The following is a 72,089-nucleotide window of genomic DNA, read 5'->3' as shown; positions in this document are numbered from 1 at the left end:
TTTTGAGCCACATGACCAATGTATGTCAGGAGTTTTTCTGGATCTCTTTTGCTGGGAATAGGAAAGTGACACCACCTGTGGTATGAAGGTGGCTGCCCCTACTGCTTGCGGCCCATCTCCTGGACAAACAGTGGGATCCTCCAGGAACAAATATCCATCCAGGCCCTTCCCAGGCGAGTGAGCACAGCTCCCTAAGTGGTGAGAGGTGCTGGCTATTGGGTGCAGTGAGGCACTCCTGTCTGCCCTGAAGCTGGGGCTCCACCAACCAAACACACTCTGCTCAGGGAGCAGCAGCTCATAGTAGAAAAAAGGAGGTGAGAGCTAATGCTAGAAAGGCCTCAACTGTTCCTCCTTTATCCTCTATTTTGTCTTTTTTGTCTTTTTTTTGTTTTCCTGGTGAGGGGAGGGTATTTTTTGCATTGCATCTTTCCCGCCTTGTTTTCATATCACCCATTGTGTGAGCCATACCTCTAGCTTATGCTGTAAGGCAGTTCTGAAAGAGGTATTATTTCTCTTCCACTGCCAAAAACAAACTATTTTCTGTCACATTAGCTTCTCAGTGTAGCTTTATTTTTTTTCCTGACTCTGAATTATTAATATTAATATTAATATTAATATTCTCATCTTCTTTCTTTCTTTCATAGTTTTATTTCTTCCAACACAAATATGTTTCTTTATTTCCTCTTCTCATTTCTTCCTCCTCTCTCCTCTTGGAGTTTCTTTTCTCTCTTTTCACTCAGTTCTTCCCTCATGTCCTCTTTTAACAAACACCTACGTTCCTTGAATTCCTGCTTAGATGTTTTCTGCATAATTTGCAAGCACTGTCTGTATGGCTTGCTCAGGTTTTCAAGCCTTGGGGATGGGAAGGGAGAGGACTGGGAGGGGAGAAAATGAGAAAGGAAGATCGCCTGAATGCACTGTTGTCCTACAGGAAAAAAATGCTATCTTTGCAAAGTCCATAAACAGAGTGCAACTGACTCACTGTATGCCATACTGAGTAGCAACTTCTTTCCTTAGATAATGAGAGCCTTGAAGGAATGGTGGTTCCCTGAGGAATAGAAACATGAAAGAGGACTTCCCCAAAGCCTTTGGGTGGAGCACAAAGGATGTGGAAAGACTGGAGGGTTGGAGAGTGGCAATGATGATAGATACAGGCGAGGAATTCAAGCGCCATGAATATCAACAATTGAATAAGTTGGGACTATAAATGTCTTGGCCTCAGCTGACCATCAGTTGGTGAAGCAGGTGTAGACCATTGTTCTGTTTCAGTGAACCTGAGTAAGCCAAACACTGTGAATTCTACAATGAATTCAAGTTCCCAAGTATTTAATGATATTTAAAATTATTCAGGAATTAATTTAAATGAGAGGTTAGCAAAGTTACTTCTCTTTTTAAAGATATGGCTAGACTCCAATTTCATCTACAGTATATATTTCTTGGAAGATTTTACTGAGCCTATTTTCACATAGAAATACTAAGTCATCATGAAATAGCTAATCACAGAATCACAGAATCACAGGATGGATAAGGTTGGAAGGGACCTCTAGAGATCATCTAGTCCAACCCCCCTGCTCCAGCAGGGACACCTAGAGCACGTGGCACAGGGTGGCATCCAGGTGTGCTTTGAAGATCTCCAGAGAAGGAGACTCCACAGTCTCTCTGGGCAGCCTGTTCCAGGGCTCTGTCAATCTAAATCTAATCTAATCTAAACATATATATAAATAATATGTTATATATGTTAAAATAACAATTGCCCCAAAAGAACTTTTTTTTTCCATTCTTAAATGTTCAAGTTAGAAAAATCTTTTATGCGGAATAGGCTGACTAATTACAGGTGGGTAAGTAAGTGATGAAATGCATTTTGTATATGCTCTATAAAATATATGAATAATGTTGTTAAGCCACACCAGGGCTTAACTTGCAGGCTTGAATGCCATAGTCTGGGTCCCCCTATAAGCTGTTAATGATTTTATCATGAGAACCAAACATGCATGACAGGCTTATATTCTTTGTCATTTCTTTTTCTGTTTTATTTATCCTTCAGAAAGTGGACACCATTAGGTAAAGACCAAATAATCCAATTTTCCTTTATTTGCACAGATCAAAATTACTCCAGAAAGTTCCAAGGAGCAGAATTAACCCCCAAAGTAGGACTGTCACAAGGATATTTCTGGTTGTGAGTTATCCAAAATTGGTTATTTATGGCATGGATCTTTGCAATCTGATGGGCAAACAAATCTCAAGAGGGAGGAAAGCTCAGAAAATATTGCCTTGCCATGAATACCAAATCTTTTTTTTTTTTCTTTTTTTCTCTGCACCCATATACTGCAGAGTTTTTGCTTGTTGGATTATCATAGCTCAGTGAAAGATGCTGGTGGTTTTATAGGTAATATGTGATACTCTGGTATAATGTGAATTCAGGTCTGTTCAATCTACACATTATTATCTAAAGGTGTCTTTTTTTTCCTGTGCTAGTCAACAATGCATACATAGCCAAGACAAAAGCCTCTTAAAGCCATTTGCTTACAACAACACAATAGAGAGGGAAATTAAAAACAATTTATTTTTTAAATAATATGTTCATGTTTTTGAATATCACACAAAAGTAGAGATCAAATGGGAAAAAAAGAAAAGATACATAAAGCCAAACTGATTATAAGAAAAGGTATAAATTAATTAGACTGTAAAGTTTTTTTTTGCAAACATCTTCCTCTATAATCTCAAAAAAAATCTAAATTAATAAATGTTAAACGTGTGCTGAAACTTACTCGCTTGTATGAACTTGTCTATGCTTACAAATGGAATAATTTAAAAGATCATGGCAGGGGAATTAGAAAAATAAAGAAACAACCACACCTATCCTTGCAAAGCATGTAAAACTGAGTAACATGAAAGAAGAGCAGGCAGCAATGAAGGAAATAAAATTGTATATGAGACTATAAGCTACTTAAGGTGGTGATATTAAACATATGTATCACTAACAGGGAGGATGAAGTGGACTGGTCAGCTTCTTCTACCCATGACAAACCAAGATTTGATCAACCTAGTGACTAAACAAATGTTTCATTTGTTAATTACTTTATTTCTGTCAGAGCTTAAACATGTCTTGTGAATGCGCCCCATAACGCAAAGATTCTATAGGAATTATGCTGTTAAGCTGCTAAAAATTTGACATTTTAAAGTCGAGTGCAGTCAGAACTAAGACATATAGACTTATCAAAAATGTACTCTCTATAGCCATCCCAGGCGTCTTTCATAATTTCTACAGCCATCAAGACAGAATACCAAAATAAAACTTTAATGAACTTGAAATTGATTTCAATAGGAGCAATGAGACAGCTGGGACTGTTCATCCTGCAAACAAACAAACAAACAAACAAAACAAAACAAAAAGCAAAAAACACATGACCTAAGGTTTCAAATACCTAATTCCAAATCCATTTTGTGCCCTAAAAACTTAAAGAAATAGTTTCAAACTTAAGCTTCAAACATATTTGTAGACTGTTTTTTGAGCATAATAAAGGAAAAAAAAATGAATGTAAATAAATGTATTCATGAATCTGGAGGGAATAGATATATGCAAAGTGAAATACGGGACATTATTCAAAATCTCCTTTTACTCTGTATCAGCAAGTAAATTCTTAAATTGTAGTTTGAAAACTGTTTTTCATAGTATAACTTTGCTCTTCGAAACATACTTAAAACAATGACAGTGTGACAGATTGCTAAAACTTTACTGAGACTTGCAAATGCTCCCAAGTCAAGGATAAAGTCCTGACCATGGCCTAATGGAAAACACAATGCAGCACAAGTCATACCCTCACTTTTTCCCCCCATGCCCTGATTTTCACTGAAATGAAACTTTTGGTGGACACCCTTCTTCAAAGCAATAGCAACCTTCTACATAGCTGCATTTGGGACATAGGTCATTTCTTCTTTTGACAGTCAGTAGACCCAGTAATTTGGGGTTGATTTTGACTCCATTTTAAGACTTGATTTGACTTTAAGCATCCTTTGCATCTAAGGAAGTGATTATTCTGGAAAGCCTCTGGTCTTGATTGAAGATATTCAGGAGTTTGAGTGTTTAGTCTTTTTTTTAACATGCTGAACTTTCAACACCTCTCACAGTCCAGAGTGTTTATCACTTCTCAAAAAAAAAATGCAGATTTTTGTCTGTTGCTTTAAAAAGACAGATACTTTGTTCTAGTACTGCTCTCAGTGATATTGGCTACAGAAGCAAAGCATTTGTTTTTTTCCCAATCTTTATATGTCTCATTGCAGTGGAAACTCAGATTCACTTGATTCCTGTCTTATAATTCCTATATCAGGACCTGGACAGACTGAGGTATTCAATACCTTATTCTTCTTGGTCTTTATTGGTAAGACCTACCTCGAGCAACTCCAGAAGAGTAAGCAAGCTGGTAGCAAGGAAGACATAGCCTCAGTAAAGGGTCATCAGGTTAGGGCACATCTAAACAGATTGAACATGCTGAAGTCCGTGGAACCTGATGGGATGTATGAGTGCCGAGGGAATTGGGTGTTGTCACTGTGAAGCCACTCTCGATTATCTTTGAAAGGTTGTGGTGAGTGGAGGAGGTTCATTAGAAGTAGAAGGAAGCATATGTCACTCCTGTGTTTAAGAAGGAAAAGAAGGAGGATCTGGGGAACTGCTAGCTGGTCAGGCTTACCCTGATTCCTGGGAAGGTGATGCAGAAATAACCCTGGAAACAGTTTCCAAACATATTAAGTGGAAGAAGGTGACTGGGAGCGGTCAGCATGGATTTACAAAGGGGAAATCATGCCTGACAGACCTGAAAGCCTTGTGCAGTTAAATGACTGGCTTCATGAGCAAAGGGAGAGCAGAGAATACTGTTTACTTTGATTTTAGCAAGGATCTCAACATTCTCATTGACAAACTTAAGAGGTATGGGCTAGATAAGTGGTCAGTGAGGTGGACTGAAAAGCGGATGAACCGCTGAACTCAAAGGATGGTGATCAGTGGCACAAAGTCCAGGTAGAAGCCAGTCACTGTGTTGCCCAGGGGTTAATGCTGGGACCAGTACAGTTAGATCTCTTCATTAATGGCCTGAATGATGGGGCAGAGTGTGTGCTCAGCAACTCTAAGGTCATACAAAGTTGGGAGGAGTGGCTCGTACACCAGATGCTTTTTTATTATTATTCAGAGGGTTTTCAACAGGTTGTAGAATAAGTTGAAGGTCAAGCTGTCCAGCAAAAGGCCTTGAAGGATCAAGGCACTGGAATCCTCACATGGATTCTCGTACAAAAAGAGATTGAGAGATCTGGAACTGTTCAGCCTGCAGAAGAGCTCAGGGGGATCTTATCAGTGCATATAAATACTTGACGAGAGTGGATTAAAGATGATAGAGGTGGACATAAAAAAAAAAATCACCGTGAAAATGGTCTGAAATCTGGAACAAACAACAGAAAAAGTTGCCCAGAGAAGTTGTAGAGTCCCACAACTCCCACAACCTCTTGGAGATATTCAAGACCTGCCTGGACACAACCTTGAGCAACCTATTATTGCTAACCCTGCTTTGAGCCCCTTGTTGGACTAGACAGTCTGCAGAGGTTCTTTTGTAACCTCAACCATTCTGTGAATCTGTAGATCTTCTTCAGAGTCACAATTTGATAGCATATAGTCTTGCATTATTAGGTATGGCCTAGGCTTGTTCTTTCAGTAGTTGGGGATGTTTTATTTTCATCTTTAGTTTCTTCTTCAAATACAATTTTGGTATGGGACAAGCTGAAGAAAATTTTAAAAGTCTCCAGGTGTGATCTAGCTAGCCATTACCAAATGACAATTCCTTTCAGGTATCACAACAGAAGAAAAAAAATGTTTTTGACTAAATTTAAGATCTTATTTTAAACTTGTAGGAAATTGCTACATAAATGCAAGGAACAGTGTACAAACCTAAGCATTAGTTAGCATCAGGGTCAGAACAAATAATAGGTTAATGATAAAGAGAGAAGTAGAAGCTTGAAAGAGCTTTATAGCTGGCTACACCAAAGAGCTTTATAGCTGGCTACACCTCACTGTCTTGCCTGCATTTCCTAAGCTTGCCTATGAAAATGTTATGGGAGAAGGTCACAAAAGCAGTCCTGAAGGCAACATCCACTCCTCTCTCCATCATCTATCCAGCCAGTCATCCCATCATAGAAGGCTAAAAGACTGCTTAAGCATGATTTCGCTTTGGTGAATCCATGCTGACAACTCTTGATCACCTCCTTAGCCTTCACATGCTTAAGGATGGCATCCAGGATGAGAAGATCCATTGCCCTGACAAGGACCAATGTGAGGCTGACTGGCCTGTAGTTCCCTGGGTCCTTCTACTTGCTCTTCTTGAAGACTGAAGTGACTTTTGCTTTCTTCCAGTCCTCAGACACATCCTTTCACAGGTGATTGAGAGTGCCCCAGTAATGACACCTACCACTCCCTCTGCACTTGTGGGTGCATCCTATCAGGGCCCATGGACTTGTGGATATCAAGTTTTCCAATAGTCTCTAATCCAATCCTCCTTTCCTGAGGGGAAAGTCTTCCTTTCTCCAGACATTCTCTCTGGGCTCCAGGGTTTGGAATTCCTGAGGGCCAGTCTTAGCAGTAAAGCCTGAAGCAAAGAAAACATTCAGTTTTTCTGCCTTCTCAGGGCCCACATTTTTTCTAGTCTTCCTTTACTTACTGATTTATCATTTTTTAGTTACTGCTTTATTATTATTTAAAGAGGCCCTTTAAGACCCTGGTGTCCTTGACATCCCAGAAGAATGACTCTTGACCAGTCTTTCAAACAAATGCACACTGAAATTAAACTCTCCTTCTAATTTTGATATGAGTTCTACGAATGCTACTTTGAGAAAATGAATTGTCTGAACTATGGCAGGAGAAAGATCGAGTATTGACATGTTTCAGAGCACAGAGGGATCTCAGAACTAATCTCAGCTGTGGCTTGAGACACCTCAAGCAGACAGTTTATCCTGCACTGCCGTGTGTAAATGGGCAGGGCTGCTTCTGCCAGGGCAAAGAGGAAAAGGTGAGTCCGATTTGGAGGTCAGAGACAGAACTGGGCTTCTGATCTTCAAGAAAAGACTTAAAAATGAGAAGAGCAGGGTACCATAGTTTCAAATAAAAACCAGCTTCCACCCATCAGTTTGAATCAGTCCTTTAGAGGCAACTACAGCAACAGTAAGCTTAGATACTTAATTTGATAAGCAATGTCTGGAAAAACAATGAAATCACACATAAGAAGAGAAGGCTGAGAGGGGATCTAATCAGTGTATGTAAATACCTCAAGGGAGGTAGTGAAGAGGATGGGGCCAGCCTCTTTTCAGTGGCGGTCACTGACAGAACTAGAGGTAATGGTCGCAAGTTGAAACACCAAAAGTTCCTGTGAAACTTAAGAAAAAAATTCCTTAACAGTGTGGGTGACAGAGCACAGGAATAGGTTGCCCACAGAGGTTGTGGAATCTCCTCTCTTGAGATCTTCAAAATCCTCTTGGAAGCAATCCTGTGCCACGTGCTCTAGGTGACCTCATGTGTGCAGGGTGGTTGGACTAGGTGATCTCTAGAGGTCTCTTCCAACCTTAACAATTCTATGATTCCAAGTGCATCAGTTAGGACATTCTATAGTCTTCAGTGTAAGTATGCAATGTTTTACAGTAAATCTTTGCATACATCACTAAAAATGTTTAACATTTTTCAAACTCCATTTGAATGACTCCAAGTGTCTAAATGATGATGGTCTTAGCTTATTATTTCATATCCTATTTTTTTTTCAGAGAAATGCACAAGAATAAAGAATTTCACACTGCAATGTAATTCAACTAAACAGCTTTATTTTCATCTTGATTTTCTTGATCTTGGATGGTGTACAGAACCTCATATTCTCAGAGTCTACATTTTATAGGACTAGTGTTAATCACATTTATATAACCTGCATTAAATGGCAAAAATCCTAATTCATAGTGCTGAAGACAGCTAAAGACTCAGGTAACCATAGAGAGAAATAATCTTATGCACTTGTACTAGTTCCATAACTACGGAACTCACTGGTTATTCTCAGCCTCATATTCCTCAAATAAAGATTAAGGATATATTATATGGCTCTTCAGCACTATGATCAACAACACTAACAGCTTTTATAGTTTGAAATGAAGTCACTTTTTTTATTTTCTGACCACAAAAATAACTCAGAGGAATCCAAATGTAAAAAATGCTAAAAAAGATTTCTTTTAGAACCATTGGCCAATCAAGTATATAGTTTTCAGTTTATGCTGTAGATATAAGTCATAGTCAGTCTATGAATACTAGTGAGATGACAAAGAATGGTGCTTCTCTTTAATTGTTCATTTCAGAGTAAGAAATGAAATTTTAAACTTTATGGATGCAAATATCCTTTTTATTTCACAGAATCGCAGAATAGTTAAGGTTGGAAGGGACCACTAGAGATAATCTAGTCCAACTCCCCTGCCTAAGCAGGGACATGGCACAGGGTGACATCCAGGCGGGTTTTGAAGATCTCCAGAGAAGGAGACTCCACAATCTCTCTGGGCAGACTGTTCCAGTGCTCTGTCACCCTTACAGTAAAGTTTCAACTTACACCCGTTACCCCTTGTCCTGTCACAGACCACCACGGAGAAGAGCCTGGCCCCATCCTCCCTACATTCACCCCTCAGATACTTAAACACGTTGATCAAATCTCCTCTCAGCCTTCTCTTCTCCAGACTAAACAGACCCAACTCGCTTAGTCTTTCCTCACAAGATAGATACTCCAGTCCCTTAATCATCTTTTTGGCTCTATACTGGACCATCTCTAGAAGCTCAATGTCCTTCTTGCACTGGGGAGCCCAGAACTGCCCACAGTACTCCAGTGGTGTGGTGTGGTTGCACCAGAGCTGAGTAGAGGAGCAGGATCACCTCCCTCGACCTCCTGGGAACACTCCTGATGCAGGCCAGGATGGCATTGGCCTTCTTGGCCACGAGGGCACATTGCTGACTCAATTTCATGGAATTAAATTCAGAAAGCATAAAAATATAAAAACTGTAAGCCTTCTGAAATACTTTCCTTTATAAATTGTCATACTGATATATATATAACAGTTTGTTTGATCATCTATGCATGCTTTCAATGGAAATAAATAGAGTTCATCTCGGTCATAGTAAAATAATCCCAAAAAGTTCTAATCCTACACTACATTTACTGAGAGAAACAGCTTCTATTTTGCAAACCTTTTGATATTTATTGTAACAATTCCAAATGCAAACAGAAAATTAATAGTGAGGGAGTCAATGTGCTGGCAATATTTCAAGTCAACACCTGCATTATAAGCATTATTAATTGTACTCAGATACTTGATTAAAACACATTTTCAACTTGCATCTTGCTTATAATTCTATTAGGCTAGTAGAATTGGCCTAATGACAGTAATATTCATGTGTTTATGGAGCTTCATAGAGCTAAAGGGGAAAAAATGATAGAAAGCAAGAAATATTTTGTATTGTGTCAAAACTATATTTGTGAAGTGAAAGGTGTGTCTAGGATTTTATTTGGGATACTTCATATCAAAAACTGTCTACAAACTTAGTAATATATGCAACCTTCAGCTACAGATGGCAAGAAATATAATGTTCCCCTGTACTTCATTTCAGGAGCAGAATAACAAAATTAGTGTTTTAAAATAGTTATCTTCCCTCCTTTTTCTTCTTCTTTATATAAACAGTGTTCAACTCCTTACCCACTAGAAACAATAGTGCTCTTTGACAGAACCCAGTTCCTTGCAAACTTTTCCAAATTTTACACTTCTCAGAAATTCTGATATGCATATTCTACTACACTTTAGGAAAAAAAAATGTAAATCCTTGACAGTTATGTTGTCCTCAAAAGTAAATTCGAGGATGCTTTAGAGACATGTCTTCAGAAACTCTTTTAAATACAAATATTTCTATTAGGGAAAAGAGAAGGCACATGTCAGAGCTGTATAAATGTTTCCCTTTTTTCACCCAAAAAAAAAAAAAAAAAAAGGTAATATAATGTACTTCTAAAGCAGGACTGCCTGGATGCCACCCTGTGCTGTGTGCTCTGGGTATCCCTGCTGGAGCAGGGGGGTTGGACTAGATGATCTCTAGAGGTCCCTTACAACCTCAACCAGTCTGTGATTCTGTGTGACTGCATACAATCCACTATCTTTGCCTATGGAGTGAAAATAAGATTCAGACTATATAGAACGAAAACGTCCGCATACAATTGTCAATAAAAATGCCTTTTTTGTAACCAGCGCAGATGATTATTTTCAGACTCCCAGTGTTAGCTTAATGGAAGTAATGCATTATTTGGAGCATTAGGCTGTTGTAATAGACATTCCATTTCCTTTATATTTTCACCTCTTTCTAAAGCACGCCTATAGAAACCCTTCTCTATGATGTTTGTGTCTGGTAGAGCAAAAGAGACTAGATGTACTAGTACTACATGTAATAGTATATTTACAAAACAATATAGTTTAAACACAGCACTAAACACTAATATTTTCAAAACACACCAAACATTCTAACATTTTTCTTATACCTGTTAGGTGATGGAGAAAGGAGAGGAGAGGAGAGGAGAGGAGAGGAGAGGAGAGGAGAGGAGAGGAGAGGAGAGGAGAGGAGAGGAGAGGAGAGGAGAGGAGAGGAGAGGAGAGGAGAGGAGAGGAGAGGAGAGGAGAGGAGAGGAGAGGAGAGGAGAGGAGAGGAGAGGAGAGGAGAGGAGAGGAGAGGAGAGGAGAGGAGAGGAGAGGAGAGGAGAGGAGAGGAGAGATTTTGTGGAAAGTTGTGTTTCCCATTGAATTTCCAAATGGTTATTAGAAGTTTTTAATCTAGGCATCATTTGTAATTGCTGACTTTTTTTTATTCACCTTCTAAGACACTTCATCTTACAGGAAAGTATTTTTCATCTGATGCTCTTTAGGAAAGAAAAGTGGGGCACGTGTCTATTGTTCAACGATATGTGCATAGATAGCAGCTATGCTTTCCATACAAACCAGTGTGAAAGATAGACTAATGTAGTAGGAACTTAGCCAAGTTCTTTTTTTACCAGAAAAACAAGAACATGCAACTTTGAACTAGAGTCTGTCATTTGTCTGAACAAATTGTGTTTCATTCATTAACTGGAGTTAAAAACGATAGCTGTTTTGGCAAGTTTTCAACATCAGACTGCCATTATAGCTTTTTTGCTATGTTCCAGCAAGGTTCTTCCATTACAATTTTGTTACAGTTGTGTCATACATCCTAATCTTAACTCTGCATCATTACAATAAATATTTTGATTTAGGTACTTGATTTTAAATACTCTTAATCTTTGTTCTACCCTGTCCACATCATAATGCTCCTATTTTGTTATCTGCCTCTTATCACAGTACTATATTATTTAATACATTATTATACACAGCATCACCAAAGCAAAATCATTATAGAAGAAGTTTGCCAGTGAATCAAAGCTTCCTGCTAAAAATCATGCCTTAATATTTACTGTCATAGTTCAATTGGAAATTATTCTATTGCAATCTACATTCTAAAAGAATGCTTAATGACACTTTATTAATTATATATTCTATAATCAAATAATTGCCTAATATTTTCTAAGCTTAAAGGGATTTATATATATAAATATATATATATAAATATATATATATATAAAATTATGTGCATATATATGTATTGTATCTATATACACTTGTCTATATACAGCTTCACTCATCAAAAGGTACTCCTACTATTATTTTTGCAGAGTAGACAACTAAAGAAAGCTTATATCATATTCTTTTCTTGAAAATATAAGTTTTTAACAGTACAAAAAAATAAGTCTAGGAAATTGCACCAGGCTAAATGTTATAAGGGTGAAGCCCTTTGTTTTTTCCTAAGAAATGTAATGAAGTTATAAATTAAGTCCAGAATATACGTAGTGTCACGAATACAAGATTCCCAAGCATTGATTATAAAAATGTCAGGAAATCACAGTTTACTAGTAGAGTGAGAGGGTACACTGCCTGATGTGATGCTTTCAACAAAAGAGCGAAAATATGATGGGAATTTGGAAGGAGTCAGAGGAAAATAAAGAAAGAACAGAAGGAAAAGGTAGATTTTGTTAGCATGGAATAATCTGATAATGACAAGTAACAGTCTGATTTCACAGAATAGTATAACAATACTACTACATTACATACATCACAATAGCATTACATTCACAGTGTTCCAGTCCCCTGCTTCAGTTATCTCCTTGACTTTTGTGGCTTTGAGAGCTAAGGCAGCTCTCAAACTTGCTCCACTGTCTGTTATGAAATGCAAGCTCTAGTTAAAATCCCACAGAGAAATCCTGGGCTTTTGCCAGTGACTCCAGTGGGGACAGGTTTTCATACCTGAAGCCATGCCGAATCCAACCATGGAGACCTGTACAGCTGGATTTCAAAGTGCAGCAGGTCTAGGGAACAATCCCTTCTCTTTCTGCACAACCATGACCATGGAGATAATCTCACAATACGGCAGCAGTTCTCCAGGCATCACTTCCTGCCTGCTGGAGCTTGTATTAGCTAACTGGAAAGAAAAAAGTCAGAGTATCTCCAGTGGAGCAACAAGTGACATGGATCACTAGGTCCTCCAAGAAGGGCAGAGAGGACTGTACTGCAGGAGAGGACTGGATCTCCCGGCTACTGCAGCCAACCTTCCTGTTGGCCTCGCAGCACAGTGCACCATCAAGTCTATGTGCTACAGCCAGAACAACTAGGGGCAGAAATGCAAAGAACTCCCAACCTAACATCATCATCAACATAATACAGGCTTTCTCCGGCATCAGTCAAGAGCATAGCATTTTGTAAACTTCTAAGTCTCTCTCTTCACAAAGCTAACAATCAAACTGTTTGTTCATAATTATGTAAATAAAACAACATAATCTCATATATGTAAGACAGCACTTTTTTTTCCTGACATACATAATACACACATCAGTTCAACATGGAAGTAATCAATATTATACTGAAATCTTTCTTTGGTGCCCAAAGAAAACAGTGCATGTCTAAATGTTATGTTCTCTAATTGTGCGCCTTCCAATGTTATTCACTTGTCTCTTCATGACCTAAAGAAGTCTTCAGGGCCACCATGACCTTGATTGTATCTGAAAGGTGGCTTCCCTTACTATGATTGTTCTCGTATGTCCACAAATTACAGTAACAGATACCAATAGGGCTGACCTTTGCTGTTTCTTCTCTGACCAAGTATGATGATCTGTTGCTTGCCTGAATATATTTGAGAGTTGGAGCTAGTTTATCTTCATCACTATTCTGCTACCAAATAGAGATTTTTTTTTTTCAGAATGAACAAAAACATAACCATATATTCTTACAAATAGTCACACCAAAAAGATTTAACAGGTGCCTGTACATCTCAAAATTACTTCCACTAAAGTTAAAAGGACTTTTGAAAACATAGCATTTATGAGAGGATTTGCAATACAAGATTACAAAGATCCATTTGTGTTATAAGCCTCAGCTAGGTCCTCAGCATCACAGTGGACAACTGCATTAGTCATGTAAGTGATGTTAGTTACAGAAGAATACACAACACTATTTGCCCCCTTCCTTGCACATCCACTGTACAGCATCATAAAAAACTTCTTGAATTTCTTTATAAAACGTCTAGTCTTTTGGCCAAAAGCAATGTCACAAGGCATGTTCTCGCTACTGGGAGAGAGAACAAATGCTACTTGGACAGTATGATACAAGATGTAGAACATGAAATAGTCTTAAATAATCCAAATAATTAAACTGTCAGCCATACTGAAATAAATAAATAAATAAATAAATAAATAAATAAGGAATTCTAAAAGAAGGGCTTATGCTTGTGGCATCTGAAGGAAAATTATTTTCTGACCCTAAATCTCAGGATCAATACTGTCGAGCACACACAATGACACTGATATCTTACCCCAAAGTGTGCCATTCCTTGATATTTTCCAATCTTCACTATTTATTAAAAATTGTATCTATCTCCTCTAAAACTTGGCTATCTTAAATGGATTTTCATCTTCTAAAATACATTATCTCCTATTAATATATTAGTTTTTCCCTGTGTTCATTCCAATTTATACTATTTTCTAAGCATAGATGATTAAAACTTGACTCAACTTTTAAAGGAAGGTCTTGCTTATTTACACTAAAATTCACAAGTCCTTACTAAAAATATTTTTGTGATATGTTTTCAAATTAGCCATATCGCACTGACAGCCCTACTATGATCTGCCAGTCAATATATCCCATTCCCTCTGTCAAAATGTCACCTCAGTATGCTAAGTAATTTCAAAAAAAAAAAAAAACCTTCTGGATTTAATCTCTATGAACATTACTTTCTACTATGACATTTTATCTTGTTTCTGTTATTTCAGTTCACACAGTGTGACCTATTCCTCTCATTGGCAGTAACTTTCCAGTGTTGCATTATCCACAACATGCACTATTAATGTAAACATTAATCTAGATTTTTTTAAAGAAATTTCACGAATAGCAACTTTAAGCAGAGCCAATTCTAAGACTGATTCTTGGAAAAATATTACTACTAGCCTCTACTCATCTTGATCACACAGAGTTCAGTATAACCTGTTGTAATCATCCCTTTAGCAGTTTACTTTAGCCATTTTGACAGTCATTCCATAGTCCTTGTTTTAATTACTATTTTCATTTCCTTTAGTTTTAATGCCTCTAAATCAATGCTTTAATTACATATGGCTTATTATATTCACTACTGTCTAAAGATGTCAAAGAAAAATATACTATGATATGATCCAAGCTACTCTTTTCACAAGTATATTGAATTTTTACTACATAATATCCACATTCTTGGTTATCTTCCTTTCAAAGTCTGTTCTAGTATCTTCCTTCAAGATCCCACTTTTCCTTTTCAGATTCATTTACCACACTTGCCTAATGTGATTAAGTATTGCTCCCAAAAATGTTTAAAATCACTCCTACTGGACATTTTCCAGGATGTTTAGATTTCATACAATACACATCTGTTTTTGTTTCCACCATGGATATGGTCATTTCCAAGTCTTATTCTAGTTGGATAATCTTTCATCAACCATGTACATCATGACTGCATTCCCCCTGTTAAGACTGTATCAAAGTATTAATTCAGTATTTGGGACATAAGTGCCTTAATATCTACTCCATCCTCGGGATATGGCCCCTCTATATTAGATCTGTACGACTAGAGCTAAAAATGTTTTAATACTTTTATTTGTTTCTTTGAAAGATCCAGCTCTTGCAGATATTTTGCCATTCTTACTTCATTTTTGTACATTATCACTACCTTTTTGTACTTTTTGATTTCTGAGACATAACACAAGTTGCAGATCAATAATCTAATTTCAGCAAATTCCATGGCTGTTTCCAATATTCTCCTTTAGGGCTGTATTTGTCTAGACAGGTCCACAATTATTCCCACAACGTATTTTTTTTTTCTACTTGTAATTCAGGACATTGAAATTTTGAGCTCATATGATCTACATCTCTTTCATATTTGAATCCATGGATGCCTCTTAGTTGCTTTATAATCACAAAATTTGGCTTACTAAAGTCTGAAACATTAGTTATCTTTCTTCTCTAGAATATAGCTAAATATGTTATGAAGGTTTTGAATTCATTTTTGATCAAATTGGAAAGTTATTCTAACATTACTTTCTTGAACAACTTTTATGCTCACTGCTCTTAATTTATGTCTTACAGCTTTTAAAGGAAGTATACTATGTCAATGCCTATAGTGAAAGCTTAGGAAAGAAATTGCTTACTATTGTAATCTATTAGGAATTATTTTTAAAGACATAGCTAGGAAAATTAAAAATTCCCATAATTCTTACTACTATGTATTTTTCTTGTAGCTTTAAAGAGATTTCTATCCTTACTCAGCTCTGACTTGGCAGTCATAAAAACTCTCCAGGACTATTAGGGAATAATACTATTCCTTATTATATTATATACATTAAAGTAAGTACATCCAAGAGCAATTTCTACCTAATCACTTTCTTACATGCAAAGAACATGGATGAAGAAATTTTCAGTGCTGATACTTGGCATGAGTAAAAAGGAGTCATAGGATTAGTCAATGTAGTACTTAAAAAAAAAAAAAAAAAGTTTGGTGAATAATACTCAAACAACTCCCATATCAGCCCCTCCTACACAATTTTTGTATTATTTATTATACATCTTCGATGTAAGACAAAATAAAGCTTATGCAGAACAATACTTCCTGTTTACAAAATCTTTAATGAAGTATTTTCATTCTCTTAAATTTCAATTTTAACTTGCTTATTCATTTAGATACAGTATTTCATAAATATTTTTTTCAATACATACCAAGGAAATACAGAACAAGACTACACTACAGAACAAAATCCAGACTTTTAATTTATTTTATTTTCTATTTTTAAGCAAGAAATCACATTTTTCTGATACCATTTAACATCTTTATCCCTACCATATCTCTGGAAAAGTTCAGCAGGCAGACACATTTATAAGAGAATAAAACCGAATTGCTCTACTAGGTCCTACTATATCAAAGTCATCGCATCTGCAGTAGAAGAGAGCAACTGACTTTTAAGGAGACAGTGTAAGAAACAAAGCAAGTCTTTCCCAGGATACTCTCCAACTGTGCCAGTCAGTCAGTATCAAACAACATCCGAAGTCAAGGGTTCCTAGCAGTGTTGTTGATACTCACTGGTGAGCATATCCTACACTTTTGGCCTCCATAAAAAGGTGGAAAAAAACTTTCAAGCAGCATCTGAGTTGCTAAACTGGGGCTATATTAGTCCCTCATTCTGAGGAGTTCTTATTTGATTTTACAGAAAAAAAAAAAAAAAAAAAAAACACTAAATCTGGATTAAATTCCCAGTATTGTCCTTGCAGATTGATATGAAAAACGCCTGTTGGCTTAGATTTGCATTTGATTTCAATCAATAAACGCTCAAGTGGCATTTGCAGTTCAATAAGACTTGCAAAGTAGAATCCTTTTTCATGAATATGAAAAGCAAATAGGTATTTTCAGCTGAATTTAGGTACAACTACGTGCATCAAATTTTGAAAACCTCTGCATACAATTAGTCTATGACACCTCATCACCAGTCACCTTCTTAATTGTTTTGTCTTAGGCCAAGATTTCAATATACTTGCAAAGCAGCTACTTTTAACAGAAGCTTTTTTTTTTTTTTTTTTCCTTTTATTCTCATATTCTCGGTTTTGGCCTAAGCAAAAAAAAAAATGCTGTGTTACTAACTGTCACTTGGAGGTAGGACATTTTAATTCCTCATTTCTCATTTCTAAATCAACTGACCTTCAGAACATGACCACCACTATATTTTCGACATTTCATCTTAAAGGACATTTTTTTTTTCTTAGACATGTCCATGCAATTTAAAATAAATTAATTTAAAATAATTTAGATATTAAGTCTGATTATTTATTTATTTAATTAATAAAATTGATAATTTTATATAAAGACTTTTTCATATAAAGATCTCAAGGGACATATATTTAAATGGAAATGACATAATGATATATGCATTTTTTTCTTGTTTACCCCCTCTTAGAAAAACAAATGAAAAAGGTGAAAACCAGCTAAAAACTGCTCTCACAACATGTATATTCACATCATGAAAAGTGCCCCTTTTGTTAGGCAAATAGTTGCTTTCATAAGTGAATAATGTTGTGAATTACTAAGTGCAAATAAGAAAAGTTAGTTTAAATACAGGTAGTGTATTTTATTTGATCGAGATGTACATTGATATAATTTAAAATTAGACTAGCGTCCAAATGAAAGCAATTTCAAAGTAGATTTCAAATAAACTTTCCGAGTATGCTTGCATTTTCTTATGAGAAAAAAAGGGAAAAACCATGGGACTGTATTCCATAGTCTTGATCAATCCAAACCTCACGTGGGAATGAGTAATGTGCAAAGCTTTTGACCACTGATAATAATTATTCCCTAAATTAAAGATGAGCTTTATGCCATCTTCTTTGATGATTAAGAAAGTCAGTGTTTGGAGGGTAATTAGTTTCTTAGTTAAGGTTCATTGTTCAGGTACACTTAAGGTAATTGTCATGCCTGACCTAAATTAACAACATTTATCACATTTTATTAACTATTGACAACAACAGAAGCACTTGACCAAAACAAGCACCAGACTTCTATCTTCTGAGACTTCTGGTGGCCCACCAAGGAAGCAAATTTCAGAGTCAGAGAAGACTGAGAGGAGATCTGATTAATATGTATAAGTACCTGAAGGGAGAATGTAGGGAGGATGGGGCCAAACTCTTCTCAGTGGTGTTCCGTGACAGGATGAGGGGTAATGGGTACAAACTGAAACACAATAAGTTCCCTCTCCATGTGAAGAAGAACTTCTTTACTGCGAGGGTGACAGACTGTCCAGAGATGTTGTGGAGTCTCTTTCTCTGGAGATCTTCAAAACGTGCCTGGATGCCACCCTGTGCCATGTGTTCTAGGTGTCCCTGCTTGAGCAGGGGGGTTGGACTAGATGATCTCTTGAGGTCCCTTCCAACCTTAACCATTCTGTGATTCTGTGAAATTTCCCATCCAGACATACTTCCAGCATAAACACCAGGTTTCAAGTCCTTATCATGAACATGGGGCTGCAGGTCCTTGGTTACTCTTGGTTACATGCGTCTGAGAAAAGCAAGGTGGCCTCTGCATTTTGCCAGTCTTTTGTCAGTATTATATTGCTCTGAGTATCTGGAGGAGTCTGACACAGCCAGGCTAAGTACTGTAACCTAGGCTGGGCTAGGCTAGAGATGGTCATACTGTTCTTACTGCTTTAGTTATCTTTTTCAATAATCTTCTTAAGCTAAAACATCAGTGGTCAATTTGTCATTAGTCGATATTCTTTTGTAACATTATGCAGTCAGCTTTAGATTTTGCTGTCATTTATATGACTAATTTTCTGCTGTCATCATGACTCTATTACTCTTTTTCCAGGTCATTTATGAATATATGGAACAGTTCAGTTTCCAGCACAAACCAGAATCTGCTAATAATATTCCCCTCTATCACAAACTTTTTTTTTTTTTACCCATCATTTAAATGTATATATTTACATATTGATAGTAATAAGACCTTTGGTCCTACTGTAGTTTCCCTAGAACTATTTTTGGTGTTACAGCTTAAGATTAAATTAATTAGGCAACACTTAGCAATATGCTAACTGAATTCCGGTAGATTTGTGAGGAGTAATTTCCATTTACAAAAGTCATGCTAATTATTCTCCAATATTTCTTGTGTATCCATATGCCTACTAAGTCTATCCTTTAATAATCTTTATGCTCCAAGGGGCCTCTAAGCTAACCAAAGTACAAGTTACATTATTTTTTTATCAAGTCTACAATGATAAAACCTGGCTCAATATTGTTGAAGGATTCATTCTGCAGTAATATGATTCTGTTGTGGACATTTGTAGCACCTCTGTGTCCAAAGTAGCATTAAAAAAGAGTTTACTTCTCATTCTTATCATTTGCCTCTAGCCCTAGGAACACTCAGGAACTTTGTGAGAATTTCCACTCATATTTATGATGAAAACTATTCCAACATAAGATGGATAATTCAGAACTCCAACTACATAAGATTTCCTATCAACAACAAGGCAAGACAACAAAAGTCTTGCAATATGTACATAAGCTCATGGATGCATAACAAATGGGGCAGGGATTTACTGTACTCACACGATATAACTCTACCTACAGACAGGCCAACTCAATTTCATATAATGTCTTTTGCGCAGAAATGCTTCCTGGAAATGAAAAAGGTGTGAATAACTCTAGAGATTTAAAAAGAAACAACAACAACAACAACAACAAAAGAATTTTGTTGTTATTGACTTGAGGCAAGGCTCCTGATCTAGGAAGCACAGGAATGTAAGAATGGCCATGATGTTTCAGAACCAAAGGCCTGCCTCTGGTCAAACAACTCTAGTTACCTATTCTGACAGATACAGGTTTGTCCAAATACACTGACACTAACCAAGGAATTAAAAAGATTGAAAAATAATTTCTGATCAGGTTAGTGTTCTGGATTACAATGCTTGGAAATGCAGGTTCAGCCAAACTCAGTCCACAGTTACTTGATTGGAACAAAATGAATGAAAATGCTTGGCAGCCTTGGTGGACCAGTGTGTCCCATCTAACTTCAAAAGCCACTGCAGAAAAACTAGACATAGCTGTCATTGGATCACAGGTAGCTTTGCAACTGTCAGTGTGCTTGCGTGAAGCAGTCGAGGACAGACAGTCTAGATGAAGGTTATTGAAGGCCACAGACAGAAGGCTGCTTCTTTAGACAAATCAAGTCTTATTAATTCAACCAAAAAAAAAAAAAATGCAGCCATTTGCATTCCTCTGCCCCAGCATAGTGAGTATAGTAGAGTCCAATGCAATGTTATATGCATATGTTACAACCACCAGCAGAGCCAGCCTGTAGTGTAAACATGACGGGAGGTACTGTGGCACACATTGGCATAAGTGCATGGGAAACTGTCATGCACATATTATGTAGGTTACCATTGTACTCTTATACCCATTTACTGGTTGTCACAGTGCTCTAACACCCACTTTTTGCAATCCACTTCTCATTTTCTGCATGTTCCCAGGGGGATGCACTCTTACGTGTAACCAGGCCCTTGTAACATAGGACAACCACAGGTGGCACAATACAGGGACAGGGGGAATACAGCCACAGTTTCATCCATCTGTACACTGTTTCTAATGCCAGTGTACTACTCGAAAGTGCAAATGTCCCACCACATAACAGCTTGATGGTTACTTCCCTCCCCATTTTGTTGCCGCCTACAACAGAGGTAACATCAAGGAATAAGTGACTGCTTCTAAACGACATTGAGTTGGCAATCAGGTCACTGACCTGACTTATTATCTTAAAGGTGAGAAACTGCAAGGTGCCTGCAAGGCTTATTTTGAATTTTTGCTTAATTGTGTACCTGAGCATAAACAATTATTAAAATATATCTATTGATCTGCTTGCTCTCCTTTTTGCAGTGCTTTACAACAGACAGATAAAAAAGTTATATGTAAACATGAGTAGCAATTCCCTTGTTAGAAGAGAGAAAAACAAAACAAAACAAAAAACATATCCACTAGCTTGCAAGGTAAGCACAACGTCCAGTTGTGGCCTAGCAACCCTAGAGCACAAGGAATCTTCTTCTGAAAGTCCACATTGCCTGGGTGGAATCCCACTTTTGTGTTGTGTTTTCATCAAAACATGCATCAACCAGGACACTCCTGGAAGAGGTGAGCATGGGTGCTTGAAAGCAGAGAGAGAAAAGGAAAAAAACAGAACAAGCAAACAAACAAACAAACAAAAAACAGGAGGAGAAAAAAAAAGGGGGAGGGAAGAAAAGGAAAAGGGAGGGGGCTGAGAAAAAAAAAAAAAAAAGGAAAAAAAAGAAAAAGCACACGCAGAGGCCAACCCAGAAATCCGTCTGGAAAGCAGGAGGTTTCGCCTTTTTATCACCGCCTCGTAATCCTCAAACCGGTCGGGCGCATCCTCCCCTGCCGCTGAGCGGGGCGCGCAAGGCGGGCTCGGAGCGCGCAAGGCAGCGCCCGGACGGGGCGCGCGGTCCCGCGCACACCCGGCGCCGGGGCAGGGGAGCCGGGCGGCACCGAGAGGAGGGGAATAAAAGCGTCCGGGCCGCGCCGGGACGGTGGGAGGGGAGGGACAGGGAGGGTTGTCCCAGCGCCACTCCCTGGACGAGCATTTCCCAAAAAAAAAAAAAAAAAAAGTAATTAAAGTCCCCGCTGTTGCGCCCGGTCCCACCCTCCCCATCGGCCGCCTCCCTGGCAGACGGGAGGGGACACGGGGAGACGGGGTTAAGCGGAGACTCGCAACCTCCGCCTCTTTCAGCACCGCCACCGCGCACTCTCTCGCCGCGGCTGCACCGACGGCGGCTCCCCCCCTCACCCCGCTCTTCCTCCCGCGCAGCGCTGCGCGCCCCGCGCGCGCACCATGGCCCCCGCAGCCTCCCGCGGCCCGCGCATCCTCCTCGGCCTCCTGGTGAGTGAGCGGGCGGGCGAGGGGACTCCGCGGCGCTGCGCGGTGCGGTGCGGAGCGGCGTGGAGCGGGCTGGCGGCTGTGGGCGCAGCGCGGCCTTTCTCATGTGCGCTAGGATTTAGCAGTCAACGGCAGTGCTCAGCCCGGATAAGTTTGTATTTATTTATTCTTTTTAATTTATTTTAATTTAATTTTACGGGAAGGTGACGTCTACCTCATTGTTAGCTTTCTTTCCCCCTCGCAAGTATGCGCTCCCGGCACAGCGAGGGGCTGGCGTTTCGTTTGGGCTGCTCTGACCGGAGCTCCGCTGAAAGACGGGATTGCGGTAGCAAAAACAGAGTTTCATGTCCGGTGCCCGCGTGTGAAGAGGAGCTCATCCCTGGCGTGCGCACTGGGACCAGCCCCAGCCCGGAATAGAGCGGCTGATAGGGCTGCAAGTGACCTGGAGATGGCTTAGGTAGACCAAGTTGGTTGGTTTTTAGGCTATTTTGGTAGACTAACTTTAGGTTGATTTTTTTTTCGCCTGTATTGTGAGACGAGGTTCAGGTGGATATAGGCTACCATTGTAAATGCCAAAATGCAATAGTAATGCATTTTTAAAACCTCACCTTATCTTTTGCCCCTTCGGTTGTTTCTTTTGTCTGGGAAGGGTTGTATGCACGGAGCGTGGTGAGTTCCTCTGAAAGGCTTATCTGGGTATTGAATAAATTCAATGATTTTCATTGTTGTACATTTGCTATATTTATATTTTTATATAATTATCAGTTCCTCATAATCTATTATTATGACTATGAGAACGAGGGAGTTGTCTCTTTTTTAATGCGTGAATGAAAGCCATTTGCCTGTTGTCTCTTATCCCCTTTCTTTACCATAATCATTGCACTCAGAGAAATGATATTTTGAGTCTGGAAGAAAAATACCCAGCAGTGTTTAAGCATGAATTTATTATTTTTTATATTCATTAGGTATGTGCATTTTAATGAGAGTGTTACTATTCCAGACATACTATACGTGCTTTCCCTTGCCAAGGTATTCATAATAAAACCCTTAATTAAAAAAGAAGAAGAAATTTCTCTTGCTAGTAACAACAACAACAACAAAAAATGCTGTTTGAGAGTCTTGTATAAAGTCAAAGGACATCATAGGAAGTTATTTTTGTGTGACATATCTTTATAGTCATGGATAACAACCCTTTAAATTTGTTAAACTCTTCAGTCTGTCTTTGTACATCAGGTAAGAATGGTATCAATGTTTCAAAGTGTCACTTATTCTGAAAGTGGCTTAGAGCAGTGTAAGATTATGCAATGTAATATACTATTGTTCAGGAGAGAGTTTTATTAAATATCTCCTAATAAGAAAAGTGTCGATTATATTAAAACATAAGAAAGAATGTTAAAAGGCTGTTTTATGTATAGATATTTTCATACCTGTGTGCATGTAAGAAACAGAACAGCTTTTATATGCAGGCATAGCATTTTAATGGTTTTAATGCAGTGACTGTCTTTCACATTTCAAATATATGTTTTTAGATGATTGTAGATTTTCTAAAGGTTATTAGCTTCTTAAATATTTCAAAGTATATTTATTTAAATATTTTCTGAATTCTTAGATGACAAATCACTTTCAGCATTTCCATTAACTATTTGCTTCTTTTTATCTTTAATCCTAAAGATATGTGCAAAATGAAGATGAATTTTCTTTTTGCTAGACTTTCATCCTGAAAGAATAAATGTATTTAAAAACATAAGTACATTTATTTGAATTTCTTTATTTATTGGTTTAATTTGCTGAGTAATTTCTGGATTATAGTTTTAAACATATAGATAAAACTAGTCAAGATTCACTAGTTTGAGGTCAGAACTAAATTACTTTATGCTGAAGAATATCTTTGTACCTCCAGATGCTTTGCTTTTTATAAAAAAGATCTGGTTATCTACTACTCAATTAACGCATCATTTGAATTTTGAGGACGACCCCATTTTGTAACTGGTTATATGGGAGTGGACTGCTGTCATGCACTATGTTTTTAGTCATATCTAATTGCTGAAGCTAGATTTAACTAGTTTGTTGAGAAGGTATTTTGAAGATGCAAGGAGATATGCAAGTGCAAGTGTCGTCATGTGGTTTTAATGAGACGCTTGTCCTTTTAATGTTTCACATGTCTGCAATTCCATTAAAGTGAGTTATGAAGAGTTCAATCTTAATACTTAGACCACTTGGAACTTCATATGATTAAGAATGCTATCAGAGGCGGTGTACAATGAAGCTGTTTTTTCTGTATTTCCAAGTAAAGAAAAGGAATAGTGTAGGTGAAACCTCCCAGTCAAGAGAAACTCTTGCTGTTGGTGTCAATGCCATGAGCTTGGGAAAACCACAACCCATGGGCAGAACCAGAAGCAGCAGTCAGAACTTGTTTCCAATCTAATGCTGTGTATGTGCTGCTGCATATTTCCTGTCATTTTGCAAAAGAGTGCTCTCAGGATCTTTTCAGTGACTTGTGATAAAAATAAGTAAATAAATAAAAGCAGTTTGAGAAATTGAAATTATTAATGTCAAAATAACACGTATTTCCCCCCCCCCCCCCTTTTTTTTTCCCCAGGTTTTGGGTTTCTGCTGTGAAGCTTGCAAGAAAGTAATTTTTCACGTTCCATCTGAACTAGAAGCTGGCACATTAGTTGGCAGAGGTGAGAAACGGCAAGATGCTTGTCTTAATACCACATTTTGCCTTTTCTGGAGACAGACACTTCTTTCTCTTTTTCTCTTTTTCTCTTTTTCTCTTTTTCTCTTTTCTTTTTCCTTTCCTTTCCTTTCCTTTCCTTTCCTTTCCTTTCCTTTCCTTTCCTTTCCTTTCCTTTCCTTTCCTTTCCTTTCCTTTCCTTTCCTTTCCTTTCCTTTCCTTTCCTTTCCTTTCCTTTCCTTTCCTTTCCTTTCCTTTCCTTTCCTTTCCTTTCCTTTCCTTTCCTTTCCTTTCCTTTCCTTTCCTTTCCTTTTCTTTTTTTCCTATATGGAATGCATGGATGAGTGGACAGCCAGTTAAACAGCTGGATCAGTCTTTTTATGGAGGATACGCCCTGTACTTGTTACGGATTTGAACACCGTCTTTGTGCGTCCTTTTGATTTTTGCATAAACAACCACCGTCAGCTTCCAGCATGCATTTTAAAGCTAGAATGACAGAGTCCGGGCTAACGTTTTCAAAGTTTGCAGCCTAGCGATTAGTATTCAGATGAGTGGCTTAATATTCAAAAGTGCACTGAGAACCCACAGAGTCCTATGAAGAAGCCAGTAAGTGATTTGGATAATGGAAAAGGAAAAAAAAGAAAACAGAAACCACACAACCGAGGCACCCAGAAACTACTGCCATGTGACTGGTGTGACATAGAGATGTGACTTCTCAGCTGTCCTGAGGCGATGAGCTGCTAGGGCGTCCCGCACGTACCACGGTGCAGGGAGTGCTCCGTCTGCTGGGACTCCCTGCCGCCATTTAGGAGAGTTTGCAGGAGACTGAGAGGAATGGGGAGAGACCAGAAAACTTCTCCCTCCCTCTCCATGTCTTTTTTTTTTTTTTTTTTTTCCCCTCAGACCATCTTTTGAAAGGCAGTTTTTGAAGGTGTGGCACTGGGGCTGCTACAGAGGTCTATCCTGCCTGGGACTCAATTTAAGAGCCAAGAGGTGCTATATACCAGTCCTGGGACAACAGAAGGGACTGTGGAAAATCTGCAGTCCTAATCCAAACTTCTGCAAAAGGAAGGCAGTAGATTTGTTATTAATCACAAGCTCTCAGAAAACCTGCTTTTTAAAAAGTGCTTTATAAAATCCTTTATAGCTTGAATCATGCACTTTAGCCATTTATTGAGAAAGGCTAATATATTTTGCATTGATACAAGGGCCATAGCTTTGTAGTAAAATAAGTAAGTCAGGATTGTCCCAGTTGCTGTAAAGTTTTATATATTTCTGATTTATATAGCATATATGAAAGACTGAAGAAAAAGATGACATAGAGCTATGGTACTGAACGTAATGCTGATTCATATAGCTATCAAAACTAAAAGCTTTATTCTGGTATTTTTAGAAATGCAGTGCTATAATGATGTGCAGCACTTAGAGACACTTTGAAGTGAAGAGGTGATAACTCCTCTACTCAGTACTAAGTTGTCTTTGTAAAAGTTCACAAAGAAGTCACTGCTTCAGTACTCTAAAAAGTATAAAAAGGAGGACTTAAAAAGAGGCAGGAGAAAATATATATTTTTTAATTGTGCCTCCCATCTGATTTTTATACTTTTAAAACACAAATTAAATTTGTTTTGTCAAAAATATCATCAGCATTTATCAAGTGAAATTTTGAATATAGTCAGGTCTTTGGAAGTTTTGCCATTGCCTCTTGTGGTACCCATCCAATATCATATCATTGAAGAATTATTGAAGCATGCTAGTACGTAATAACTTTTTTTTGATAAAAAATTATATTTGATTTTGTAATACATTAAGGAAAAAAAATATATCAGATTTTGAGAACATACTGTGACACCTCTATGTCTTTTGCAAGGATTCTTTATTCAGAGTTTATGTCTCTGACCTTTGTCTTTTTTAGGGTGGCTAATTATTTGGCTTAGAACTGCAGCCCTTTTCCACTTCATCATTGCCTTGATTTTGCCTTTTCTCTGGTCGTAATGCAGAATCTCTCACTGATCTGAATAAAGTGCATAGAGTAAAGTGCATTGATGTTTATTTTAGCCACAAATGATAGGAATCACAGTAAAAACACTTGAGAAGCATGCTGAGTTAGCCTGCATGTCTTGTCAACTGCATGGGATTTTATTGTGTACGTATTAAAATTTTATCAGTCATTTGTTCCAGAGTTGGTCTATATTTCTCCCATCAGTCTGCCTTATAAATTAAAGGTCTTTGTCATCCCAGGACTTCTAAATTACATCAGATCAGTCAGTGCTTTCGTCCTGAGGGCAAAACTTCCAAGAAGTAATCTCTGCATGGGAATTTACATTAATTAATCATCCTCACTGGTTTTGTGGGCCATGGAGACACGTTAAATGTAATATCTCCTGATCCTATAATGCATATGTCTGTGATTTTTTTTCTCGCTTTTTGTTTTAACATTTAAACACATTTTTTCATGACTAATGCTTTGAGAATATCTCCAGGGAAATAGTGTCATTTTCAAAACTGCATGTAAGAGCTGTATTCTTTGAGAAACAGTCTTTATGTACACAACAGTGGAAATCAATGCAATTTTGGTCAAATCTGGGAGCATAAATAAGTTCTAGAATCTACATTTGTGATATATATAAGATGATCAAATTCTTAAAGACTCTGTGTTGGTAAACACCAGTTTACGTTTTAATTAGGGAAATGATTTTCAATTTCTGAGGGTGCTTTCTTAGATTTTTCATCATTTTAATTATTATCTGAATATTTTTCCTACAGTTAATTTGAAAGAATGCCTTCAGTCTGCAGAATCGATCAGTTCCAGCGATCCAGTCTTCAAAATTCTGGAAGATGGCTCTGTGTATACAACATCTACTGTTTCTTTGTCTTCTGAAAAAAAGACTTTTACCATATTACTTGAGGACATTCAAGAACACATAGAAAAGAAAATACATGTTAACTTGGTAGCAGATAAAGAAAAGGTAAGCTTCTAATTTCAAGATACCTTATATATTTGGATACTGACTTACAGAGTATAGTTCATGTTGGAGAGCTCGCTTCAAAGAATTGGGCACAGCATGCTGTTGTAGAATGTACTTTTATTCAGTGATGCTTGATTACTGTGTGGGTTAAGTCATTAGACTTCCTTCTGAAACAGAAGATGCTAGCGAGAAGTTAACCAGGAATGTCAATAATCTTAAAAAAATGTTTGATGTGTGAGGACAGATTTTATTGGCAGTGTTACAGTGAATGAAAAAACTTTCAAAGATCCTGTGATAGATGTAATCAGAAATGAGGATCATGAAAAATTAGCAGTCAGTGGGAAAACTGGAAATGGAAAAAGAAGATGGAAAGAAGTGGAGTATTAATTAAGCAAGAATGTACACAGCTAAGAATGTATAGATTGATTTGTATCTTTTTTTTTTTTTTTTTGTATTCTATATCCAGACACAGAAGACAAGGCATACTAGAGATACAGTTCTCAAGCGAACCAAACGAAGGTGGGGTCCTATTCCATCTGTTATGATAGAGAACTCACTTGGACCTTTTCCGCTACAAATCCAGCAGGTAGGTTTTATATTATTTTTATGGCACAAATTATTTTCCTGTGTGATCTGTGTAATAAAATCTAAGTTGCTGCTTATGGATTCAGACATATGTTTATCAAGAAAATGAAAGCTCTACATTATCACATTAGCAAAGAACTTTGCAAAAGAAATCGAAGGCAGCTGGAAGAACAGCTTGAATTCTCCACTGATGCCATTCCTCCGTTAATACTTCTGTCTCATTCCATCCTCTGCACTACCTCTTGTGATCTTGTAGCAGAAATAACATGTTCATGGTAGTCTGGAAGAACTGGAAATGGGCCAGAGCTGTAAAAAGAGAGAAGTGCTGTCAGAAGAAAGAGTTTTTTGGCCTGCAGTTCAATGAAGGGCATAATTCAAAGGCAACAACAACAACAAGAACAAAACAACCCAAAGTATTGTCTAGAAAAACATTTTGTAGACTGGGGGGCTGGGAGTTACTTCTTACCTACATACCCACATCCTTTCTGGATCTTAATATGTAAATCTGTCATATTACAGCTGAGTATGTTCTATATTATTAGGAAATACATTCTATGAAAGCAAATAAGCAGACGTGAAGGAGAAATGCAAGAATTATAGTTATCATAGATGCACCTAGCCTTCACTAGATTACAGAGTGGCTAGTAGAAGTGCGGAGGCAAGTGTAATAACAGAGTCTGAACAGAGTAATCATTCTACTAATCTTATCTTCTGAACTTCTGACAATCAGTAGATAAGGAAAGTATTTGGGAGTAGGGAAGTTTAGAAAAACATAACTGCTGAAACTGTCTCTTCAGTGCTTCTTATGAGATGGAGGAGACGATCTGAATTGGCAAATTGTTGGACTATGAAACTAGTTTGTTTCATTTATCTTTTCCTTTGTTTTACTTTCCTTCACCAGGTTACAAGCCCTATTCTCAGCCATTTGCATTAATGCATTAAAAAAAACCCAAAAACTTATAAAAAAGAGATAGAAATTATCAGCCATCTGTACTGAATGTGCCTTGATACATACAGCATTCTGAGAGATAAAATTCCAAAATTAAATATATTTTTTCAATGCACATTCTTATTTCTTTAATTGTTCAGTGACACTAAACATTTCTGAGTTTGAAATGGATTAATTTCCTCTTCTCATGCATGCACATTATGAAGGAAAGTAGTCACAAGTTGAGCTGTTCTTCTCTGTGTAGTTTAAGCTTCTAAAGAGGTAGAAGTAAATCATTTTTTTTTAAATGCTCCTGCTTCTAGTAAGTGTGATCATGAAATGGGGAAGAATATATTAGAATGAGGCTGCTCTTTTTCTTTGGACTTAACAGTTAATTCTTTATAGGTCCAATCAGACACTGCTCAGAACTACACCATTTATTATTCTGCAAGTGGGCCAGGAATTGATCAAGATCCGAAGGGTTTGTTTTACATAGAAAAAGAAACTGGAAATATCTTTGCTACTCGTGCAGTAGATCGTGAACAGTATCCAAGTTTTCAGGTACAGACCTAAACTGCATATATGTAATTACTTATGTCTTTTATCTGTCATGCATACGTTCCCAAGTTGGTTTACAATGGAGATGGGGTGCAGACAAGATCTGGAATCAGGTACTTGTGCTGACTGCCTCAGTGTTTTGGTCTCCGGTGTTTTGGTATTGGAGAGATGAAATGAGTGACATTAAAGGAATACCTAGTCACCTAGTTCTTGAGAGTGATTTTGCTTTTCACTGATTAGATTCTAATTCCAACATAACTGGAATGAAATAATGGATTTGTATCACTGTGGGGAAGAATTTGAAGTGATTCCTAAGTTTTTTTCAGCATAAGGATAAAAAACTGCATAAAACCAAAATAGTGATAAATTCCAGACAGTTGTGATTTCCTTGAGGTTCATTTTCTCAAGCTGCTTGGTTTTAGTCTTTAATAAGGTGAACTGCTCTCTCTAGTGGCTGTGAAGTGTAAGAAAGCAGTGAGTGGGAATAAACTGCTGCTTCTAAATATTTGCTTCTGCATAGTTAGGCAGGTAGTTTGAAGTACTTATTGTTGTGTTTTATTAGGTTTTGTTGTAATGGGAACATAGTCTTTCTGTTGTTTGTGCTTTTGTTTTGTGCTTTTGTTCATGCTTGCATTTAAATGTTGCACAGAAAACCTTTCCTAACGCTCAAGTTACTTCATCTACACTAGATAATATTGTGCTTAAGAGACTTGAAAAAGCTGTTTGAGAGGGTTGGGGAAAAAATGGAAACAATGCCAATACTTTTGAGGGAAAGAGTGGAAAGGGAAAATGTTGAGCAGCAGGTAAAGGTTTTGGTTTTGCTGTCACTTCCTCTTCTGTTTGGCCAAAGAACCTGTTTCTATACCAATGTGTCTAGCATGTTGCCCCAGTCAAAAAAAATACTGCCAACTTAAAGTGAAGATAGTGAAACAGTGACTCAAAATCTCAGATTTATTAAACAATAAAGTATAAATGCTTGCAGGACCTTCAAAAGGCTTGAGACAGACATAAGCTAGATAAAATCCTAGCGAGTTCTCCTGAGTGTTTAGAAAGATATGCTCATCTCACTGCATTTCATTTTGTTGATTCCTCCACTGAATTAAAAGTGTAATGGTACTTCAGTATGAAGAGCTACTGAATTTCTGTCTTACAGATCATCTGCTTTGCAAGCACTCCTGATGGATATTCACCAGAGGTACCGCTCGTGCATACAATCAGGATAGAGGATGATAATGATAATGCTCCACACTTTACACAGGATGTTTTTGAGTTTTGTGTCCCTGAAAATTCTAAACCTGGTAAGAAGGGTTTTAAATCAGTGAACATGGAAAGTGTTATTCAGTTCAGTTATATGTGGATATGACTAGATATAATTCCAACATTTAACCATTAACAGCAGGATTTCCAAAGGGTTATTTCTTTTCAACAAAGGGTGAATTTTCAAAGAGCGTGATAAGATTTCTTATTCATTAGAAAAATTCAAAAATTCCAACTCAATATTAGCGAAAAATACTATATAAACAGAAGTTTTCCAAAACTGAGATGCCTCAGCATTCTTAAAATAGTGTAAAACTTAAGAATACTTTTATTTTTTTTCATTTTATCCAAAATCCCTTGTTCCCATAAAATATTTTGATGTACGTGAAAGCAGCGGCTAACAGATTCATTTCCTAAGCAACTAAATTGGTATTATTCTAAGGAATAAACCACTTTTGATTAAACTTAAAGTGTGTTCAAACTAGTTAAACAAGGTAGGACGTTTTGCTGGGGTGGAAGAAAAGTAACAGCAATACATAAAAGGCTTCCTTCTGCATAGACCTGTAAGAGGAGATTTGCTAGTTACAGACTTCCTGTGTCCATGTAATAGAGGACAAAATAAGGAATAAGAGAATAAGGAATGGAAAAGCCCTGTCTTATCCTTCTCTCTCATCTCTCAGATTAGCGTATAGTGAAGGAGGCCTAGCTTGTTTTCCAAAAAATCAAGTATCTTAACATTTACCACAGAACAGTCACATTTCGTTCTCTGAGCTGTTAGAACTTTTAATGGGTAAGTTATGGTTTTAGGTGAAATTTTGTTCCAAAACTAATCAGATGAAGCATGGTGCAAGTCCCTGAGAGGTAGAATTGTAATTTGAACCACGTCAGAAATCACTGAACACCCTCTCCCACCTCAGTAGCTCCTTCTCAGCTGTGTTTGGGATTTTCAGAAGTCACTGCCAAAAATACTAACTGAAAACTAACCTCTTAATATTCTTTGATTATTCTTTTTATTCATTTGGTAACTGCAATAATTACAGTTTCGTTTGAAGAAGAGGAAAAAAAATGACAAAAGATTAAAATAGATCATTTTATGCGGTTACTGTATTCTCATACACATTTTTTCCAATGCTATTTTCCTTTAGGAATAACTAGCAGAAAACCATTTTCATGTATATACTCAAAATACTCAAATAACCAAAAAATGTTTGAATATTTTTGGGTAGTTATTAATTTTACCAGAACTTAAATTCTCTGTATTGTGTTCACAGGTGTAGTAGTTGGACAAATGACTGCAGAGGACAGAGATGAACCTTTTACTCTACATACCACATTGAAATACCGCATTGTGTCACAAACTCCACCGGTTACCCCAGTATTTGGTATACATGGTGACACAGGTGTCATTTCTGTGTTATCACCGCAGCTGGATAGAGAGGTGATTCTTATCTGAAGCACTGAGCTGCTGCTTGCAATTCTTTGCTCTGCTGCTCACAGATAATTCCCTAATGCTGAATTCTTGTCATGGGGAATCACCAGATAAAACATTTTGGCTACTCGTTCCTCTGTAAGGAGCTCCTGAAGCTTTCCAGAGGATCCTGTGTTCGGTCCAGAGGGGCTTCCGTGCAGATCCACCACATTCTAGCTAACCTGGGTGGGGGAAACTCCTGCTGAATTTGACACCAAACAGCTCTTTCTGTATTCCCCTTTTTGTAAATCCTGTGAGCTATTGTTACTTCCTTATGCACATCGAGTATCCCTGCTTCTTTTTAGGGAAGGTGAACCAACCTTTCTTGAAGTGATCAGTCATACTCTATTCAGCAAAAGTATCTCTAATATGAAAGACCTAAAAAGTAATGTAATCTAAACCATAGACAGTTTATCAAATAGTTTTCAAGTGTGGTAGGTACAAAGCAGAGTTGCTATAAGATTTATTTATTTTTTTTTGGCGGGGGGGGGGGCGGATATTATCACTTGCAAAATTATTTAAACTAGAAAAAAAAGCAGACATAAATAACAAAAAATATTCTTGGGTATACAACAGTTGTTCTAGAAATGAAACACTGCTTGCTATATGCGCACCTCTTTCTAGGTTAGAAGTAACTGTGTTCTGGACTACTTATTTTGCTTTGTGTCTGGAAATCCATAATGGATGTGTGTCCCAAAACTGTGCACTTGCAGGTGCGCAGTGACTGAGTTTGACCATGGCTACTGTAGAAACAATCACAGCAACCGCCCAGGAAAGAAAAGCTTGAAAAACAAGTCTGCTACCTATCCTTTAAAGATACAGGTCTGAAGTAGAACAGGAGAATTGTGTCCTCCACCCACGTAACCTAATCTTAGTTCCAGAGACTGAGAGCTAGAATCACTGTTGTAATTCATAAACTCCCCCTTTTCGTGTCCCTTCCCTCCTTCCTCCATTCAGTTGCTCAGGTATTACTAAGGCTAAATAAGGTATTGTGCTGCCATGACTCAAGTTACAGATTTAAGTGTGCTCTTTATCAGTGATCCTATTTGAACTGATAAGAGCACTGGCTTTTTCTGCTCAGACCATGCCAAATGGCAGGCCTAGCCTTGTCACATGTAGCCCAAACAAAACCTGACCACAGGAGTACTTCTGGTTTTCCTCACTGAAATAAAAGACAGAAGAAAAAGAAGCTAAAAAGAAGCCCAAAGAACTGAGGCGTCGTACCAGTTGAAAACATAAAGAGTAGTTTCCCACTGCAAATAACTCTGGAAGGAGGTGGATAGCAGATGTAGTTGTGCCATTATGTCCTCCTAGATGTAAAATGTTGGAAAACTAAGGTTTCTGTGGATACTGTGAAAAACTTTATTTGATATAGAACGTGGTTCATGTATCACTAATAGATTCTAAACTTAACACTGCTTAGCCACTGAAAATATTTTACTGACTTTCGTTTTGGACCTCTAAGCAGAAAAGCCTCCAAATTGTCTTGCTTTTGAAGGGAATAATGCTGAGGTTAAAACAGATTTGTGGCATAGGAGTAAAGCTCTGGTGTATGACTATATGATTAAAAAAACCTAAGAGGTCAAATTTTTGTTTTTTTTTATTCCTTTTTAGCTGGTATCCAAATATACATTATTAATTGAAGTAAGAGATATGGCAGGTCAGCCTTTTGGTTTGTGTACCACGGGAACAGCTGTTATTAAAATTGAAGATACAAATGACAATGCACCATCTTTTAAGCACATGCAAGTAAGTCTTCATAAACTAAGTGTGTGTAAAAAGGTAAAGAAATTATAGATTTTGATCCCCTTTCTCATCTCCCAACAGCAGTCATTTGGGTATGAAGCCTAATGTCTTGGAATACTATTCTATTGTCAAAATAACTTCTCTTATAAGGGTTTGAGATTGCCATATTGTTTGACAGGCACATTTGGTGTGTATTAGGCATTTTCAGTCATTTACCTTAAGACTACTGAGTGGAAACTAATGTGATTCAGTCATGGTTCCTGCTCCAGTGCAGCAATCTGATAATGTAACCATATTTAGATAGGCCAAGATTTAATACTAAACATGTCCACAGCCTCACTGACCCTTATCAGCTTTTGGCTACTTCTATGACATTATGACACATATGAAAATAAGTTGGTGTCAATGAAGGAGATGCACCAATATTTTGCAACAGTTTTTTTTTTTTTTGCTATTCCAACTCATTTCTCTCCATACAGAAATACTATTTGAACAATTTCTTGTTCAACCATAGCTATAACCCAGCTTTAAATCCTGTTTATTTTATCCTTCTGAATTACTTCCCTTTCTTCCTTCACATTTTAACTTAAAAATTGTGACTGCCATTTTTCAGAAGTTTATACCAGGGACAAAATTTGACCTTTAATTATTAGGTTAACTTCTCTTCAGTTAGTGGCAGTTTTAGGACAGAGACTATGCTTCAGTAAACATAGGTATAAAAATGAAATATGATGAAAGACTTTGTAATACAAAGCTGAACAAAAGGAGATAATTTTCCATTATGTATATTATCTTCTTTTTTTTTTTTCTCACTACTGCATAATATCATCAATAATGGTACCTTGGAATTACTCCTATTTATGCTTTCTGAACTTCCACAAACACAGTTCTTTAAAAAACACATAAATGAAAAAAAAAAAAACCCTTTAATTCCCTGCCATCCAAGTAGAGAGATATTTCACCCTTCTAGACTTTTCTTATCCTTCTGTGGGTTCCTTACATATATGCGTGTATATATGTATACACACTCACACACACATATATATATACATTTACTTCGTTTACCCCATAACCTTTCCTTGTTCTCAACTTGATCATGTTGTATAAATATCAGCATCTATAGCTGATGTAGCTCAGGGGGATATTGCTCCTTTCTGGGAAGGAGAATTCCAGACTTAATTATGTCGTTGAGACTTTTAGAGATTTCAACTGTGCTTACAGGTAAGACTTACCATAGCAGATAGTAGAAAAGTGTGGACAATACACTAATGCATTAAAACAAAATGGATCGTTACACCAGGTTGCTAAATTGGGTTTAAGAAGTCAGGGGAAGGAATACTCATTTAAATACAGTATTCTTTCACTCCTGCATTGTGCAATTGTGGAATGGTATTCTCTGACTTAAATCAATATTTTCATATTTTAAGTATGAAGCACGGGTGGAAGAAAACAGAGTGAATGTAGAAATACTGAGAATTGCTGTTCTCGATCTTGATGAACCTGGTTCACCTGGCTCAGGAGCTGTTTTTGAAATTACTAGAGGAAATGATGATCGCTCCTTTGAAATTACAACGGACCGAAACACGAATGAAGGGATTCTGTGCGTTGTCAAGGTAAGTTACAAAGAGAATGCTGGAGAAAAATCTGTGTGTCTTGGGGTGTTGTTTTTAAAGCCATTAACATAAATCTCATTTTTATTCAATGAATATCTCCAGCTATCAGGTAAATTATGTTTTCTTACTAAACTCAACTGTATTCTGAAACAGCTTGCAAAGTGTACTGCAAATTAGGCCTCTTCATTATATGTAATTTGAACAAAAGTTTAATAATTCATCTTTCAGACTACTACTAGTTTTTGTGTATGCAGCATTCAAAGAATGCTTTATTTTATCATGCCAGCAAAACATGGTATTTTAGGTTGGTTCCACAGTTTGAGTTGTTTAGCTCTAGGGAAGTAACTGGGGATTGTTCCATGTCTATGCTTTTCATAGAAATGAGAGGCCAGAGAAGGATTGATGGGCACCTTCTCCGGTCTTATTCATTTTGTGAGCTATCACACTTAACAACTTGTACTTTGGCATGTTCCTTAGGCCCTGATTATCATTCTCATTGTCTGTTAAAACTGTGCAATAAGAGGTGTGTTCTAAGGAACAAAGTATTTTAATATTAAAATTTGAAGATGTAACAACAATCTTCAATCAGGTGAACTGGCAGAGAGATGCCAGTTAAGTTTGGATTTTATTTAATGTTTTGTTGCCAGTAATCATTTAAATAAAGCTTTTCTAAAGCTATGTGCAGAGTGTACTAACCTGCTTCTTGCGGAGTATAACACTCTAGCATACTGATGTGTTTAGGATATAAATAGCTCTATTAATGACGTACTATATCTTTGGAGAAGGTGTCTTAAGACTGCTTTTGTAGAGGCTGTTGATCAGCCCCATAAGTTCAGATACATTTGCAATCATGTAGAGTCATGATAGAAGATAATAAGGGGTGTGACTGACTTGTTCTAGAAAGGAGATATTATTAAACTAAAATAGTGATCAGCTAGATATGGGAGAATGAAACCCTCCACCATTTCTGCAAATGTATAGCAGAGTGTTATTGTAAAGTTGTGCTGCAGTCATATTTACATTGTTAAAGACAGCACCTTAGATTATTTTCTTAGTTAGAACATAGTTAGAACTTAATTTTCACTGAAAATCATGTCCCTTTACTGTGTCTCAAGCTGGATGTTCCAAAAGAATAGATGATTTCTTCTGTAAATAAATGAGATATTGTACAGTTTTGTCCATTTAATAATTGTTTTGGGGAAACAACAACAAGTTTTATACTGTTATGAAGAAAAAAAATAATCTGTTTTACAGGGTCTGGATTATGAAAGCTCCAGGCAAAGGACCCTTGTGATTTCTGTCAACAATGAGGCACCTTATGTGTTAGCACCACATTCAAGACAACTTGCCCAGAGCACCAGTACAGTTATAGTGCACGTCATTGATGTTGATGAGGGACCTGTTTTCAAACCCTGTCTCCTTACTCTGGAGGTTAAAGAATGTGAAGAGATGGGGACACTTATTGGGCGTTATGTGGCAGAAGATCCAGAAACTGGGAATAGTGAAGGCATATGGTATGAAACAATGTTATTTTTTAGTTTACTCGGTGTACAGAATGAGGGAGATATGGGCTATATGTATGTGCAGATGTGCGTGTGTGTATAAATACAAATATCCTGATCTGCATGTGTGTGTTACATATAGGCTGGTTTGTTGATTTGTTTGAGGCCTTTTCTTAAATTACAAAATTATTCTTGACAGCTACCGGATAGCACCTGGCCAATGTAATTGGATTAACATAGCTGAAAAAACAGGTGAAGTCCGAACTAGCAAAGTCTTGGACCGCGATGTGGGAGATATGAGACGAGGTCAATGCAACATTACAGTCCTCGCAATAGACAGAAGTGAGTACCAAATGTTCTCAGTATCCTTTGTCATCTGCAAAAGATCTGCTCATCTGCAAAAGATCTGCAAAAGATCTGCATAAGCCAATCATATGTAGGAACAGCTATACATGGCCAGATCAGAGGCCCACTTTGTCCCATGTCGTACCCTGGGATGACTCTATATCAAATGTGCAAGGAATATTAGGCAGTACATCTGCTCCTATTTAAAATTGCTTTATTAAATTAAAACCCAGGGATTTTGGTGTTGCATTTATTTATTTACACATTGATTTTTTTCTTTTTTGATAGCATCTGGCTGCCCTGAAGTTGGCAACAGAGGAATAGTTGTACATATTATTTTTCAAATATGAGGTTCTTACTCTTGGAGCTCTCCTATTGTTTTCTATCTCTTTGACCTCTTAGTGTCTTCATTTTGGAGACTGTAAATTAAGAGAACCGATAGTAATAGGCGTATTCACTGCTGTATGTTATCAAGCTCATACTCATCTTCAGGAGTTTAGGTTCCGTAACAGTGTTATATCTTGCTCAGTGAGGAGCTCTTATGTAGTCAGTTAATTGTAGGGAATGTTTGGACACTCAAGTTCTCTCTTCTAAAACAGGTTTTGGTTCTGACGTAACATTAGTAAGCATTTGAGGCCTGTAGTTAGCGGTGCCTGCCAGGGGTGAGTCCTTGGTCCAGCTCTGTTCAATTTATTCATCAATGACCTGGAGGAAGGCACAGAGTGCTCCCTCAGCAAGTTTGCTGATGATACAAAACTGGGAGGAGTAGCCGATACCTCAGAGGGCTGCACTGCCATCCAGGGGGACCTGGACAAACTGGACAACTGGCCGGTGAGAAACCTCATGAAATTCAACAAGGTCAAGTGCAAGGTCCTGCACCTGGGGAGGAATAACCCCAGACACCAGTACAGGCTGGGACCTGACCTTCTGGAGAGGAGCTCTGCAGAGAGGGACCTGGGTGTCATGGTGGACGACGAGTTGACCATGAGGCAGCAGTGTGCTCTCGTGGCCAAGAAGGCCAATGAGATCCTGGGGTGCATTAAGAAGAGCGTCTCCAGCAGGTCGAGGGAGGTGATCCTGCCCCTCTATTCAGCCCTGGTGAGGCCACATCTGCAGTATTGTGTCCAGTTCTGTCCACAGTACAAGACGGATGTGGAGCTGCTGGAGAGAGTCCAGCACAGGGCTACAAGGATGATCAGCGGCCTGGAACATCTGCCCTATGAGGAGAGACTGAGGGAGCTGGGCCTGTTCAGCCTGGAGAAGAGAAGGCTGAGAGGGGATCTAATCAGTGTCTATAAGTACCTCAGGGGAGGCAGCGAGGAGGATGGTGCTGGCCTCTTTTCACTGGTGGCCACCAAGAGAACTAAGGGTAATGGCCACAAACTGAAGCATCAAAAGTTCCACAGGGACTTAAGGAAAAATTTCTTAACAATGAGGGTGACAGAGCCCTGGAACAGGCTGCCCAAAGAGGTTGTGGAGTCTCCTTCTCTGGAGATCTTCAAAACCCTCTTGGACGCAGTCCTGTGCCACGTGCTCTAGGTTACCCTGCATGTGCAGGGGGGTTGGACTAGATGCCCTCTAGAGGTCCCTTCCAACCTTAAGGATTCTATGATTCTGTGATCTCTTCTTTATGATTACTTTGGGTATACATATTTACTATCTGTTTTAACAGGAGATTTAGCTCTGAAATATGTATCATATTAAAAAGTACTTTTTTTCTAAAGCTAAATATGTTATGAATTTTATCGTGCATAGAGAAAATACAATATATGCCTCTGCAATTAGACATCTGCAGAGAAATTAAAAAATAAATTGACTTGATGGAATTTCATTGGTATGCACTTGCAAGTATTGACCATTCCTATATCATTAAAAAAAAAAAGAAATTGGAAGGGAGAACTTGATCAGTTCTCACATGTAGAGAATTACATAGTATGTTTGGGTGCTGAATCCTGGTATGGCCTAGTGACTCAGTGGGAAGAAAACAAAAAAATGGTATCTGAAAGGTGTTCACGTTCACAGTCATCTTAGAAGCTCTGATTTTTTTTTTTTTTGTTTGTTTGTTTTTTTTGTTTTGGAGCGTTTTTATGAAAAATCGCCCTGCCACCTGTCTCTTGCTCAGAAGCAGCAAAACTTTCAGCTGCAGATTCCTTTTCTGCTCTGTCTTTCTTGTCGTCTCCCTCCTGTGCCTGCAGTTCCTTTGAGGATAGCACATAAAGAGGAAGAAACCAACTGCAATAGTTTGTACTCTCTTCCCAGAACAGACTAGTTCCTCTTCATACTTTCCATCTCCTGTTTTTGGTTGCACTTAATGGTTTCTAACCAAGTGATCTACGGTATGACCACGTGAACAAAGAGAAGGACTCTGTAGAAATAGCAAAGAAAAAATTCCTGTTCTGCTTTTAGCTAAATCAGTAGCTACTTTCCACTTTACAGTTAAACTTAGATATTACAAATGATTATATTTGATTCTGGAACCTAAGAGTAGAAGTAAAGAAACAATGCACTGTAAATAAGCACTAAAAGCAACCCTTTTTATCTTGCAGGTGGCAAGACAGGCACTGGAACTATTCAGGTTATCATCAGGCCTGGGAACAAGAACTACCCGCGCATCGCTAAAACAGAGTACATAATGTGCAGAGACCGAAAGCCGATCTGCCTCACAGCGCAGGATGCTGATGTGTCTCCTTTCAGCATGCCTTTTGTGTATCGTGTCGCTGACCGAAGCTTGTCTGCCTCATGGAAGGTAACCCCGCATAACGGTATGTTCAACTGCATCCTGCTGTACATTTGAAAAAAAGTAGAATATCTTCCACTGCAAGTAGGGTTATTGCGTCTTGGCAGTCAGGAGATTAGGGTGTGTTTCACTTGTTTGATAACTAATACCTTTTCCTGAGCCTTGTTTATCACAGAAGTTGGCATACCTGTTTCAGGTCTAATCTCTTAAATCCCTCTGCATTTCATTTAATCTAGATCTAGGGGATATAGAGTAAACGCCAACACCTCTGTAAGAGCATACACGCATAACTTTAGAAGAATGTAAGTATGCAGTGGCTATGGTGCCAAAGGAAAAAATAAATCTCTTTTTAGGCTGCTATTATGGGAAAGGACTGGGAAACTGAAACATTACCTAACATTGATTAGAGGTAATCTGGAAATATCTTGGTAATTATTTTCTCAATTGGGCTGACATCCAGCACACTTTAGCTGCAGCTGAGTTCAGTGAAAATATTATTGCCTTCCATAGTGTATTTATGTTAATTTGGATAATTTTCATAGAAGCAGGTAAAGGATTTACTACAAAAGCAGTCACTATCCCCTTAGATGTGCTCATGCAAAAAGTCGTAGGTGACAAAGTATTTTCTGATAAAAGCATTAAGAACTGAAAAAATACATTTGCTACTGTGTTGTCAAGCCTCAGAGGGGTCTGGTTCAGAAGTGGGACTTCATGACAAAAATTCATGAATAAAAGGAAATGATAGAAAAGTCTGAGAACAAAGACCACTTGGAAGCTTCAAGATTTATGTTACGCAAATTGAAAAAAATATTTTAGAAGAGACAAAAAGTTTCATATGCATGTACAAAAAGCAACCATTATGTTCATCAATGGTAGATTTTTTTTTACATATTTTTTTCAGCCTTTAAAACATATGCTCACTAGTCATTGCTAATAGCAGGGCAACAGACTGAATGCATTTCATTTCCCATTGAGTATAGTGTCTCCTATGCTAAAGGATGGAAGTGGTTAATTTGTTTTTGGATTAATTATTGCAATTGGACCATAAAAATCCTTTAATAAATACCAGTGATGTTATTTATGAGTAAATACAGTGTCATTTCCCATCATGAACTGAATCAAGTTGAAAATTTCAAATCATTTATTTTCAAAAGTGCATTTTTTTTAAAAAATACGCTTTTTTTTTGCAAGTGTATTTTTTAAAAAGGGTGTTGAAATAGGATGTGGAAGACTGTAAGTGCTTTCAAACACTTATTTTCATGCTACTAGTAGTTTACTTTTAGCACATTAAAGATAACTTAAAACTAGATAATATGGATCTGGTAGCAGTATAGTTATACCAGAAACTAAGAGCAATCTTACAGTGACAATTGCATGGCTGTATCTCATTATCAAGGATAAAATCTAGTTGTGTAATTTTGCACAGCATCTCTCTCCCTTTCTAATAACTGATGATGCTTTTTGGACTGCTAGGAGTTGATTGGGGTAAGAGTGAAAGGGGCCAGGGGAATTTCAATTATATTTAACAGTGGATGTCTTTTCAACTTTTTTTTTTTCCCAGATAAATCAGCATATCTTTCACCAAGGGGTGACATTCCATTTGGAAAGTACACTATTCCTATAAGCGTGTCTGATAACGGAGGAAAACAAGGAGTCAGTTATATAACAGTTAATTACTGTAATTGTGATACTCCAAGCGATTGCACTGAAGAAGGTACCGACCCTCGTGACTTGCCAAGAGCTGGCCCTAGTGTCAGTCTTGGGGTATGGGCCATCCTTGCCATGATCTTAGGATCACTCTTACTGCTGTGTAAGTATACTTTTTCAATATGAATTGCAGAACACTTATTTTAAAATAAGCTTAGAGAGCTCAATTTTAACTTGACTGCAGCATTTCTTTCTATTCAGGCTCGATAAGCCCTCATCAGTGACTTAAGGCACCTGTTATATTTATATTGGTATCACATATTTCTCACCTCTGTTTTGTCCTTGTGACTGTAAGATACTTTTTGTAAGATATTCTATATGTCCATGTAAGCAAGGCCGAAAAAAATGCATTTTGCATTCTGCAGGAATTCTGAAATCTCTTTCCTAGAGCTTTTTGGTGATCCTTCATATTTCATGGAATAAAACATTGAGACTCTGAGGCACTGAATTTAACAATAAATTTTACAGAGACAGCATAATGTTGGACAGATTAGTTCCACAGTAGACCTGTTAAATACATTTTGTGTTACCAAGTTTACCAAAGACTAACAGGTACTTAACAGGTAAATGTCACTGTTAACCAGTAAGGAGATGATAGTGATGAATATAACAAAGCAAGACCTCCGTGTTAACAAGAATCATAGTGTCTCTGTAGCCACGGATGGTGCTGACTGTACCACACAGTGTTCATGTTTTTAGGAGGAATCTGATGATTCTATAGACGGAATAGATTAATGAAAACTCCTCATCTTTAATCACCTGAGGACATGCTAAAGTAACAAATGCTTCAGTGCTTTCTGCTTTCAATGACCAGTCTTCTCCCTACTCAAAGTTAGCTATCTATTCTTGCTGGGTAGATAAAACACTGGGACCTGCACATGTTTTGAAAGCTAGGTATATCTGTGCTTTATCTGAACACCACAGATAACTGAATTTAAGATGTTATTGTGAGGTGGAACTTGCATTGGAGATGCTCAGTAGAGGTACCTTGTGAAGGATTAGATAGGTTTCTATCACTGTCCCTTAGCTATTCAGTTCAAGACAGACTTGTTCTTTTATTGTGGACAGTTTTATCCTGTACATCCTGTGCTCAGTGCTGGTGTGGATGTCTTCTTCCTATTGCCAGAATCAGCAGGCTATCCACTGGGTTACTGATGCAGGTCGCACCGATAGCTGATCATTGCATCAAAGTGCGAAGTGGCTCTGGGCTAATTCCCGCATAGATTTATGAGCAGAAATCAAATTGCTCATGGGTAGTTAGGCAGAACTAAGTTATTCCTCATGGGCTTCGTTTTAAGATATTGGTTTGATAAAGAGAAGAAAAGAATAGTTCTTTGAATGAAATATCCTGTTCTTCATTTAGGAGTAGTATTAGTTATGCATGTGCTTTTTTTAAATACAAACTTATTTCTGGCTGCGTCCCTGTGAGAACGCTCAGTATTTTTGCGGTAGCTAAGCTACTGTACTGCAGTACTACAGTAGTTTACATATTAGTTCCTTATCACACATTAGTTCTTTATCACACATTAGTTCCTTATGACATAATTTGACATCTGCTTATGAATAAATAAAAATGTCTAACATGCAGTACAGCATATAGTAGTACAATATAGTACATGTTTTTTTTGGTCTTGGAATGTTTTAGGAAAGGAGCTTGCATTTATTTTAGAGAAGTCAAGAGAAATTTTGAAATAAAAAAGTAGTTCAAGAATATAGTGAAAACTCCATTTATTATTTGAAAATAAATGAGTAGATAATTGGTATTTTTAGAAACAAATAATTGTTTTAATCATTTTTGATGCTTAAGCAATTTAAAATGCTATTACAACAATATTTATTTTTGGTCTAAAATAAGTATCATTATGAGATAAAACTCATAGTATCTTTCTCACTTACTTTTTCTCCGTAGTAATCTTGATTACAATTTGTGGCTGTTGTGGCTCTGGGATAATGCACAGACAAGTCACCGATGATTGTGCTAATCACAACTTAATCATTTCAAATACGGAAGCTCCAGGGGAAGAAGTGATGGTGAGTTATCTATTTATTTCAATGTAGAAACACGTGGTTAAGATACCCATAGCATTTCTCTTTGAATACTTGCAAGGATCAGTAGATGTGCTTTGTCCATTTAAAAAGAATATTTGGTTTAGGCAGAGTTAGGAGTACCAAATATATTTAAATATATGTTAGTCTATTATTACAAAACCCTATTCCCAGTTGCTTGTAACTCCTGAAACTTTAGCTGTTTGGATTGGAAGTTTTAGGTAGATATTTTAATTATGTCAGGCATTTTCAACAGTTAAATGAAAATTTAACTGTTTTGCCCATGTTAAATATGTGATTATGGCAAAGCATTATCATTGTTCTTCTTTGAAGAAGGAATACTAAATTTAGCATATGATAGGTTTTTATAGATGTGACAGGGGCAATTTTTGCGATCCTCTTAACCTGATTGATAGGTTGATTTCTGAGCCAGTAGAAAAAAATCTAATTGAACAGTCTGTGTTCAGCCAATATGTTTTTCATTTTGTCAGCTGAAGTATTCTGAAATCCTATATACCATGAATATATTCCAGCCCAAAACTGCATTGATGCAGTAGAACTTATCTCCTCAGATGCTGTCTCTTCACTAATTCTGCCCTCCCCAAAAATTAGGTGACTACACTAAGAATCATTAAGTTTACTTCACTCAGAAAAGCAAGAAAGTTATCTTAATGCTGACAAATGTCAAATTTCTCTTTTTGTGAAGTATTACTTATTAGCACTTATAAGTTGGCATGGAGTCCTTATTTATGTGATCCCATAGTAGTTTTCTGTGTGTAGAGTGCAGAGACTTAACGTGTAATGAAACAGAATGAAGCTTACACTTGTAAATGTGTATCCGATTTAACAGATTACAAATGGATGACTTTGCAAACCAAACATTAATTTTATGTGATATCCGACATATCTAACAGTTCCTGATTTGTTTATCCTTTTGAATTAAAAAAAAATGTGTCTTTTTTTAGGATCACAATATAATTCCTCTACAAAATACAAATGATCAAGGAGGATATGGAGTAAAAACAGGTGACCAACAACCGTTTGAAATGGTGAAAGGAAAAGGGCATACTCTGGAATCCATCAAGGGAAGTGGACATCAGACCCTGGGATCAGTCAAAGAAGTAGGAGGAGGAGGAGGAGGAGGACAGCCTATGATGGATACGTGTAGATATTCTTACTCAGAATGGCATAATTTCACACATCCTCGCTTAGGTGAAGTAAGTATTTTGATACAGGCCTCCTAGAGTCTGTATTGTTATTGACGTATACAACCTTTTCCAGGAAGGAAATACGTATTTGGGTAGAAGGCTTTTCTCCCTTTTTCTTACTTTTTTCCCCTAGCTCCCATTTGGAATACCTCTCTTTAGGTTAAAAAGTCATCCTTCATCTTTTTGGGGGCATAGGTGGACTTTCTTTTCTTGGCTTAAATTTTAAGCAGTATGCTGTTTTTCATTTAGAATAATTTATTTTAGAATAATTTATTTTAGAATAATTACTCAGATATCTTTGTGCATGTGTTAGTTTTGTTGTTGCTTTGGGTTTTTTGTTTGTTTGTTTGTTTTGAGAATGTCAGCTTTTATTCTAACTACATTCTTTTTACTAACTTAGGACCTCATCCTTGGCAATAGTGATGAACATTAATGGTTCCATGCTTTAGAGATCAAAAGCTCTTTACTACCTGTCTGACTAGTTAAGTGTAATTCTGACTTTTAATTTCAAGTGAATTTTAGTTGTTTGACAGGTTATTTAAACAGGTTCTTCCTCTATCACTTTTATATACGTGATTCATAGAAATGATTTATTATTAAATACTTATATTTTATAGTCTGAATGATATAGACCAATGATGTGCATTTTTTGTATGTAGGAATCCATTAGAGGACACACTCTGATTAAAAATTAATCAATGAAAGGTAAATCAAAGAAATTATTTTTATGCAATATGTTTAGAATAACAATTTAAGAAAATAATAATGTTCTTTTCCTATGCAGAAGGTGCACCTATGCAGACAGGATGAAGAACAGAAACATTCTGAAGATTATCTCCTTTCATATAACTATGAAGGAAAAGGATCTTTGGCTGGTTCTGTAGGCTGCTGCAGTGATCAGCATGAAGAAGAGGCACTTGACTTCTTAGATCAGCTGGAACCCAAATTTAGGACATTAGCAGAAACATGTATAAAAAGATAAGTGTGCCTTTCACAGTGCTGAAAAAAAAAACTGTAAATAAGTGGCTGTCATACTTTTGTGATATTTTGGATTTAGATATTTTGGAATTGAATGCAACAGATTCTTCCATTGTGTTCTTTCCGGGGGAGAGGTTTGTCAGGATTAACTTAGAGTTGTGAGAATGTAAGTAGCTCTTCCTTGAAGTTTATGATAGCTTTTTTTCTCTCTACTATACACATTCGATCAAAAATGAGGGAGTCAGAACTCTTTTTTTCTTTAAATTGTGTTAATATAGTAATGCTAGTTTCTATTTAGCTTATATTTCCTATTCTTTGCGATTACTTAAAACACAAAACTATTTTTTTTCCTTTTAACTAATTATACAGCTTGAAAATTGTGTTGCATTTGGCTTTGGAGAAGATTTTTTTTTTACTCACTGTCTCTATTTTCTCTGGAAATAAAACTAAAAATATTACTGGTGAATATCAAATACCTTGTTAATTTCTAACATATATGAATTGAGATACAAAACAGTTTTCCTTTTTTCATTTAAAATAAAGAATACTGGTGGCTGCAGTAGAAAACTTTATATTTTGAAATTGAAAATTAAATATATATATATTGTATATATGTAAAATAATATTCAAAAATATATTTTTCTCCTAATGGGTTACCACCCATCAAACTTTCTATCCTAAGGGATTTATGGCATCAACAAATAGGGTATCAGCATTGTATGCGAGTATATATTTTTATTTTAGGAAATAAGAGATTAAGAAGAAAATAGGAAATAGGGATATTTGTTGTACTTAAATGATTGCAAAACAAATCCTGGCTTAAGTTTGTGCCTCAGTTTCTTGTGAGTTTTAACACAGTATCATTACAGAAAATACAAACTTTGTCAAGAGTTTTGTCCAGCGTAGCTCCCGCTGCCTTTTTGACTTGTCCTGTTATGAATTTCATTAAACTCTTTCTTTCCATAAGTAGAGCTGACAGAAGGTACAGCCCAAGTGGATGATCATAGATCATATTGATAGCATATTTTAAAGCCAGCTTTGTTAGAGATGCAAAAATATAGCAGAGCAAACTATCTGTTTTATGTATGTTGTGTGGTGGTTGTAGAGATGTGCATTTACACAGACCTCTGGCAGAAATCATCTGAATCCCATTTGTATTTTAATAGATTAAGCGCATATCTACACTACATATATATATATATATATATGAAACTGTGTATTACGTATGGTGTTTGATAGTAGCGTGACCTGAGGACTGCCATAAGCACCTTCCGAAATCGAGCCTCTGCTTCCCGGATTGCTTTTATTCCCAAATGCTTTTAGCATTAGCTCTCCTGGTGAAGTAATCTGTCTGCTGCACGTCGAGGATCCTCTTGTGTCTTAAAACAGTGTCTTCCTGCCAATGAGAAACTGGTGTAATTGCACAATTGCTTATTTCAGGTTTTGTATTTCTGCTCCTAGGATTTGCTCTGTAAACATATGCCTTAGGAAGATACTTTTGAAATTGTCTATAGCTAACGATCTATAAAAGGACTTACTAATAAGAGTGAAGAGTCACATTGCTCTGAATTTCAGTGCGCAACTACTGCTGACTTCTGGTGCTGGTAGTCAGTTCCAGTACAACTTAAAACTACTGAAAACCTGTGACATCTGCTGAAACTATAAAATAGTACTTTAAAACATCTGTATGCATCACACACTGTAAATACACTTCACAATATTTCTAGTAGGAACTAGCTGTGGTTAGTAATTTTCAGAGACCAAACTTAAAAGTATTTTAAGCTTTCCTTTAAAAGTGGTGGTAAATTCATCCTACACTATATCTATTGCCACTGCTAAAAGTGACAGTCACCAGCAGCAAAGTATTAGATGAGAGATAGGGTATTATGAACTTCTTTTATTACTAGAAATAAATAGTAGCATAAATGAGTTTTGCTGTACATGGAAAGGGCAGATCTGTGGCTAGTGTAAGTCAGGATAGCAAACTCAAGCCCTGCTGAATTTATGCCAGGTCTTTATACCATATCTGTCCCCTAATGATCTGCTTGTTTTTTTGTTTCTGTTTCTGTTTTCTGTTTTTCTTTTGGTCTCCTATCTTTATCTTTAATTGTTGTCTACTTACTTTTGAAGGTAATACTAAAGTCTATTTCCCCTTTTTATGTTTTTTTTTTAATTATTATACTAAAATCTTATAATTCAGAAGGACTTAGGATAATAACAGAATATACTGTTTTGAAAATTGGAGGAGGGAGGGCCATAGAGAAACATTTAGAGATATGGTTTATTTCCTCAAAAAAATGGATGAAATTAATTTGTGCTTTAATGTAATTGTTTTCATTTTAGCTATTTTAGGTAGATGGTTGCCATCTTTCCGCTCTTGGATTAAAATAGTAATTTATTGAAAGCAAAATAATGTTTCCTGCTCTAATTTGCATTCAAATTGTATACTTTTTTCTTTTTTATTTCAAAGAACATACATAATTACTTTTTTTTTTAAATAAAGCACAAATTTGGAGTCAATTCTATTTGTTCCTTTTTTAAAAAAAATAAATTGGTAGAACTGGACCAGCTATTTTGGTAAAACCCAAGAGTAGAAAGATGATAGAGATGCTTTTAAAAAATTAACCGTAAAGCATCATTTACATTGTATCTTCTAATCATGTGAATGACAATGTTGTAAAAAGCATTAAAGTTTACAAATACTAATTATCAAATAACACATTTGTATAAAGCATTCAAATGAAATATTTCAAAATGAATAAATCACTGATTGTAACTGCCTTGAATCATCTTAAAAATTGTGAAGACTTATTTTGTTCAACTAGGTCATTTCCAAACTATCTAGTTGTGTAAACAATATCTTAAAATCTTGTTTTAGGTGTATTTTGTACAACAGTGAGTAATAAAATTTTTGCAAAATAAAAGGATCTCCTACAGAAACTTCTTCCTTTCTTGCACTTGAGCTGGTTTATGAAGACAAATTTGCCTGTTACTGAAGCATGCTGGATTTTTAAATTTTAAAATGCTTTTAGGATGTTCTGCTATGGCACTGGGACTGTTTGTCCTTGCAACCTGAGCAAGGGTGAGTTGTAGGTAAGTATGGGGAGTTGTCTGTGGAGCTTCCCTAGTGCTGGTATAAAGAAGTGCTCAGAAACCAGTTTGAGCCCAAGCGCGCAGTGTTCTTCTGTTATCTCCCTGATAAAGTGTGTAACTGCAGAGTGAATTTGCAAAAAGCTGTGTAACTGCAGAGTAAGTTTGCGAGACAACACAGTTCCAATGTTAAAAACGTAATGAAAGCCATCGGGAGAAGATAACTTCCACCTTTATCAGTCATAAAGTTGTAGGATATTAGGATTGCAGGAATTGCTAGAGCAGTGGAATAGCAACTGCATGTTCAGGGAATTGCTATACTTTAGCTATAGCTTCTCTGATGGGTGCAAACCAGTCCAACCCTGAGTTCCCTAACACCATGGGGCCAAAGGGCACTGCCTACGAGCAGTGAGGAGAGAAGCAGTACAGGCAGGTGGGCTCAGGGACAAGGCAGCAGTCATAGAGCACCCAGGAGAGGTGTGTGCAGGTGGAGCTTGGCAGGAACAACCCCACCGGAATGAAGGATACTGCACTCACAGAGCCCAGCGCTTGACAGCTGCTTTAGCCATGGAGAAGTTGTGAGGACGAGAGGTGAAAGACAGAAGGGCTGATGCTGCCTGAACTGCCCTTCAGCATCACCATGAAATTGGGATCTAGCATCTTCCACTGGTTCCTTGACCTTGCTTTTTTTTCCAGGATGGATGTATTTTGGTGGGAGAGACCAAAATAATCTTTTATTACAAAACTATAACACAAGGTGTTACTCTCTTTCCTTTAATCCCATTCAGTGCCATCTGAAGAAGTTAAAGGCAAAGGTATCTTAGATTAAAAACACATTGTTAATGGAACAGAAATGCGTCTGAGATGAGAGGCACTGACCTGTCTAAGGAAGTTGGCCTTGCACTGAAAAACTGACTGCTATGAAAGACATCACCTTGTTTTGTGCTTTGGTTTTGGCCTTACAATATTCGATGTATACCTTTTAAAGGAGAATGTGTGTGTATGTGTTTTTCCATGATGTATTGCTGATTTCTGCACAAGAATTAATTCAACTCGCTATGTCTATTTGTCTATAAATTGTTTATAGGCTTCAAGTAGAAGTATGAACAGAGTCATTTGAACCTCTGCAATCTTTAATTCATTTAATGTCAAATGACATCATCCACATCCCTGCTGACAGAAATTCAGGAAAAATAAAGTGATGGGTAAAACAACATGAAATTTTGGAAAAGCTAGAATTATAAAATTGCCTATGTAATACTGGTATTTAGCAATTCTAGTCACGAAAATGTATAGAAGTGATATATATGTTGTTTGCATAGCTTTCAAGCATCTATTGATCTTATGCTTACTGATACTGCTCACTGAAACACACTGAAAACTTTACATATGATTTCAAAGTACCTAAAGAAATCTGCATGCCCACAGTATCAACTTCATATTATTTGGAGGAGCCCAGGTTTGTCCTTTTTATTTAAATAATTTCAAAAGCAATTTATTCTCCTAACCCAACCACCTGCTTCGCCTTTCCTCCTTTCTGTCTTTATCTTCAGCCTTGGGCCCAGCCTCTGTTTCTTTGAATATACTAATTCTAGCTCTTAATTATTCTGGTTCAGCTCATGTGTGGGCTTTCTGCATGCTAGGAAAGGCAATACAGGGATTGTATGCAAAAAGGAATTAATTCAGTACATGCATCTCAACTGTAGACATTTACAGATGAGGTAATCACCCTGGAGCTCATTTATAGTTAGCAGAATTTTAGAAAGTGGAGTCCAGGTGATGATTCATCTAATGGCCTCTATTTGGCTGGCAAATCTCATCCAGTCTTCCTCACTTCAGTTATGAGGTCCGTGGTTACAATAACAACTGAAAGGAAAGTCTTGGTCAACCACAAAAGTTCTTAGATGAAACATGATTCCAACATATGATGCTTTACCTTTTAGCCATCAGTAATGCTTTATTTAAAGAGTAAATCAGACTTAAATTTGAGCGTGACAAGCAGGACCATGTTTTTGTAAGAATAGCAAAACATATATCCCTGATACCACAGTAATACTCATGCAAAAGTTAACCTTTATTTTTAATAAAATAAGAGATAAGAAGATACCAGAACTTCTGAATAATGTATTTTTCCTATGTGCGTGCATGGGGGTGGACTTTTGTTTTTTGTTTGTTTGGTTGACTTTGAGTTTTTTTTTTTCTAAGAAGTCATTACATCTTTAAGGTAAAAGTAAGTATGCTGTAGAGAAAAACAGAAACAAAACCGAATCTGTTTCTACCTAACCCCCCTAAATTTTTGTGATATTTAGTTCAAATAATTTGCATCTGTTCAGGACAGATTATAAGTGGCTGAAAGTAGTCTTGGGTGAACAAGGAAGCATTGCACAACTCTTTAGCTACAGGGAGCTTTGTCTCATAAACCTGTAATCAAGTCTGCTGAATAACTAAACCAAACCACTATAAACTTATCACATAAATGTTTTAGCAGATCAAACAAAATCATAAAGACTCAGCTCTTTCCACCCACTTCTAGGAGACTATAATTTGACCAGAACAAGGAATATATGATGAGGTATTATGCTCCATCTGTGTTCTAAAACATATGGAGGATGAAAGCAGTTTGCGTCCTTTACTTGCCACTCTAACATGGTACTTTTAGATCATCCGATAATGGCTTTCTTTTGTATACAGTTCTATAAACAACATATTTTTATACTTAAAAATAATGAAGAAAATAACAGTAACAATATCAAAATATTATTCAAAAATCATAATATATGTTTATGAGGAAGCATCAAAGACAAATACTATGTAGCACTATAAATTTTCTGAGAGGTGATTAAGTTACAGAAAGTTTATAAACCCATATAATTGGGTTATATGATCCTGAGGGATCATTTGACAATTTGCTGGCCTGAACTTCAACGCTTTCTCTGCATAAATCCAAATTTTGTATCTAATTTTCTAAAATTTAAAAATTCTCAGGACACACATGTTTTACATGTATGTAAAACAAAAAAGAAAATATATTTGGACAGGATGAAGAACTTGCCTGATGTGATTTTAATAAGGATGATAAACTTTGCAAGCTATCAGTCAGTTAAGCAGTTTGAAGGTAGCTATTTCTGTTAGAATGATAAGAGACAGACTTGTCAGAGCGGAATAGGTATTGTAAACAAACCACAGTTTGATTAGTTTTCATTGCAGCTGACAAGCATGATTTGACTTAAGAAGGAAAAGGCTATGTAAATAGCTGGAATAGCTGTGTGAACTCTGAAAGCAACTCTTATGTTTTCAGTTGCAGGCCTGTATTGAATTTTTGAGCAGCCGCTATCAGTTTCACACACATTTCCCTACATAAAGATCTGTGGTTATAGAGACTTGACTGACAGAATATTTCTCTTCATGCTCTTTGTGCACAAGGTTATTAAGCACAGCATTGCTATTGATAACAAGGGGCACAATTATAACTGAAAGTTGGTTTCATTAATGATAGGAACATGATTAGGATAGCTTAATATAGAGCTGCAAATGCAAAATCAGTCTACAAGAATAAAACCAGAACATTATTAAGTCAATGGTCGAATGACAAAATAGAAATGCTTTATGATGTATGCAAATACAGATAATAGATTAACATATTAATTGACTCTTTTCAGTATTGATGTTAGAGACCAGTAGTCAACACATGCATCTCCAGCTATACAGAACATATATTTCCTCTGGATGGCCTGCACAGTAATGGACAATGTAAAAAGGCAAATTATTCTACATTTATGCTGTAATAAACATCTACATACAAACTGCTTTAAAGAGAATGAAGGCTGGTCAGCCTCACCTTTGTCCCTGGAAAGGTGATAGAGCAGCTCATCCTAGAGACCATCTCTAGGTATGTCAAGGAAAAGAAGGTGATCAGGAGTAGTCAGCATGGATTCACCAATGGAAACTCATGTTTGATGAACCTGATAGCCTTCTACGATGAGGTGACCAGCTGGATGGACGACGGGAGAGCCATGGATGTTGTCTACCTTGACTTCAGCAAAGCTTTCGACACAGTCCCCCATAACATCCTCGTAGAGAAGCTCAGGAAGTGTGGACTGCATGAGTGGACAGAGAAATGGATTGAGGACTGGCTGGATGGCAGAGACCGGAGGATGGGGATAAATGCGGTCGAGTCTGATTGGAGGCCTGTAGCCAGTGATGTCCTGCAGGGGTCAGTACTGGGCCCGGTGCTCTTCAACTTGTTCAGCAGTGACTTGGACGAGGGCAGAGAGCACCCTCAGCAAGTTTGCAGATAACACCAAACTGGGAGGAGTGGCTGACACTCCCAAGGGTTGTGCTGCCATTAAGAGGGACATAGACAGGTTGGAGAGTTGGGCCGAGAGGAACCTCCTGAGGTTCAATAAGAAGTGCGGGGTCCTGCACCTGGGGAGGAATAACCCCAGGCACCAGTACAGACTAGGGGTTGACCTGCTGGAAAGCAGCTCCGCAGAGAGGGATTTGGGAGTCCTGGTTGACAACATGTCAACCATGAGTGAGCAATGTGCCCTCGTGGCCAAGAAGGCCAGTGGGATCCTGGCCTGCATCAGGAGGAGTGTTGCCAGGAGGTTGAGGTAGGGCATCCTTCCTCTCTGCTCAGCTCTGGTGAGGCCACACCTGCAGTATTGTGTGCAGTTCTGAGCTCCCTAATACAAGAGAGACATAGAGCTTCTAGAGAGGGTCCACTGTAGAGCCACAAAGATGATTAGGGGACTGGAGCATCTATCCTATGGGGAAAGACTAAGCGAGCTGGGCCTGTTTAGTCTGGAGAAGAGAAGGCTGAAAGGAGATTTGATTAACATGTTCAAGTACCTGAGGGGTGATTGTAGGGAGGATGGGGCCAGGCTCTTCTCCATGGTGGCCAGTGACAGGATGAGGGGTAACGGGTGTAAGTTGAAACACAGGAAGTTCCACCTCCATATGAGGAAAAACTTCTTTCCTGTGAGGGTGACGGAGCCCTGGAACAGGCTGCCCAGAGAGGTTGTGGAGTCTCCTTCCCTAGAGATCTTCCAAAGCTGCCTGGATGTCACCCTGTGCCACATGCTCTAATTGTCCCTACTGGAGTAGGGAGGTTGGATTAGATGATCTCTAGAGGTCCCTTCCAACCTTAGCCATTCTGTGATTTGGTGATTCTGTGAATTAGAGATAGCATTGATCAATAAGGTTGGTGAGGACAGATCTATACTCTAAAACATGATTTTACTGAAGATAAACTATGGTATTGTCATGAATACTTCCATTTAAATGAGTAAAATGTGGAACAAGTTAAGTAAGTACTGCAGAACAAAACAGAAGTAATTAGAGTAAAATCTGTGTGTGGAAATTACATGGTTGGCATAGATGTGTTTGACTATGAGGGAACAATCACTCAATTTTTACTATCATTTTAAATCCAACAACTTTGCTGGGCCATTGCAATACAGAGCTGAGAACTGCTACATGGGAGGCGGATTTTCCAAAATCCTCCTGTAAACTTCACAAAAAGGTGACCACAGCAATGACTTCTAGTATGCTGTGGCCTGTAGGAATCTCACATTACGTATAAATCAGCAGAAGATCTGGCATAATGGGACTGAATCGGCAGATTAAAATGTTTGGTGCCAGGATGTCTGCTTATATGATTGACTGGGTGACTTTGGGCAACTTCAGTCTAGATTTAGTCTGGTCTCTTGACCTAACATCCCCACTGCTGTGATCAGAGGTTGCCTAAGGGGTAGTCACTAGATCAGACTTTATATCTCCATCAGGAGTGATGAGTATATTTGATGAACACATAAAGCAGAGATTTTAACTAAGAACTTCCTAAAGACATCTGGTTTGCTGGCACCAAAACAGTCCTGAGAACTGCACCAGCATAGAGTAAGCACGTACGACTGGGACATGATAATATTTCATGGAGTTATTCATGGACTTTTTTATTACAGTCCACTAAATTTAGAATAGATATGTTATGATTTAATGTTTTTCTGGATGCCTTGAGGAACAGCTACCGTATTTATCTGTGTCATTCCACACTAAAAGACAACATTAATTGGGGGAAAAAAAAAAAAAAAAAGACAGGCTTAGTATATAAAAAAAAAGTGACAAAATTGTTGATATCATTTAAGTGAAGGCCTTTCAAGCTGTGAAACTCAAGTACACAAGGAAAACAGTATCCATTTGTCTGGATAATCTATAGCTGTGCAGGAGATGGTAAATATCTTGCCAGTGAAGCACAGAAAACTTTTGATGATGCAGTAAGTGCAGAATCTAGGACAACTGATAGCATCATAGTAAGAATGAAGACAATATTAAAAGTAGTTGAGATCAAGGCAGAAGACATATAACAAAACTGGTTAGTCTAAGTGTAGATAATGGACATGTGAATATGAGTTGTTCAAAACAATTTACAAGCCTTTTTTTTTAATATATTAAGTATTGCATCAGCCACAACTTTGAGCTTATATATAAAAATAACATTTTTAATGCACTTTGGAAGAAATTCTTCCCATTTAGAGAAAGGTCTTTGGAGCAAAAAAATCAATTTATCTAAAAGATATTTCAAGATATTTCTGCTTTGTTTGCATTTGTCCTCTTTCCTTCAGTTAAACAGAGGAAGGAGGTAGCTAATGAGCAGAAGTGATATTTATTCCAACAACCCTTTCAAAATGATAAAATCCCTAGTTGTACAGTAACAAAAATCTCTGAGAATAGTAACAGGGTGAAGAAGGGCATTTAAAAGTATTGCCTCCACCTATACACAGCAACAGGTGAACAGGATACCTGATTTACATTAACTTGCTTCTCAGTCTGTTTTTTGGACATGCAACCTGGTTTAGAAGGCAGGCTGAGCTTCATGAATCTGTGCATGAAGTTTCTGTCTTGATATGATTTGAAACTACTACTGAATATTGTACAACAGCTACCAGGCAGTCTTCTTTTACAGTTCAAACATGTCTTAACATGATTTAATTGGTTCTCATCAACATTACTATGATAATAAAAATCTCAACAACAGTTGCAAAATTTCTCTCATCAATGACTCACTCATGGACAAGATCAAACATAAATGAAATAGAACAAGCGATATGTTGAGCAACTAAAGCTGACTCCTGCTGCATGAGACACTCCATACAGCTAATTTTGCAAAAAGACATAAGACCCTTTATTCTCCTCCTGGAAAGTAACATTAAAATTACAGTATGATGTGAAGCAACTGTGACAGCACAGCAGTCAGAATATCATCTTTGAGAGGAAGATTAAGCTATTAAAAGTGAATAACCAATTAGAGAGCACCAGCTTTCAGTGAACGCCTAGAAGCAGGAGTTCAGAAGCTGAAGGGTGGATCTTTATTTTAGCTTGTTTACCTATGTATCATCAATGTAATCTCTATTTCTTGCTTGTGAAAGCTTTTTGGTCTTCCATTGTACTGTATTTTTCAGCCTCTTATTTTTGTTTCTCACCCTGAAGAGTGGAACAACTCGTGCTAAGGAATATACACCCCATAGGATAAGACTAGGGTTAGCTAGATGCAGTCTACCTAAAATGCATACATTGTGGAAACTGGGTCCTCAGCATTAACTGGTTTGCTTTACAGATCTGTTCCTATTTATCTGCACCATGCTATGCAGCTATAACACAATTATTCTTACTGTTTTTAATATAAAATACATTCCCAAATGCTTTACATTCAAATGTAAAATGATGATCACAAAATCACAGAATCACAGAATGGTTGAGGTTGGAAGAGACCTCTCGAGATGATCTAGTCCAACCCCCCTGCTCAAGCAGGGACACCTAGAGCATGTGGCACAGGGTTGCATCCAGGTGGGTTTTGAAGATGTCCAAATCATTCTTTACCCTCACCCTGCTCCCGCTCAGTAGATATTCAGGGGAATACATGGCAAGTACATGTATTACATGTTTGCCTTTGTGTGCCTTCTACATACCAAAATAGTGCTTAGGACAAATGTTATGAATACCTAAAACAAATGAAACACAATTAAAACAAGAAAAGTAAAACAGCAGTACTTTGAAGTGGGCCTACATGTTTTGTTTCCTTTCTGAGATAAACTGATGGAATTCCGTAAACCGATGGAATGAGAGAGTTGAATCGAGAAAAATACACTGAAAAGCAATGGGAGGAGAACAAGAGGGAATAAACAGGGAGGTGAAGGCACCAGAGTGGGGCCCTGCTCGCAGCTATTAACACCACCCAGGGAAAACCATGTTTAGACAGACCCTGAGGACAGACATCTAGATGGTATTGACTGAAAAGAGCTTGATATGAAGTAGGGACAGCAACAGCTCTCAAATATTGCAGGAGATGTCCTAAGCAAAGATCATGTTTAACTTCTGATTGCATAATTCACAATAATTCTACCTCCTTTCAATTATATTTAAAAAAAAAAAAAAAAAAAAAAAAAAACTTGGGGGGGAAATGTAAAGCAAATTAAGGGCATTTCTTTGTAATCTCTAAGAATTTCAATGATCTATGAGATTCTGAAAATTTTAGCACTCCAAACCCGCCTTTTTAACCTTCCTTTACCCTCCGGCCTACTCCCCCTCTTTACTCTCAGTCCTACTCCCTATGTAGGACCCAGGGGGGTCCTGCACCCCCTGTTTACCCTCGGGCCTACTTTCTATATAACTCTCAATTCTACTCCCCCTCTTTGCTCCCAGTCCTACTCCAATCCTACTCCCCCTCTTTGCTCCCAGTCCTACTCCCCTTCCTTACCCTCAGACTTACTCGCCCTGTTTAACTTCAGGCCTCTCTTCCGCTATCAGAAAAGTATAAACAAATAGAAAGAAAATCGGAAAAAAAAAAAAGAAAATTGAAAAAATAAATAGAAAGAAAATTGGAAAAAAATTGGGAAAAAAATAGGAAAATCCTAAAGAAGATTGGAGAAAGAGAAAAAAAAAATGAAAGAAAATCCTCAGCCCTCCTCCCCGTCTTTACCCTCAGACCTGTTCCCCCTGTTTACTCTCAGGAGTAATTCCTATATTAATCCTCAATCCTACTCCCTGAGTTTACACTCAGTCCTACTCCCACTGTTTGCCCTCAGTCCTAGTACCTCTCTTTAACCTCAGTCCTACTTCATATGTTTATGCTCACGCTGCTCCCTCTGTTTAACCTCAGGCCTACCCCTCTGTCTTTACCCTCAGGCCTACTCCCCCTCTTTACCCTCAGTCCTAATCCCACTCTTTCCTCTCATCCCTACTCCTTGTGTTTACCCTTGGTCCTACTCCCCCTCTTTGTTCTCAGTCCTACTTCACCTGTTTACACTCAGGCCTACTCCCCATCCTTACCCTCAGTCCTACTTCCTCTGTTTACCCTAAGACCTACTCCCTAGTTTAAACTCAGTCCTACTCCCCCTCTTTACCATGAGGCCTCTTCCCCCTGTTTAGCCTCAGGCCTACTCCCCTTGTTTACCGTAAGGCTTACTCCGCCTGTTTACACACAGTCCTACTCCCACTGTTTAACCTCAGTCGTACTCCCCGTGTTTACCCCCAAGCCTACTCTCTCTGTTTACCCTCAGTCCTACTCTCCCTGTTTACCCTAAATCCTAGTCCCTGTCTTTACCCTTAGACCTACTTCCCCTATTTATCCTCAGGACTACTCCATATGTCTCACCTCAGCCCTATTCTCCCAGTTTACTGTTAGTCCTACTCCCTCTGTTTTCCCTCAGGACTATTCCACATGTTTATCCTCAGACCTACTCCCGCTCTTTACGCCTGAGGCCTACTTCCTCTGTCTACCCTCACACCTACTCCCTCCATTTACCCTCAGGCCTACTCCCTCTTTTTAACCTCAGGCCTACTCCCCGTCTTTACTCCCAGTCCTACTCCCCCTGTTTACCCTCAGACCTACTCTCCTTGTTTACACTGAGGCCTAGTTCCTCTGTTACCCTCATACCTACTCCCTCTGTTTGCCCTCAGTCCTTCTCCCCCTCTTTACTCTCAGGCCTATGTCTTCTGTTTACCCTCAGGCCTACTCCCATTCTTCACCCTCAGTCCTAGTCCCCTTTTTTATCTTCACTCCTACTTCCCCTGTTTAGTCTCAGGATACTCCCTGTGTCTATCCTCAGGGCAATTCTACTTATCAAACCTTGCAATTAGCAAGAGTCCTTTTCCAGCTTGTAAGGTGGAACAAGCCTTAAAACTGTCTGCCATAGTCATGATTGGTATTCAATTGGATACGTCATTTGGGACGAGATGGTATTATCCCATGTCCTTCCACATCCAGGAGAGAGCAAGGGCAAAATTCAGCAAATACTAGAAGACCAAGCGAACTCGGTTGTCTGTGTGAAGAATTTTGCTCTTGCGGATGGAGGAGAATATTTAACGTCAACGAATTAGGTAAGCAGTATAACAGACATGATAAATCATGTCAACAAGGGGCAGGTAATAGAGATACCAGCCCCTGATATTAGCCATTTAGTCTGCTTACCGAGACTTGCAAGCATATGAACTATGTCTACCAAAGATAGGAGAGTTTTCTGAGACTAGACTCTCACTATCCGCTTACAATGGCCAGTAGAGAGCCCAAGGTTGGAAAGAAGTCGAACATTGCCAAGATACCATTTCCCTCTAGCACCAACCGGGAACCCCAAAAACTCAATTTTGACAGCCAATGTTAAACTGTGAATTTCACCTTTTAAGTGTTGATATTTTCTGGCCTTTTCTGGCATGGCATCGCTTCTAGGATCATAACTGGAAACTCCTCCTGGAAACTTTTTCCGGACACCCATTCGCCGAGATCCAGACTCTCTTAATCTCCTCTTGGATCCCTTCTTGGAGCACAATGCTCCTGATGACACTGTCTTCTGAATGGGCAATTTGTACTAACCTGCGAGCTTGGATATTTGGAATTTGGCTCGCCAGACGGGGGAGACCCAGCCTGCCATCCTCATAGCTGACATACATAAAGGATTGCATCACACGTGCTAGGCAGTAGGTGTAACCAGCTCTTGATGGCAGATCTTATTGAAAGGTCCAAGGAACGCAAACAGGTGACGCTCAAACCAGCGTGACCTGCATCAAACAGCAATCTCGGGATTGTGTAACTTCTCAGGATGCCATCTTTCTTGAGTGGCTTCAAAGGGGCGCCCTCTATATTCCTCATCCAACGGGCCAACACCTCCAACAGTTATGGTTTGGATAGATCTATCCAAGGGTCTATTCCCAGGCCAAGATATTTCTTGGAACTGCCCGGATCAATCATATCCAATTGAAAATCTGCAGTTGTCCAAGGATCACAGTCACTGATTGCATATGACTCTTTCGTAGGCCCGATAAAGAACCTGTGGCACTTCGAGGCTTGGACCCGCAGCCGAATCCAATGACAAAATTCTTCCACCACTCGAATACTTTTATGCATACCTTCCCAAGATTCGCTGAGCAATGCAAGATTATCCGCGAATACCAATGATGCTATATGCTGCTCTCCATACTTGTAGCTGAGGCATGTTCTTCCAAGTAGCACAATAATGGATCTAATGCGAGATTGAAGAGGATTGGGGAAAAGCGGATCACCCTGCTTCACTCCCCCAAGGATCTTAATAAACCCAGTGCACAGTTGTCCCATCTCTAGGGGTAGTCCTAGCTTTGGTATATAGGTCTTTAATTATGTCGATGATATGTTCATCGACACCTTTCTGACCTAGGAGCTGGAAGATATGTTGATGACTGACAAAGTTGAAGGCCTTAGCCAAATCGACAAAGATAACTCTGAGCATCCTTCGATCTCTCTTGGCACTCTTAATGAGCGTCTGGAGGAGCTACAGATTTTCTGAGCAGCCGGGTGCTGTTATAAACACCCTTTGTCTTCTATTAATGGGACACGCTTGCTGCAGTCTAGTGCTCAAGAGCCGGGAGAACACTCTGAGTATTATTGACCCAATGGCAATGGGTCTCCAGTTGTTAATGTCCTCGATCTTCCCGGGATCGGTCGACTTCGGGATCATAACGGTCTGTCCAGCCTTCATTTCATCCGGAACCCTTCCTGCCAACAGCCACAGGTTGAACAATTCAGCCATTCGGCTGCCCTGAGGGTCTAGCTTAACCAGATCCCTCAGGGATAGGCCATCGAGTCTAAGGGCGGAGTGTCAAGACATCTTCACCATATTCTTCATGACCTCCCTCATGGAGATCATGGGTATGAAGGCGGAGTTGTCAGCCTTTCTCAAACTCTGGAACGAGCCCAGGCTGGTAAAAGGGACAACTTCCTCCCACTTTCTCCTGAATAAGTCATACACCTTTTCATCCAGAAGGGGGCACTTGATGGACTCGATATTATCGAGAACGATCCCAGCTAGCTTCCTACGATCCAATGCAAAAAGCCACTGGTACCTGCGGTACAGTCCCCATTGAACTGCACTGCATTTCATCCACTTTCTTTCCTCCTTTGCAGGCATGGCCTTGGCTGGATGCTTATGATGGTAATGCATTCTGTGTCTACACTCAGGGCTATTCTATGTTTGTTTTCAGGCCTACTCCCCCTCTTTACCCTTAGTCTTACTTCCCCTATTTACCCTCAGAACTACTCCCTGATGTCTACCCTCAGTCCTACTCCCCCTGTTTACCCTCAGGCATATTCCGCCTCTTTACCCTGAGGCCTACTACCTCTCTTTAGCCTCAGGCCTACTCCCCCTGTTCACCCTCAGACCTACTCCCTCTCTTTACCCTAAGTCCTATTCCCCTCTTTAGCCTCAGGCCTACTCCCCCTGTTCACCCTCAGGCCTACTTCCACTCTTTACTCTCAGTCCTATTTCCTCTGCTTACCCTCCCTCCTACTCCAGCTATTTAATGAACCTTGCGAATGCAAGGCACCTTTTCCAGCTTGTAAGCGGGCTGTCTACTATGTCATGATCGGTAAGATTGGACATGACATTTGGGACGAGATGGAACAATCCCATGCCCAAGAATGCAGCCAAGAGAGAGCAAGAGAAAAATTCAACAAGTACTAGAAGACTGAGCACACTCAGTTGTCTGTGTGAAGAATTTTGCTCTTGAGGTCAGACTAGATGTTACAAGTCTAAGAGAGGTGTAGGTAGGCAGACAATAGATGACCCATGTCCGTTGGGAGCAGGCAATGGAAAATGCCAAGCCCCCTATGTATCGGACGATTGAGTTTGCCTACCACGTGACACAAATATATGTATAATATCCACCAAAGATAGGAGAGCCCTCTGTGAGAGGACTCTCGCTATCCACTTACAACGGCTAGTAGAGAGCCCAGTGTCGGAGAGGAGTCGATCATTACCGACATACCACTTCCCTCTAGCACCGACTGGGAATCCCAGGAACTCAATTTCCATAGCAGATGTCAACACTCGCACCTCCCCCGCCACATGTTGGTATTTTCTGGCCTTTTCTGCTGCAGCGTCACTCAAGGTTGTTACCCCGCTTCCGTAGCAGACTGTAACATCTACTACCTTGGCACAGGATCCTTTAACCAAAATCAAATCTGGCTTGAAGAGCTCGTTGGTACTATCTCTGAGATGGGGCTCAATATATATCTCCCATCCTATTTTCCGTGCTTCTTCAGCCAGAACACCACAGATGTCATTGTGCCTTTTGATCCTGGCCTCCTGGACAGCTGGACAGTAGCCAATTATGTGGGAGCAAGACTCCCACTCCAGGGGACAGTGCCTGCATCCCCTGGATGCGCCCTCACCTAGGCCACAGGCCAAAAAGTCCCGAGTGGGATAGACATTGGCCCACAACTGGATAGCTGTAATTAATTTGTGGTGAGGAATGCGGCCATAATGCAAGAGCCAGCTATTTACTCTCAGGGCTACTCCTTGTGTCTACCCTCAGTCCTAGTGCCCCTCTTTACCCTCAGTCCTACTTCCTCTGTTTTCCCTCAGTCCTACTCCTCCTCTTTACCCTCAGTCCTTCTCCTCGTGTTTTCCCTTAGCTCTACTCCCCCTGTTTACTCACAGTCCTACATCTCTGTTTACCCTCAGGCTTACTCCCTCTGTTTAACCTCAGTCCTGCTCCCCATTTTTACCCTCAGTCCTACTCCCCACATTTACTCTCAGTCAAACTCCCCTCGTTTACCCTCAGTCCTACTTCCTCTGTTCACCCTCAGATCTACTCCCTTTCTTTACCCTCAGATTTAGTCTCCCTCTTTACCCTCAGTCCTACTTTGCCTGTTTACCCTCAGGACTACTCCCCGTGTCTACTGTCAGGCCTACTCCGCCTGCTTACCCTCAGTAGTACTCCCTCTATTTATCCTCAGTCCTACTCCCTGCGTTTACCCTCAGCTCTACTCTACCTGTTTATCCTCAGGCCTACTCCCCCTGTTTACACACAGGGCTACTCCCTCCACTTACTCTCGGTCCTACTCTCCCTGTTTACCCTCAGTCCTACTCCCTGGTTTTACCTTCAGTCCTACTCCCAGTGATCTTGTTTTGCAGTAGGTATCAAAGGAAGGGAAGACTAGAAGTGAAAGAAACAGTTGTCAAAAATACACACAAAATGGACAAAAGTTAAGCTAAGGACATATAAAGGAAAAATGAATCAGGATGGATTGCACAGGCTTCACTGATAATCAGTTTGCCACTGCATTGCAGTTTATTACTGCAAATACGAGCAAGAAGAAATAAGCAGTAATTTTTTAAATTTGGAGCCCTTTCAAACTGGCAGCATTCATCCCTTGGGCTGACTCACAGTTAAGCTCTATGAGGAAGAACAAGAAGGTAACTCTCCAAGAGCTGTTTGGCAACATGCAAATAACAGATCCAAACCAAACGCACAGGGCTTCAGCTCTCATAGCTTCTGCAGTCTGCGAGCGGAGGCCTTTCTGCAGGGACAGAACAACATGGGGTGCTCTGCCTTAAAATTTCTGGAACCTCAACTGCCTTATGGGTTTAATTATAACAAATGTTCAATTTTACAACTGCCAGGCAAGTCTTTTTTGCAACTGCATGATCATCTTAAATGGCAAAGCACATGTTGCTGTGCAATACTTTGCAGATTGTCTGTACTTACAGAGGTTAGGCATTCATAACAAGCTGTGATCTCTAGCATCTCAATCATATCATTTAAATATACCATTGAAATTAAAATATTTTTGATTTTCTTTTTTAATCCACAAAGGGATATGGAGTGGAAAGTGAACTTTGATAGGGAAATTCTACTGTAGCATATCTGCTTTAAGTTCCTATTTCTATTAAAATCTATTTCAATTTAAGTGTCTTTAGAGGGAAAAAAGAAAATTTGCAACTGTTCTCTGAATGTTGTTAGCCTGCTCAGAAATTATTTCAAGGTGTTTACAACATTTTAGAAAACTGAAAATATTTTAAGTATTCAAAAATATAGTCTAGGCCTTGGTGCATATAACTTGAGTTTACATTTTCCTTGGAAAAATGCTCAGGTATTGCCTAGAGTTTTATTTTGCTGTAAAGTGGTGCATGCAGGAACAAGTGTAGATGTGTGCAGAAGGGAAGCATTCTCTACTGTTTTCTTCTATTTTTCTTTGTTTTGAAATTAATCAACTGACAACTACACAAAATAATGTTTTCCTGCATATATTTAGGTCAAACTCAAGTAGTTCATCTCATCCTTAGTGTAAGAGAGCATATACCTAGGCATCCTCTCAGATGTTTTAGGCTGTTTTAGGCCAGGCTATAGACCCTTCTACAGCAAGTACCAGTTTATGTCAAGCCCAACACATGCAGCATGGGATTTGCACAACTACCTCCTGCTGGTAGGATGTACATATCAGCAAGACCGCAGACCTTTTTCTTCTTACATCCCCCTACCACAGGCAGAATTGTTCTCATATTATCAGTGACTGGTTGACCATGTGTGCCTGGGACACTGAAGCTGCACAGGATGAGTGTTGCTCTGCAGTGCTAGGTGTTACAATGCAGCAGGCACAGTACTACAGAGAGCCTTGCTAGGAAACACGCTCTCTGCCTCTAACCTTCTCTTCCATCAGTTACATCCCATTACCTATGACATCCCTCCTCATTGCACAGACTGGTGTTCCCTACATTATATGAATATTTGATAACATTATCTGACATATGCAATTTTGCATAATGGGAGAGGATAAGAGAAGTCCTTTTTATTCATCCATTCCTGTCAAACTCCCAAATCTTTCCTTTCTTCAGATATTAACTAGAAAAGTTAATTTAAGATGATTGTGCAGTTGCAAAAAAAAAGTTGAGAGGGCAAAAAAAAAGAAGCACAGGCTTGCTTTATAACCTTTTTTTTTTCAAGACAAGCAACAAAAGAAAACTATGAGTCATGCCAGTGATCTGTCTTTCTCTCTGGGAAATACACCTCTTTACTGGTCTTAACTCAAAATAAATGGCAATACTACATGAATCATGTTTCTACCAAGGTGAAAAGCAGCATGTTAGTACATCTTAAGCAGATTAAAGAGCAGATTAAACTCCCACAGAAAGAAAAAGTGTCTTTGGAGGAAATTCTTTATTAAAAGTATGGACAGTTAAAACATTTGAAAAGAAGAAATGTAAAGACCTTGCAATGGCCAAGAAAAAAAATCAGTGTGAAAAGGGAGTTAGAATTTAGCTGAAGCCAAAGACAGCTCTGTGTAGGATATCATTTCAGCCCAGTGCAGCGACTGTGTCTATATGCATGCATGATTATTACTATTTTAATGTATACATACATATTGCACAGGTATTGCTCAAAGAATTGCACGGCAATACAACAGTTTTTCTGAAATCTCCATTGTACCCCCAGTATTCAAGTTCTCATTTCATCCTCAAGGAAAAATAACTTATCCACCCAGATAGAAAATTTGCATAACAGAGGAACTAGGAGACCAAGGGACACACAGCATCACAGTTAATATAATCAGACAACAGTTCCTTTGGGTTGGTTGCTGTCCTTAGATGGTTTGGGATTTTGGAGCTCATTTCCTGTAATAAGTAGAGGATCTTCCTCACAAACAGGAATTCATGGTTGGAACAGAACAGCAAATTTGGCTTCCCTAGTTCTGTCAGAAATTCCCTACAAAGTTTCTCAGAAGCCTACTAAATTTTTAAACTCCTCTGCCATTCTTTTTACATCCTACTAAAAACTTCTTAGCCTACTTTATTAGCTGGAAATGAATGGTGACTTAGTTATATATTCTTTCAGCTAAATATGTAGCTCAAAATAAAGTGCAATATAGAATCACAGAAACATAGAATCATTATGATTGGAAAAGATATTAAAGACCATCGAGTCCAACTGTAATACCAATCAATACTCTAACCAGTAAGTCCAGCCAATACTCAGATAAAATGAACTTAATACTAGTTCCCATTTTGATATATGTGTTATTTTTCTACAAGCTCTTTGGTTACACTTTTTTTTTCTTATTTTTCTTTATTTTCTTTTTCTGTCTGAAACTATCTCTTGCCAAGATGGAAGTCTAAATTGTTCCTATTGCGTGAAAAATAGTAGGAAGGAAATTTTTTTTTCTATTGGAATAAAAAAAATCTATTGATGCAACATACTGGAGGAAGAGCGTTTATGCTTTTTAAATCACAGCATATATATATAAATATATTTTTATATTATTATATATAGTGTGTATAAATATATATGTTTTTGTTTATATCTCTATCAGTTCCTCCTGTAAGAAGGCTGGAATCAGCATTGTAGCCAAAGCCACCAGCTTCTTAAGCTATTTCTGTAACAGTAGCATGAACAGTCAGATCTTCACTATGCCTAGTCTACATAAGCAAATAGCAAATGAAAAAGCCTATATTACAGAATGTGTATTCTAAGAAGGAAGCCACCTGAAGAAGTTTTTGATAGCAAGGAGGAGGACAACATTATCAGATGTACACTATGGTCTAACATGGGTTGGCTGGATCAACTGCTAATGCCAGCCCATTGCACCTAATTGTTACTATACTATTTTTATACTTTTTTTCTTGTGTACTTATAGGAATACCAATATTTGCATTCATCTTACACTGGAAAACATGAGTTTATTAATTATTAATGGTATTCTCACAAGTCAGTTACCAGGTGTTCTTTTCCAAAGCTAACTTCTTAATTGATTACCTAAGAAATCTTCCATGGACAAGAATTGGACCAAGTCATAACTTTCTTTAAAGGAAAAAATTGTATATTAATCAGATCCTATATGCATGAAGACTCAGATAGATTCATGTTTAGGGATAATGCAGTATTTCCAGAACTGACTTCCACTGGGCCCAGTCCTGCAAGTTTTCAAAAAGAAATCAATGCAAAAAAAAAATAGAATTTCATACTTTATGTGGGAGTAATAGCACTTGTAAAAGTGCTAAAGAGGGATCTAGCTATTGGCTGTGTCCATTCTTGGTGTAACTTTCTATGGCAGCATAAAAATATTAAATCGACTTCACAGCTTTAAGCCATACTCAGTAAACATGAATTGCTTGGGACTTCTCTTTTTCTCTTGCTCCACCTTTTCCTTCCTTTGCCTCTCCCCAGTGGTTAAATCTCTGGGAAGAAGTTTCATGGAGCTCTTTCAGATCCTAACAGAAGCCATTTCAGATAAGTTAAAAGAAAGCTTGAGATACTGGGGGCCTGTGACAGATGTGCTCCTTCCCCAGCTCAGCCTGACTTCTCATAAGGAGCCCTGTTCAGGTGTTAACTACCACATTATCTTTTCCTGGTGGTTACCTCCCTGATTTCTTCCCCCACCCAGACATTAACTATCAATAACAGTCCTGATGGCCCTATCCTGATGGGGAGATAAGGCTAATTGTGAGTACACCAGCTAACAGTCTTTTCTGAATTGAAAGAATGACTATCAGTCAACCATCTTATCCCATAAATATGGGACAGCCTGAGAGCCCATTGAGTGCTCCTTGCATTGCAGTGGGCTGCATGCCAGGATCTCCCCTTGAGCAGGGACACCTCTCAAGGATGAGAGATCCTTGCCACTACAGATTTGTAATAAGTGACTATAGTGTGCCTTTCTTTTTTTGAACTTCTAAACTTTATTTTGTAACTGTGCACAAATGCCTTAGTCATAAACTGTTGACCAGGTCTGGGACTAGAACTGGATCCAGCCACACCCAGACTCCTCTCAGAAGGAGTTTGGAAAGCAAGGGGGTCCAGTCTGAACCTCGTGACCCAACAGGAGGGTGTCCTTGGTAATTCTGTGTGTATCTTGAACCTCCATGCACTAAATAATAAGTGACTTTGCCATAGAATCTTGTGAAACCATTGTCATTATCAATAAAATCTATTCCTATTTCTTTCCCACGAGTGAAGTGCATTGTGTCACTCATCCCCACCACCACTTGTTCTGTGACAGGGCCTCTTAGTTTCATCATCTTCTGTTTATCAGTAGAGCTGTATCCTGAATGCCATCACCAATCCTAAATATTGTAGTATGTCCTATGGAGACAGTCTGTTACGCAGTTAGTTCTAAGACATTTAATGTTCTGCACAAATAAGAAAATATTGCAGTTATATTACATAGCATAGCAGAGACAACAGTTAAAGCTATCATGAAATTGGTTGAAATTGGTCAGGCAGACATTTTCATAACTAAGCATCAGGAATTTTATACTTCCCCATTTAAAATTCCTGTAATAAATTTTGAAAACAAGACACTGAACTAAATGAACTTCTAGTTCAGTCTAACTTCTAAATACACATTTTAATAGAAACAGAGAATTAATGGTGAAAATGAAAAAAAATGATGAAGTGAAAAATATTCCTGAAAATATACCTGTTGGCCAGATTAACTGATGCATACAGCACTAAAATTGCTTATCACCAAGACAAGACAGTTTTCAATAACCCATCACAGACTCCATTTGTTTTTGATGTTAGTGTAGACAAGAGAAAACATGTAAAACAAGTCAGCTCATTTTTATTTTCTTAATCACCCAATGTTCACACTTAGAAGGACAAATAAAGAAGTAATAAAATATATGAATACTACTACTTTCTATCTTCGGCATACTAAATAAATATACTTTATTTTAGTCACAGTTATGATATTGTTGACATTTTGGCTACTACCTATCTGGTCCAAACAGAGGATCTTCCCAACACCCAGGAATTCATGGTAGCAAAAAGCAGCAAAATTAGTTTCCCCAATTCTCCCCAATTATTTTCACTGGAAATAGTATGCATCAGGCAAGATGGTCTAATCACTCCAAAGATTCTAGGGTAACAGTTAGGACTCAAAGATTACAGGTTATCAACACTTATAGACAGATAATCTACAATTCAAAAAAGGCATAGAATAATTCAATCAGAATTATACATATTTAGTCAAGTAGTAAGTAACACATCAGATTAAGCTTTAATTATAAAAATAGCAATACAAATACAAACCAAAAATATGATAGAAACTTGCACACTTATTAAACTGACATCTAATTTACTTGGTTTGAATGACAACAGAAAGTTGCCTTGAACTGTTCCTGAAATTGCAATGATTTTAAACAGGTTCAAAAGGCAAATTGTATTTCACTAATCAGCTATGCGATGAGCAGTCTGGCACAGTTAATGACTAATTTGTATTGCTAGTATTACCAAGAATTGGCCTCAGGAGGGCAGCAAATGACATAAAGAGAGATTTTCAAACATGTTCCAGCCCCAAAATGGATCTTGGACTACCACAGGCATGTGGAATACAGACCAGAAACTGCAATGAGTCCTAAACCACAAAATTCCCCCCCCCCCCTTTTTTTTTTTTTTTTTTTTTTTTATCTAAATAGAATTAAAAGACACATTGAGTACACAGATAAGAGGATTTATCAGTTTTCATTTCTAGGCTATTTCAGTGTGCAAATGTTGCAGTTTTATAGTTTCATTTGTGTACTTTATTGTTATATACTTCTTAGTCATCCACAGATGAGAAAAGAGCTCTGAGTCCGTTATGCAGGCATAGGTTTGGGTGCAAATGAAGACAAAGGAAAAAAGGAAGGTTAAAAGGGAGAGAGCCTTGTTAGGCTTTTTTACTCACCATCTTCTCCATCACAGCTCCCAAGCCTGTTCTGCATCAGGAGGAAAATTTACAGATGATTTTCTCCTGCACTGTACTTTTAAAGTTGGATATTTTTGAAAATGTGGCAGAGACAACTTCAGGTGTAAAGCTACAACCTGCCTTTGCCTTGAAGCACACTTGCTGCCCCATTAAGCATTAACCACACATTAGTGCAGCTGGAGCAAGTCCCAGAGTGGAGCAAGTATATCTTGGATTGGAGGAAGTGCTGGGGATAGAAAGCATGAAAATTTATAGGGGGATGTGCGAAAGAGAGGAAGGAGGTTACTAGAGGACATAGCTCCTAATGATTCTGAAATCCCCTTATGATCTCAAGAGGAGGGTCTTCATTGGAAAAGTACTCTGCCTAGATGCAAGAGGTGCACACAAAAGATAAGGTTTGCATTTAGCTAAGGTTTGCATTTAGCTGTAGCCTACCCCTCAAAAGCACAAGCAAACTCTTTCATGCTTCGATTTATTTGCAATACAGACAATGCAAATAATTTATTTTACTGTATGTTTGTCCTAACTGCTGTATAGGGCAACTACTTTGCATTTCGTAGTCTGTGCTGCCACCATGTGGCACGTTAGGTATTTTTCATTGAAAAGTAAAAGGAAAAAAAAAAATCCTTCCTTCCTCCTCTTTCCTCCCTCCCCCTTTCCGTTTGCTGTGGGCCTAGAACTGCTTACTAGGGTGGACATTCTAGAATTTCGTATAGTGTTTTAGAATTTTCCTCAAATTTTACTGTTTTTGCTAGCTTCCAGGTTTTGCTGGTTTTGTCCTTTGCTTGCATAAGCAACAGATAATCCAGCCTGTAATTCTGGTCAACCCTTTGTAAAAGTCCCAGAAGCCACAGAACTTTTGATACAGCAAGTCATCCTCAGGCTCACCAGAGTTTTATATGCTGTGACCAAAAGCTAAGAGAAAAAAAAATAGAAAGTTCAGATCTTCTACTAATCATATTTTTCTCCTGTGAAGAAAACTTGTCTCGGCTTGGTAGTAGAGCTTCACCATCTACCTCAGTGTATAAAATGAGATCTCCATTTGCCTGTTAGCATCAGAGAAAAAATGAATAGCTCTCTGCCTCCCACCAAACCATGTAGGAGGACAGGAGAACTGCCTACAATATTTCCTCTCTTGCCTCTGTAATAAAACAAGAAGACTGTATATTTGCAGAAATTTAGGTCCTTAAGAAATCTGGTTGTAGAGAATTTTAGAAATTCATTCCAGCCATGAACTAGCTCATCTCCAGTATCTGTTTTCTACCCTCCTATGTTCTATGGAGATTGCTAAAGTACAGAATTTAATGCAAATCCTACGAAATGCAATGAGAGGATTACATAAATTACAGCAAGCTTTGGATCATATCTCCTGTGGTCAGGCAGTTTATTTGCAAGTTAGGCAATAGAAGTTCTGGAAATTACTTTCTTAACAGCGAAAAATAAAGAAGAAAAAAAAAACCACATCCTGCATATGCTATGATTAAAATGCCAAAAGGAATAAGCAGCAATTGCTTTATATTAAATAAGAAAAACATAGTCAAACAGTGTTCATCAAAAATTCCAAACAGATTTCTACATAGCAGTTAGAAACTAAAC

The 72,089-nt window shown here is 38.1% G+C and overlaps 1 protein-coding gene across 2 annotated transcripts; it reads left to right on the top strand.

Moving 5' to 3' along the window:
* Window positions 1-22,048: 22,048 nt before the first annotated feature.
* DSC1 (desmocollin 1) lies at window positions 22,049-46,520 on the top strand. Of its 2 annotated transcripts, none has more exons than XM_088527234.1 (16): window positions 22,049-22,096; window positions 24,693-24,777; window positions 27,534-27,736; window positions 28,209-28,322; window positions 29,655-29,810; window positions 30,961-31,105; window positions 32,336-32,502; window positions 34,147-34,281; window positions 35,706-35,891; window positions 37,146-37,405; window positions 37,593-37,735; window positions 40,285-40,500; window positions 42,037-42,285; window positions 44,092-44,213; window positions 45,194-45,445; window positions 46,221-46,520. In XM_088527234.1, exons 1-16 carry the CDS (start codon window positions 22,049-22,051, stop codon window positions 46,416-46,418), a joined length of 2,679 nt encoding a protein of 892 aa, XP_088383360.1. In that variant the 3' UTR covers window positions 46,419-46,520. The 2 variants fall into 2 exon arrangements, with proteins under 2 accessions (XP_088383360.1, XP_088383359.1); XM_088527233.1 differs by having other exon boundaries at window positions 28,203-28,322.
* The last annotated feature ends 25,569 nt before the right edge of the window (window positions 46,521-72,089 follow it).

The sequence above is a fragment of the Tinamus guttatus genome, unplaced genomic scaffold (assembly GCF_059628265.1).
Source record: "Tinamus guttatus ecotype Peru unplaced genomic scaffold, ASM5962826v1 Tinamus_guttatus_pri_ptg000269l, whole genome shotgun sequence".
Lineage (NCBI taxonomy): Eukaryota > Metazoa > Chordata > Aves > Tinamiformes > Tinamidae > Tinamus > Tinamus guttatus.
The sequence above is the reverse complement of the archived record's forward strand: the minus strand, read 5'-3'. Positions and strand labels throughout refer to the sequence as shown.

What these genes read in the sequence shown, in the direction of transcription:
- DSC1 (XM_088527233.1), top strand. Translation starts at nt 22,049, where the DNA reads ATGGCCCCCGCAGCCTCCCGCGGCCCGCGCATCCTCCTCGGCCTCCTG. An exon ending in TGGCACATTAGTTGGCAGAG is followed by an intron (nt 24,778 to 27,533) that starts GTGAGAAACGGC and finishes TTTTTCCTACAG; the next exon opens with TTAATTTGAAAGAATGCCTT. An exon ending in AGGATCACTCTTACTGCTGT is followed by an intron (nt 42,286 to 44,091) that starts GTAAGTATACTT and finishes TTTTCTCCGTAG; the next exon opens with TAATCTTGATTACAATTTGT.